The sequence below is a fragment of the Azolla caroliniana genome, unplaced genomic scaffold (assembly GCF_043228905.1).
Source record: "Azolla caroliniana isolate FFs.n. ecotype wild unplaced genomic scaffold, voAzoCaro1.0.p SCAF_2, whole genome shotgun sequence".
In the NCBI taxonomy this organism is placed as follows: domain Eukaryota; kingdom Viridiplantae; phylum Streptophyta; class Polypodiopsida; order Salviniales; family Salviniaceae; genus Azolla; species Azolla caroliniana.
In genome coordinates this window covers 7063490-7135578 of record NW_028230437.1, presented here as the reverse complement: position 1 = coordinate 7135578, position 72089 = coordinate 7063490, and the positions used below count along the sequence as shown (strand labels likewise).

Here is a 72089-nt window from a genome sequence, read left to right as displayed (position 1 = left end):
CGGCCGACCGCTTCTCCTCATGTCACCGACATACCCATTCCACTTCGGTCCAATCCTCAGTGAGGCCGTGTGCCCCATAATCATCTTCGAGTTCGAGTAGAATGTCCATCCTTTCCTCCCGATGGACCGACTTAAAAAATAGTTTTACTTTGTCCGCCCCCACCGATCTCCGATCCCGCTCCGAGAGTTAAGCAAAAGGGCGCTTGAACTCTTGGAATGGTTTCATTGCGTTCATGGGCCTTCACCGACGTCACCCATCGATCGAACTCACGCTGACCTTGCCCCTCTGGTTTCTCATACCTGTATGTCTCTAATAGTGCCTCTTCGAATGACACCCGTGACCCATGACGTCCTTGAAGCGTCCTTATCTCCTCATGAACCAACATGGCCGCCACCCGGTGAAAATACTCTAGCCTCGTCGCTTTGTCTACCCCCCTCGCCGTCATCTCGGCATTGTAGGCTTCTAAAAATTTCGGGACCTCGCTCCCAAAGAAACAACCGACCTTCTTAACCATGCTCTCGACGGCTTGTTGAGCCGCATCCCGGCTTTCTCTTTCCTTTGAAAACTTCATAATCATGCTCAACATCACTTCCTCTAAATCTTCTTCCTCTATCATCATTCTCCCTGGCCGCCCTTCACGTCTTGTTCATCAAAGATGTCGTGGAAATTTGCGCGTGCGTGTCGGGTAGGACGGAACCGCGGGGATCTTGGACTAGGGATTGAGGAAAGGGAAGGAAGCTTGAGAGTTTAACCGAGTAAAGATCCATTGAATGATTATATTACAAAAACACCACATGAGTTAGAACCATGGCCGTGTAGGCCGAATGTAAACCGCTAGATGAAACCCTAACCGAAACCCTAAACCCGAAATCCTAAGATCCGAAACCCTAATGGTCTACCCAAACCAACAAAATGACGACCCAAAGAAACCCCAAAGTGGAAGCCCTTCTAAAGTGACCCCTCGCTCCCTTTTATAGTAGTAAGGGGTGAGGCACATTACATAAGGAGGGGTCAAATCCCCTTCTTTTAATAGGGAATATTCCCCTTGATTATAGATTGATGGGGCCTTAACTCTCTCCCCTCACACTCTATGCCACTACCCACTACATCCGTACTCCTATGGACTCCCCTTTAGTCTACATGGGCATGAGCCCCTAAGTACACATCACCTTTACACTTCACAAACTTTGTAGTGCACTTTTAGCACCTTACATTCTACCCTTCCTTTTACATTTGTTACTTTATTTTACAATTCTATCAAGTGGACGTGCAATGTTGCACATCCCCATTTTATTCATCCCGCCCGGGTTTTCTCACCATAGACGAAAATCCTCATGACAACATAAACATCACAAGTCTTGATTTATTCTTTGACCAAATTCCATGGTTGTGGCCACCAATACCCCTAAGAGATTAGTTCGAGGGTTTTTGCGGCCCCAAAATGACCCGCAAGTGGGTCATCATGGCATTCCCGCAACACCCGGGTGCGACATGAGCCCTTCGGGACGTATAAGAGACGATCTTGGAATAACAAATCATCTGGTATGGTGAAGTGGTCAAGGTCCGTCCTTTTGGTCACCTTGAATGGTTTTGAAGACTATCTCGAATCTCGTCAGTGAACATATCGATTGTGGATGCATCAGTGATTTGTTGGAGTAAGGAATCATCTTGTAACATACAAGTGGCAAAAGATGCAATTGGTTGGGTTTTAGCAAACATCGAGATTGTTGAGCATAAGCGGCATCCCATAGGCAGATTGGAAGTTCGGCTCTATGAGAAAGGGGATCGACCTTCCCATGTTGTCGACCAGGTCGAAATACGATCTCAAAATCATAGTCACTGAGAAATGTTGACCATCGGGCAGACCTTCGATTCAAAGTACAAATGGTGGAAAAATAGACTCAATTCTTATGATCAGTCACTACCTGAACACGATGTTGTGCAATTTCCAAGTATGGGCGTCATTCTTCATAGGCAACAATGATAGTAGCAAGCTCCTTGTCGTAGATAAAATAATTGATTTTAGATGCAATGAATTTTCGGGACTAGTAAGCCACTAGGTGTGTGGTGCTTGGGTCATTTGCCTGGGATAAGGTGGCACCAATGGTGAAGTCAGAGGCATTGGTTTCGACCTGGAAGGGTCTTTTGGGGTTGGCATGTAGAAGCACATGGGCAGTGATGAATGTTTGTTTGAGTCAAACGCGTTTTGTGCCACCGAGGTCCATAAAAAGGGAGTACCTTTGCGGATGAGGACGATAAGAGATTGTCAGGAATAGTACTAAAACAGAGAGAGAATTAGTATTGGAGAAGGGAAGTACTATTAGTACTAAGAGGACGGGACTGCGTAAAACTCCCAAGAGAGGGAGAGGGGGAGAGAGAGAGAGAGAGAGAGAGAGATGATGATAACAGATGATATATTATATGAAGAGTAAGTACAAAATGGCTATGAGGCTTAAGATTGGCATTGAACCAATTTGCTTCAATATAATGCCTTGTGCCTCCTTTTATAGTGTTCTCAGGAGGAGTCCTGAAGCTTCTAGAATGTTCCAGAAAAATCTGGAATATACATTAATTTCCTATAATAAAACTTAAATGAAAATAATATCTTACGTATTACAATAGATGGTATAAAGGTCAAGATTCGACCCCTATAACATAAGGTCATGGGTTCGAGTCTTGCCATATCATGACACTGGCGTCTTAAGACTCATAACCATTTTGTACTTACTCTTCATATAATATATCATCTGCTATTATCATCTCTCTCTCTCTCTCTCTCTCTCTCTCTTGTCCTCACTATCTCTCTCTCTCTCCTCTTCCTTGTGCCTCCTTTTATAGTGTTCTCAAGAGGAGTCCTGAAGCTTCTAGAATGTTTTAGAGAAATCTGGAATATACATTAATTTCCTATAATAAAACTTAAATGAAAATAATATCCTGCGTATTACAATAGATGGTATAATGGTCAAGAGCTCGACCCATATAACATAAGGTCATGGGTTTGAGTCTTGCCATATCATGACAAAGATTGTGCTAGGTTGCAAAACCCCTTAATAAAGTGTCGGTAAAAATTCACGAAGCCAAGGAAGGATTGCACATCTCTATGTTGACTTGGAGTTGCCCACTCCCGAATGATTGAGACCTTCATATCCATCATGATGCCAATGGGTGAGATGATGTAGCCAAGGAATTCGATTAAGGTACAGTCGAACTCATATTTCTCCCTTTTGGCATAAAGGCCATGCTCCCAAAGTTTGGCAAGAACTAATCGGACTTGGTGGGTGTGCTCCTCCATGCTTGGCGTAAAAATGAGAATATTGTTGAGTGACAAGCTCAACGTTGGGTGCGTAACACTGTGCGTGATAACGTAAGCCGTAGCGGTGCGTAAACCGCGAGGCTGTTGGAAAGATATTCCGTGTAGGAATATATTTTGGGAGTTAGTGTAGAGCTCAGTTTTGAGCATTGAAGTACGTTGTCGTAATGTATTTCGTACACTACGTGAAAAACATATATAGTACTAGATTCAATAAATATGAAGAAATAGAAGAAAATATTAAAATATAAATTAAATTTATAGGGCAAGATTTGAACCTTGCACCTCCATATTAATAATGTAAAGCCTTACCATTACACTAACACAACATTTATAATAATAATGTAGATGTCCCACATAGAAAGGTAAGTTCATGCTAGGATAAATTATAGTTAGAAGAAAATGCATGATAAAAGAAAAAGCTACAGATGCACATCTAGCGTGCATAAACACTATAGTCGATAAAAACACATCAAGTTAGAAAAAGCAAGATCACTTTAGAAAAAGTATGTTAGATAAAGCATATAGTCTATTGTTAGAGAAAAAGCATGGATTATTAAGACTCTCTCATCACTATATAAGGATGGGGAGCACAATGTAATAGGGGGGTGTGGAATATTTGGAAATTGGATATATTTCCTAAAACACCAATTAATAAAATATAATCGTGGGATTCACAAAGTTTTATAAAATCTATCTCTTTCAATCTATGATAAATTGTTATTAGGATTCTAAATATTAATAAATCTAATAATCTATACTTGTGGGATTCACAGTTTTTAATATCTCTCTTTTAATCCAAATTCATATTCTTATCTTAATATTGAATAATCTAATAAATACAATAGCCTTAAAACTCTCCTCCTCCTAGTCCAAAACCCCAGTGGTTCCCACCTGACTCACATAGTGATTTGGCGCCAAAAGGCATGACAACGTGTCAGTACTTTTGTCAATCTGTATGGACTTGTATAAAAGTGCTCACTAAGCACATCCTATGTACAAAGTACCATTATTTTGAAATAGAACTAAGTTGTCTACTCTCTCTCTCTCTCTCTCTCTCTCTCCCTCTCCCTCTCTATGTTTTCTTTTGTTTTCAGAACTATGTACTCTGTGTTTCGCATACGCTATTCTTTTACATGGTATCAGAGCGCGAGGGTTGAAGTCCTCTGTAGCCGACAAGGAAAGCTTGCGATAAAATAGAGTTGAAGTTGTTCTTCGTTTTTTTTGTTCGGAAAAGAAAAAGATAGTAATATGGACTGAGGAATGGCTAGCTCGCTCCCTGTGGAGAAACTCAACAGATCCAACTTCGCATCTTGGTCGTACAAGATGCACTAGTACCTGCTTGGGCATGGCTAGTGGAATTATGTCGACATAGCTAACGACACAACACTTGATGCGACACACAAGGACTTCCCAATGTGGGAACAAGCAGTAAGCAGAGTGATGTATTGCTTTGTGTCCAGTGTCGAAGACCAGCTGTTGAGCCATATCCGAGACGCCAAGATGCCCAAAGAATCTTGGGGAAACCTAAAAAAGGTCTTCAGCGCAAGCACTACAACCAGGAAGCTTCAACTTAGGCAAGAGTTGAGCAATGTACGACAACGAGATATGTCAGTGGCTGACTACACCACCAAGATTAAAGAAATTTGTGATTCACTCGCCTCTGTCAATGTGAACGTCAAGGAGGACGAGATGGTGTAGGTTTGTCCTAGCGGGTTAGCGTCTAATTTCGGAGCTTTCCGAACGGCGGTCTGCACCAGGGAGAATACGCTTTCGTTTTTCGAGCTTTAGGTAATGTTGCTCGTAGAGGAAAACCATGCGGGTGCGTCAACGAGTGCGCACGCCGATGGCAAGATGCTCTACACGGAGGATGATAGGCCCCGTGGTCGTGGTGGACGAGGCGGATCAGCGCGCAATGGAGGCGGCCGAAAGGAGCAGAATGGATGGCATAATCGAGATGTCGGAAGCAATTCCGAACCCTCCAGAAGCAGGGGGAGTCATGGTGGCGCCGGAAGACGGCAAGAGAACACGGAAGGCTCTGAACGAGCCGGAAATGGAACGGGCCCTGCCTTCGTAATGAAGCATAAGGCCAACTCAATGGCCGTGAACACCTCGAAATCGAGTGAGGTGTGGTATGTGGATTCCGGAGCGTCGAATCATATGATAAGTCACGAGGAATGGTTCTCGTACTTGGAGAAGCTCGAATCACGAGGGGTTGTCGAAACGGGAGATAACATCCCGCATACCATCGAACATGTTGGCGAAGTTCCCCTCAGCCACGTCGGGCAGAAAGGGAAACTCATGAATGTGATGCACGTCCTGACAATAACAAAGATACTTGTGTCTGTCGGTCAGATCGTTGACCAAGCTATGCAAGTTCGATTCACGCATCTCAGTTTCCTCATCGAAGAAGAAGGAAAAGTCATAGCGCAAGGGCGCCGAGAAGGGAGGATGTTTATCCTCGAAACCAACAATGTGGACACCGCTATGTTTGTGAAAGGACAGAAGGTCGAATCAGACATCGACCTGTGGCACAAGCGGTTCGAACACATAAATTTCCCACAGCTTCGTGAAATGCAGACGAAGAACATCGTGTTCGGATTGCCGAAATTTCGGGGCCGTAATGCCCAAGTTTGGGAAGCCTGTCAGATGGGAAAACAGCACCGACTTCCATTCCCCAATGAGCGTAATCGTAGTCGAAGTCCGCTGGATTTGATCCATTCGGATATGTGGGACATAGCACATGATGTGAGTCTCGGTGGAAGCCGTTACTTTGTAACCTTCATCGACAATTTCACTCGGCACACGTGGGCATGCACGATCGCGAAGAAGAGCGAAGTGTTCGCATGTTTCCTGGAGGTGAAGAGTCTTGCGGAAAGGAAAACAGGGCGCAAGATCAAATGCTTACGGTCCGATGGTGGGAAGGAGTACTTCTCCGACCAGTTCACATGTTATCTACGGAAGGAGGGAATTTGAAGCGAATTCTCATGTAGATATACGCCGGAGCAGAACGGTGTAGCCGAGCGGAAGAATCAGACGATTGAAGAAGCGGCCAAGGCAATGCTTGAAGAGAAGCATATGCCAAAATTTTATTGGGCCGAAGCCGTGAGAACAGTTGTCTACTTGCAGAATCGGACTTCTGCCAATGGAGAGGTGTCGCCACATGAACTATATTTCGGAAAGAAGCCGAATCTGGCACACTTGAGGATTTTCGGCAGCATTGCGTATGTGCACGTGCCAAAAGAGAAGAGGAGGAAGCTGGATGCCAAAGCCGAGAAATGTATCTTGGTCAGCTATCCAGATGAACAGAAAGGGTATGAGTGTTATAACCCTCAAACAAAGGAAGTACGCGTGAGCTGCGACGTCATATTTGATGAGTCCACTTCATGGTACTTGCCTTCTTCTCCAATACCTGACGACTCCATTCCGATTTCTGAAGAAGAGATCAGCGAGGCTGAAATGCCTCCACATGACAAGGATATTGGAGCTCTGAGAGAGAGTCAGATCTCACTTCGGCTAAGTGGGTTGAATGAGGGGTTGGGCCAAGATGGCCACCCAGATGATGAGACGGCGAGTGGTGGAGACTCGGTCGTGCTGTCCCCCTGTAAGGAACCGAGGAGACGGTTTACGCACAAGCAGAAGGGGAAGAAGTAGACGCCAGAATACGAATTCGGTAGTGCTAAGTCAGTTCGAAGCGAATCTGACCTCGAGCCAGTCGAGAAGGAACCTCCGCAGAAGAGGTCGAAATCGGCTGAAAAGGTCACGAAATTGGGTAATCACGAATTATGTCGATCTACCCGCCAAAAGAACCTGACAGGAACTGCACGCTCCCTATATGCAACGCTCGGCCACAACCGATCTTAGAATCATACACAGAAAACGGGAAATAATGAACGACACGAAGAAGAGACGAGTACGCAGGATGTTTACGTGGAAAACCCAAACTAAGGGAAAAATCACGGCAGCCCACAGGTTGCAAACTATCACTATGTTAGAATGTACAACAGTGAGTTCACGGAGGCAACGACCTCGTGCTCACGATCCTCGCCACAGGCGGCGGTTACAACAGAGGCAATGACCTCTTTCTCTCTCTCTCTCTCTCTCTATACACTATTACACGCTCTCTCTCTCCTTGCACCAACAAGAATGACAACCACTCTACATACAACTATAAGTTTGCCCTAAGTCATATTTATACTAATATGACTTTTCGGCTATTTACAAATATAGCCATGATGGACTCTCATAAACATATTTACGAATATGTCTCTTCATCCGGTGAGCACTCCTCATCGGGTCTGCACCATCCGGCTCTCCGTAGCCGGGTACTCCTCATCCGGTTCTCACCGGGTCTGCACCATCCGGCTCTCCGTAGCCGGGTACTCCTCATCCGGTTCTCATCAGGTCTGCACCATCTGGCTCTCCGTAGCCGGGTACTCCTCATCCGGTTCTCACCGGGTCTGCACCATCCGGCTCTCCGTAGTCGGGTACTCCTCATCCGGTTCTCACCGGGTCTGCACCATCCGGCTCTCTGTAGCCCGGTACTCCTCATCCGGTTCTCACCGGGTCTGCACCATCTGGCTCTCTGTAGCCGAGTACTCCTCATCCGGTTCTCACCGGGTCTGCACCATCCGGCTCTCCCTAGCCGGGTACTCGTCATACGGTTTCAGCACTGTTCTTCTCCCTTCCCATCCGGAGGGACCTGTCTCCCAACAGAACCCAATAACGAGGTACGGGTATGATGATTACATGGCGCACCATTACGCGTAGATGACGCAAGTGGCGGAAGTGCGTGAGCCAGAGAGCTACGCAAAAGCGGCGAAGGACGCGAATTGCAATGCCGCAATGGAGGAAGAGATGCGCACATTATCAGAGAATGAAACTTGGGACCTAGTTGACGCACCAAAGGGTGTAAAGCCGATCGGATACAGATGGGTGTATAAGGTGAAATACAACACCGATGGCTCTGTCAACCGCTACAAGGCCCGTTTAGTAGCGAAAGGCTACGCGCAGAAGCATGGCGTAGACTATGACAAGACCTTCATGCCTGTCACGAAGATGACCATCGTGCACGTTCTGCTAGTTGTACCAGCAACAAAGGGGTGGCACTTGAGGATGTAAAGAATGTGTTCCTACAAGGTGCTCTTGAGGAACATGTGTACATGGTACAACACCCCGATTTCTATCTGAACGAAACATCTCGGCAGTTTGCCGCATGAAGAAGTCACTATACGGACTTAAGCAAGCCCGCGAGCCTGGAACGCAAAGATTACGCAACAACTGCGTAGGATGGGCTTTACAAAGTCGAAATCAGACTCTTCTCTATTTGTTTGGCAAGGTCAACACGGACCGGTTAGTCTCCTATTATATGTTGATGATTTTGTCATCGCCGGTGCCGACCTAGACGAAATCCGTCGCGTAAAGTCTCAACTCGTGCATCATTCGAAATGAAGGATTTCGGAGACCTTCATCACTTCCTCGGGATCGAAGTGATCCGCACACCTGAGGGCATATTGATCAGTTAGCATCATTATGCGCAGAATATGCTCTTCAAGTTCGGGATGGCAAACTGTAAGCCCATCTCGACCCCTCTGGATAGAAATGCAAAGCTTCGCCGAGATTCGGGGAAGGCGTGCGACCCGACACGGTTGCAACAGATTGTCGAAAGCCTTATCTATTTGACGATTACTCGGCCGGATCTTAGTTATCCAGTCGGCCTAATCAGTCAATTCATGTCACAGCCTATGACCGAACACTTTCAGTGTGCGCAACGGATACTACGTTATGTCAACGGCACGAAAGACATGGCGTTGTTTTATCGGGCAGGCGTAGCCGAATAGTTAGTCAGCTACACGGATGTTGATTGACCCGGAAACACCCACGATCGTAGATCCACATCCGGATACACATTCTCTCTAAGAAGTGCGGCGATTGCGTGGAGCAGTAAGAAGCAGCCGACAGTAGCACTGTCGAGCACGAAGGCCGAGTATCGAGGGGCGACTGTCGCTACGTGCGAAGTCATTTGGCTAAAACGGCTATTACGGGATCTGCATGTAGAGGTGTCTGATCCGACGACGATCTTTTGTGACAACCTCAGCAGTATTCACCTTGCGAAAAACCTCGTGTTCCACACCTGGACCAAGCACATTGAGGTGCATTACCATTTTTTCCGCGAGCGGATCCTTTCAGGTGAAGTTGAACTAGCGTATGTTCCGACGGATCGGTAGGTTGCCGACATCTTCACCAAGCCTCTTGGTCTTGACAAGTTACGACATTTCTCGTGTGAGCTAGGGTTGCGTCACCTCGACACGCCGAACTTGAGGGGGAGAAAGGAAGAACAAGAACAAGAGCGTGAAAGGAGCGGGGGTGTTCATCACGGCAGAAGTGACCGTGATGAGGAATCGGATGAAGAATTCGATTTCAAACCGGCTGAAGAAGCCGAAGAAGAGAGCAAGGGACGCAATCGTATGGAAGACCTGAGGACATCCAAATCAGGGGGAGATACATCCAAGAAGGGCGTAAAGGCCAAGATCAAGACGTGCTCTGATTTAGTCAAAGGCCTAAAGACAGGAGACAAATTGGAGACAGCCAATTCGAATGAGAGCAGAATTGAATCGGAAGTGTTCGATTCGGATACGCCGAATCAACTGAAAGCCATGCGGAGAAAAGGGCAGCGAAGGATGCGCCGACACCGCGACGGCAAGGGAGCTGAGAAGGGCCAAACAAGCTAACAAGCTGACCGGAAGAGTCGAAGCGTGCAAAATCGAATGGGTCGAGGAGCGCGAACAAGGCGTGAAGCCAGAAGGAACCAGAGCGTAGATCCGGAAGGGCGGACGAAACCTCAAGTTGAGCTTGAGGGGGAGTGTTGAGTGACAACCTCAACGTTGGGTGCATAACACTGTGCGTGATAACGTAAGCCATAGCGGTGCGTAAACCGCGAGGCCGTTGGAAAGATATTCTGCGTAGGAATATATTTTGGGAGTTAGTGTAGAGCTTAGTTATGAGCCTTGAAGTACGTGTCAGTACTTCTGTCAGTCCGTATGGACTTGTATAAAAGTGCTCACTGAGCACATCCTATGTACAGAGTACCATTATTTTGAAATAGAATTGAGTTGTCTGCTCTCTCTCTCTATCTCTCCCTCTCCCTCTCCATCTTTGTGTTTTCTGTTGTTTTCAGAACTGTGTACTCTGTGTTTCGCATACGCTTCCGCACACGCTATTCTTTTACAAATATCATCAAGGTAAATGACCACAAAATGATCTAGATATTCCGAGAATATATCGTTCATCATATGTTTAAAAATTGTTGGGGCGTTAGTAAGGACGAAAGGCATTAGCTTGTATTTGAAATGCCCATACCTTGTTCGGAATGTGGTTTTCCATTCATGAATGGGCTTGATGTGTACCAGATTGTGCGCACCATGGAGATCAACTTTGGAGAAGACACGTGCAACGCGAAGCCGATCGATGAGTTCGGGGATCAGAGGTAGTGGATGGTGGTTGCACACAAGGAGTTTGTTGAGACCCTTGTAGTCTACACATAAGCATAGAGAGTTGTCCTTCTTCTTGATGAATAATATGGGGGTCCTAGCCAGCGACTTAGAAGATTGAATAAATCCTTTCTCGAGGTTCTCATCGAGATACACTCAAAGGGCCTTTAGCTCTGGTGTAGAAGACACATATAGAGGATTGAAGGATGGACATGCGCCTTCTTGAAGATTGATTGAACAGTCGTAGAGCCGGTGTTCAGGCAAACAATCTCCATTACATTTCTCAATAACATTGGAGAAGTCTTTATACTTGTTGGGAATAATGTGGAGTATGTCAAAAATGGCTCCACAAACGGCGAATGGGTGATGAGCTAAGGTGTAAACGGTCCCATCCTGGACTGAGGGTGGGGTGGCCAAGTTAGAATTAACCTTCTCCAGAGGATGTGAAACCGAATTGACCTTCATAGTTTTGCACGAGCATCGTGGCTCGACCTACGACGATTGGATGCCGAGGAGATGTGATGAGGTAAAAAAGGAGCTCCTCCTGATAGGATCCCACACGAACCTCTAATGGGATTGTAGTCTGGGTAATCGATCCTGACGAGAGGACGCATCCGTCGATGGCTTCAATAGGAATGGGTTTTGAGAGGTGGATGACGGGTACCCTGGAAATGGAATCAAGAAAATGTGCGTGATGGGAGACGTCTAGTTGCATGGCTCCTACTGCAACCGAATGATGTCATTTTCTAGATAGTAGGGTCCATTGGATCAATGGCTTTGTGGGTGATTACTCCTAGGAAAATGACGAAGGAGATGACTGGAGGCACCACAGTATAGGTACAAGCCATTAGCTCGCTGATATTGTCATTTGGCATCAGGCAATGGCCGAAATCAGGCTTGTCCATCAATTTCCATTCGGACTACACCATTTGCCAAAGTAGGGGAGCTTGACGCAGCCGGCAGGAATGATACTTGGGGTTGTACTACCAATACATGTCGTGGAAGTGAATGAATCCCCCAAGCCCGACGCTCTTCCTGGCGAAATTCAAAAAGATGATTGTTACAATGGACTACTTGTGAGATTTCTTGGGATAACAAGGTGGGCTCCGGAAAGTTCAAGAGAAGATTCTTAACATTGCTCCAAAGGCCCCACGAAAAGTAATAAGCTAAAGCTTGATCATCCCAATTGATGTCGCATGCTAGTTGTCGGAATTCTGTAGCATAGAAAGAAGTTGCACGGGAACCTTGTTCAAGTGAATAAATCTTGGTGAGGGTTGTATGTTGTCGGTCCGCCTCTCCAAATGTGGCCTCTAACTCAGTGAGGAAGGCGGCAAAGTCCTGCAATAGAGGTGATGAAGTTTCTACTAATGGTGCAAACCAAGCTTGGGCTAGACCGGAAAGGAGGGTGCCCACAAGGCCGACTTGTCGATGTTGGAAAGTAGGAGAATAGATGTGCGGAAGTATGTGTGTGAGGACCTATTGATCTATGCACAATAAACGACACAGATATGTTGCATGTAGCAATAAGAAGAATAAGAAGATAGACAAAGTTTGAGCTTCAATGGAAGTTCTCTGTTCTTCTGTAACTCTCTGTCTACAAGACTCAAGATACAAGATGATCAATCTCATAGATACAATGTTAGGGTTGAGCTTATATACTCAAGCCCTAACTTCAAGCCATCTTCATACTAGGATACAAAGTGGAAGGAGTTTGGCTTTTATGCCAACAAACTCCCCCGTAAAAGGACTACTCTTTCTTGATACAATTGTATGGGGTTATCTCTCCTGTAAACCTAGACTACAATTCAATCTAAAGTTATAATTACAAGTCATTCGGCGTATAGCCAAGTTAGCAGATGTAAAATCGGCATCTAGCCTGATTCAGCTAGTCATTCTGGTCGGTTTGTCCGGATCGGTCGGATCGACTTGTTCGAAACGTCTTGCGTCCGAGTCGGCTTAGTTTTTTGGAGCGGGTCATGTCCAATTCTAACTCTCGGCCTTGGGTCGATCGTCTGCTATCTACTTGTGCTTGCTCTTGTGCTCCTCATTGGATCCTCGATCTGTCTTTGGGTCCTACATCCCTTGATCATTTCCTCTCCAGGCAATGTCCTCGCTTAATGTTGCATCTTCAGCCTCTTGGCGTTACGACTCTTTTGATTTTGCCTTGTTGGCTCATACGATTGGGTCGGTCTTCGACTTACCTTTTGCTCCTTGCTCGGCACTCTTTGGCTCGGTCTTGTTTTGTAGTCCCATCCTTGTCTTAGTACTCCGAAGCATTGTTCTGGGAGTGGCTTCATCAGGCAATCGACAATGTTCACCTCGGTGTTGATCTTTCGGACTTCGAGCTTCCTCTCTGTTAGTAGCTCCCAGATGTGATGATACCGCACCTCAATATGCACTGTCTTCACATGATAGACAAGATTATTGATGAGGTGTATTGAACTTTGTGAGTCGCAGTAGATGGTCAGTGATGGGTGGTTAATTCGTCTTGTAGCCGAGAAGTCGACAATCAATCGGTGCAGCCAGATCGCTTCCTTCCTTTCCTCCGATGCTGCTATGTACTCGGCCTTTGTGGTAGATAGAGTCATGCACTCTTCAAGCTTCAACCTCCATGATATGCCACTACCACCATAGGTGAAGATGTAGCCTGATGTCGACATCCGATTATCCGAATTCCCGGCATAGTAAGAGTCGGTGTAGCCTCCGACATTTGGTCGGATTTGCCGATTTGAAAGTCAACTATGCATCCTCAGTTCCTCTCAAGTACTTGAAGGTGTGCTTGGAGGCCTCTCAATGCTTTTTTCCTGGTTTTGACATGTACCGATTGACAACCCCTACGACATATGCAAGGTCGGGTCGGGTCGCCACCGTCGCGTACATGATACTTCCTACTGCCGATGCATAGGGTATCTTTCCATTAAATTTCTCTCCTTATCCGTTGAAGGAGATTCTCTGTCTGATAGTCGAATCGACGTTGGAAGCGGTGTTGGTGATGGCTTTGTGTTCTCCATGTAGAAGCACTTCAGCACTTTTCGGATGTAGACGGATTGGGACAGTCGGGAGAGTCTTTGTCTTCTGATTTCGCTCGATACTCATGCCCAGTATTTGTCGGGCTTGTTCGAGTTCCTTCATGATGAAATTGTTGTGAAGGCCCCGCTTTAGCTTTTCGATTTTGGCTTGATTGCTCTCTGCAATTAGCATGTCGTCGACATATAGGATCATGTAGATCTGGGACTCGTCGGCCAGTTGCCGAACATACATGCATGGGTCAGAGTCATATCGGTGGTAACCAAGTTGCCAAATGTAGGAGTCAAACTTCTAGTACAACATCCTCGACGATTGTTTTAAGCCATAGAGGATTTTCTTCAGTCGACATACGAGGTGACCTTCCTCCCTCGTTGCCGTGAAGCCTGCCAGTTGAGATATGTAAGTGTCTTCATCCAAGTCTCTATGTGGGAATGCCATCTTGATGTGCAATTAATCAAGCTGTAGGTCTTTTGTCGCCACAAACCCAAGTAGGAGCCGAAGCGTAGTCATCTTGACTATTGGCGAGAATATCTCGTCATAGTTGACTCCATGTTCTTGTTTGAACCCTTTCGTGACGAGCTAAACTTTGTATTTGGGCTTCTTCGAATTGCATACATATTTGTATCTAAATACCCATTTACAAGGCAGTGGCTTCCTTTTGGTTGGTAGTTCGACCACTTCCCATGTATTGTTCTGATGGATCGATTTTAATTCAACTATAGCTTCTTTGTATGTGCTTGGTTCGCCTGCATCCGTGTAGTCGACGTAGTCAAGGTCCGGTTGATAAAATTCTGTAGGCCTTTTGACTTGTTCGAATCTCCTGGGTGATAATTTTGTCGGTTTGAGTTCTTTAGTCGGCTCGATCGGCCGATCGGTATTGCTTGAACCGTCTTTAGAAGTCCCATTGGATGACTCGCCCTCATAATAGGATTTTGGCGATGTCGAGTCGGCCTCCCCTATTTCGAGATTGATTGATAGAGTGGTCTTTGGCCTTGCTCATTTTGTCTTTTACAACTCTTGTCAATCTCGTAGTTGAATCGATTTCGACTAGTGGACCTCTTGCCGATTCAGAGTCGACAGGGTTGTTGTCGGCTTGGTCGATTTCGACTGTTTGTCGAATTTCTGATTCAGCCCAGTGCGTTGGTCCTTCTATGACGATTTTGTCGGTATCAAAGGAGACTCTTTTGCCGACTATTTTCTACTGATTCCGCTCAAAGAGAATCGAGCTTCATTGAAGACTATGTCACTACTTCGGATCAATTTCTGGTTCTCTGGGTCCCATTGTCAGTAGCCGAAATCCCCATCGGTTCTATAACCGGGAAATATGCATTTTGTTGCATGGGGTGCCAACTTGGTCTTTTTCTCCCTGGGGATAAATGCATTGGCTTCACAGCCAAATATACGAAGTCTATCGTAGCTCAGTTGTTTGCCTGACCATAGTGCCTGTGGCACTTCGAGCCTGGTTGCTTTTGACGGTGATAGATTTATCAAGTAAACTGTTGTCTACAACACTTCGGCCCAAAACTCCAGCTTTACTCCAGGTTGCTAGAGCATTGCCGTCATCCTCTCCTGGATCGTTCGATTGATCTGTTTGGCCACTTCATTCTGCATGGGTGTGTATGGAACAGTCTTCTGGTTTTGGATCCCTTTGTCGAACAGGTATTGTTTGAAGACTCGAGAGGTGTATACACCCCCGTTATCGGATTAGAGCATCTTCACTCGGTATCCTGACCAGTTTTCCGTTTCAAATAACCATCGAGTGAAGACTAGGCCCCTTCCATATCATTGAGCGGATCAGAAATTCGACAAACTAGGCCCCTTCTGTATCATCGAGTGAAGACTAGGCCCCTTTCGTATCATCGTGTGAAATGTAAATTTGATCGGACCTCTATCGAATTCCTAGGCTACAGGATTTCACCCTCCGGGATCACAATGGATGCATGCAAGGTAGTGGCAATCACCGATTGGCCTATCCCTACTCGGCTGAAAGAGGTACAATCATTTCTTGTCTTTGCAAATTTCTATCGAAGATTTATCAATGGTTTTCCTCTTTAGTGCAATCTCTAATCATCCTTATGAGAAAAGATGCTCCATTTCTTTGGACCTCAAACAATAGCTCTAGTGAAACATGAGCTACCAACAAGAGGATTGGGTGGACTTCCTTCCAATGGAGGAATTTGCCTACAATAATAGTATTCATGCTTTGACTAAGGTTTCCATCTGAATCTTTGCAAACTATGGACTTCACCCTCATGTCAGCATTTCCATACTTGCAACTTCGGCCAATCCTTCGGCAGAGACGTGTGCCCGCACTTTACACGATGTCCATCGTGACCTCTCCTTGGAACTTTGTGTCACTAGCGACCAGTATAAAGATCAGGCGGACCAACATCGCTTGGTTGCATCGACGTTTGTAGTCAGGGACATGGTTTGCCTGTTACATCGCCACATCGCCACCACGCGTCCTTGTGCAAAATTGGATTACAAAAGACTAGGCCCCTTCCGTATCATCGAGCGGATCAACCTAGTCGCCTTCCGGTTAGCATTTCCTCCAACATTCAGGATTCGCGATGTTTTTCACGTTCCCCTCCTCAAACTCTACCATCCTTCTCGAATTCCGAGACAACAACCTCCTCCACCGCCACCTGTGGAATTGTCGACCGGGGAAGAATATGAGGTTGACCAAATCCTCGACTCACACTATCATCGTCGACAACTCCAATATTTGGTCTTATGGAAAGGTTACCCCATTTCCAACGCCACATGGGAACCGATTACACATTTGCAAAATGTGCTAGAGGCCATTCGCAATTTTCATCAACGATACCCACATAAGCTGACCGCAAGTCTTGGGAGGTGGCCTTAGAGGGAGGATGATGTCATGGACACGATGGAATGTAGGGAGTTGAGCCCATGACCTCTTAGTCTTATTGGGTAACCTTACCAGTTGAGCTACACCCATCTATGCATTATTGTATGTATAAGATTCAACTTATTGCGGGTGTATTGACCTACACCCATAACAAATTGTAATACTACTTACCAATTGCCATATTTGAGGTTTATCAGTTTGTATTTGTGGATTCAAAGGGATCAATTTTTTTTCCATCAAACCATATCTCATCACAATAGCATCTGCAACCTCCTCATGTTCATATACGATAGGTTTATCATGTACCATCACCCATAATATCACACCTCATGTATACATTGCTCTAGGATATACCAGAGTTAATACTTTTATTATTCATTTCCATATGTCCATAGCAAAACCGCAACTCCATAAACAATGTTTAGCAGTCTCTACTAAATCCGTATAGAAAGGGCACATCTTGTCTATATTTCCTTCTCGCCACCCAAAGAGTGTTCTATTTTTGAGCTCCACAACACCATTTTGTTGAGGTGTATATGGCATAGTACATTGATGTGAAATACCTCTTTCACAAAGAAAAACATTAAACTCATGTGACATGTATTTGTCACCACAATCCATGTGTAGAGTCATGAGCTTATTTCCAGAAAAATTTTCAGCCATAGCTAAAAATTATTTGACGCAAGAAAATACCTCATTCTTTGCTTTCATAGGATACACCCATGTATGGCGAGTAGTATCATCAATGAAGGTAACAAAATATAGATTCTTTCCAAAAGATGGAGTCTTCACGGTACCGCACACATCACTATGAACAAGCTATAATTTTCTTGTAGTGTGTGTATGACTATCTTTTGGAAAAGAAGCACGATGCCTTTTTCCAAGACTGAAACCTTCACATGCATGGTTTTCAATGGACTCAAGTGTAGGCAGACCAATAACCACATCCTTCTTTTGCAAGTAGAGAAAATTATTGAAGTTCAAATGACCAAAATGAGCATGCCAAAGCGCCCTTCAGCCATGGAAGTATGGATAGCCAAGGCATTTACGGCAACCCTTTGGTATGTATCCAAGCGATACAAGACATTGCATAATGTACAGGACATCACGATAACATTGTCATTGCTGAAATAATGACCCATACACTTATCATCAACAAAATTTAAATGAAGTTCAAATTTGGCAATCAAAGGAACTGAAATTATGTTCTTCTTGATATTGGGCACATATAATGCATTCTTCAAGATGACAACACCTCCATTTGCAGCAGTGAGCTCAATTTCTCCTACTCCAATGATAGGATAAGAGGCATTGTTTGCACACACCACATGTCCTTCTTTGGGCATATCTTTCAAGGATGCAAAAAAACTTTTGCATGAAGTTATGTGCTTTGAAGCACCAGTATCAAAGAACCAATTCAAAGCAACCTCACTTAGAGTGCAATGATGAGTCATAATGATATGTAACAACACATGCCCAAAAATCTTGAGCCATGTTGGCTTTATCACTCTTTGCGCACGAAGAATTTTCAGCAATGATCATGCCAGATTCCTTCTTCTCATTGCGCTTAGCAAGCTTTCTACACTCAATCAATAGTATGACTAGGTTTTCGGCAATATTTGCAGCTCTTCTTCTTTTGCAAATCACCATCATTAGAGGAATAAGTAGAAGAAAAAGGTTGAGGCTTTGGTTTTGATGAACTCAAAGTTGAGCCATCCTTGCTTTTCCCTTCTGTGAGATAGCAGGTGCTTGTGTTCCCTCTATCAAACCACTTCTATTCACTCTAGATTGTTCTTCTTGCAAAAGAAGAGACACAACTTCATCAAATGCATACATATCGGCATTCCCTTTTGCAACCAAATGGATTGTAGCACCAAAACTTTGAAAAGATTATGGTACTCCTTTCAACAACGTAGAGATGAGTGATGTATTCAAAATGATCTCATCTATGTTCACCAATTTCTCTTTCAAATCTTTGATGCGTGTCACATACTGTTGCCTCTTAGGAACACGGTCCGTGGTCAGTCCTTCGACCTAGACCCCAAGGTGGGTGTGGAACAACGAACAGAGCTTAATCGTACTACGTGAGGAGAGAACCTTTGTGATTCCTCCGTGTGTAAGGGGAGACGGCTACAACCGACTCCTTATCACAGGTTGCGCTTACGTACTACTACGATTACGTATCCGAGACATAGACACTGAATTAGTCATAGCTATACACAAAAACTCAGAGAAGATAGTATTCTATTATCAGGCGTTCTTTTACATTTCCCAAAATTTACACGCACCTCCTTAAGAGGTTTTCTGCCCTTTATATATGCAGGGTCTAATTAGCCGTTCACGCTTCCCCGCATGAACCGTTACATACGTTACGCTTTATATAGTTTCTTATTCCTACGCTTTTGGCCGTCGGTTACTATTTCGGCGGACAACACCTGGCACGCCTGTGGGACAGTGCCTTTGCACGTCGGACCCATTTCGTTAATCTTCTTCCAAAATGCCCCGGATGTTCGGCTCTGTTGTGGTGTCCTCGGTCGGAGTTGATGTAGGGCCCGTAGGTGCATCGTGGTGCGGCTCCTCTGCTTGGTTGGCCTGGTTTCTCTCGGAGTCGCCTTCGCCGTGTGCGGGTGGTCCGGGTACGGTGGGCTCTTCTTGAGTTCGTGGGCTGGGCTCCACCGATAGCGTGCTTGCAGTCGGCTGCTGCTCCGCCTCTATTGTTACGTCCTCCGCGGTGTTGGCCGTTTTTGTGTGTCCCTGGGCGTGGGGCGGGGATTCCGCCTGGTCCGCACTATTTTCCGCGTTTTCTGAAGATGGTGTGGGTTGGACCTTTTGTTGGTTAATGGTTTCGCTGTCTGGTCTTGTGGGGAACTCCGCTTGTTCGTCCCCTCTATTCTCCCCCATTGTCCTCGCTGGTGATCGGACTTGAGGTTCCTCTTCTTCGGCTGTGACCGGAATTGGTGTCTCGCTGGGTTCCTCGTTTGTGTGCGTGTTGCCGGTTTGTGTGATCTGGTGAAATAGCTCCTCCTGACTTTCACCAAAATCATCTAGGAGTTGTGCGAGTTCTTCGGAGTGTTGGTCTGCTAACGCGCGATAGTCTTGCGCTAGGTCCTCCCGTACGGTCGCAATGCTCTCCTTGTTTAGCTTATAAAACCCTCGGTCGTCTTTCCGCCGGCTCTCCCAGTCCGCACGATACGCGTGCAATTCCGTTGCTTGGGTTGCCCACGCCATCCATCCTTTGTCCAGCGTCGTTTTCAATTGCGCTGTGAACCTTTCTCGGTTGGTTTGGAGAAGGATGCGCACGTTATCCGTGATGGCCTGGCAGCGGTTGTGTGCGTCTTCCATCGACTTCTGGAGATTCGCGATTTCCTGCTGTTTAACGGTTGCCGCTTCCTCATACGTGGCCTTCAGGCCCGCCCATAGCTGGGATTCCTTTTCATGTTGTTTTTCTAATTTCCCCATTTCATTGTTTAGGCGGATTTCGAGTTGATGCCTTCTGTCTTGTTCGACTACCAACTGTTCATCGAACCATACCTTCTTTTTCTCTAATAAGGCCCGAAGTCCTGCTATTGCCGCCTCTGATTTCTTCGCATCCTCTCATAATTGGGCGTTGTCGTCTTTTGTCCGGATGTGCTAAGCCACCTCCGTACCTAGTTTCTCTTCAAGCGTTTTTACGGCCTTTCGTCCGTTAGCCCGTATCTCCTTTTCTCTATCGGAGGATTGGCGTAGCTCTGCTCGAAGACGGTCAATTTCGGATTCCGCTAGCTGCACGGCCCTTTTTGCTTTTGAGGCGATGGCGGTCTGAGCCTCGATTTCTTCTTTGAGAGCGTTGATAACGTGGTTCAGTGGCGGGGTTTCGTGTTGCGCCGTAGTTGTATGAGCTTCTAACTCCGCGATGCGTGCGTTGGCCTTTTGTAGTTCGGCTTCGGTCAGTTTAACCTTCTTCCAGACATTCTTATTTTTTATGGCCATCTCCTTGGTGCCCATGCTCACCTTTGCCAGTTCCCGATGGACTTCGACTAGGGCTGTGTTTAAGGGTGGTATCTCCATCCCTACTCGTCGTACCCCAGCGTTCCTCTGTCTGCCGACCCTGGCTAGCCGGTCCTCATCGTCGCTCTCCGTTGTTTGTGTTAGGGCGCGCTCTATCATCTGTCGTTCCGCATGCTCCTCGGCCATGCGTTGGGCGGCTTTGACCTGTTGTGTTGCCAGGAACTCCATGAGCTCGAAAGAGGTCCCGAACTGCAAGAGGGCGTTGAATTCGTGGGCCGTATCCAGAATATCCGGATATGCCAAAACCTCGCTTTCCGCCGTCAATACGGCTTTCTCTCGTTGGGACTGAGTCATAATAATCGGCCGCGGCTCCCGGATGATTTCGAAGGTGGTATTCGGCTCTACTGTTGCGGGGCCTTCGCCTGCGGTAGGTGCCTCTGGATCTGTGGGGGCATTTTTTACCAACCCCCACCCATCTTTTCTGTCCAATCTGCGCCTCAATCCTTCAACCTAGACCCCAAGGTGGGTGTGGAACAACGAACAGAGCTTAATCGTATTACATGAGGAGAGAACCTCTGTGATTCCTCCGTGTGTAAGGGGAGACGGCTACAACCGACTCCTTATCACAGGTTGCGCTTACGTACTACTACGATTACGTATCCGAGACACAGACATTGAATTAGTCATAGCTATACACAAAAACTCAGAGAAGATAGTATTCTATTATCAGGCGTTCTTTTACATTTCCCAAAATTTACATGTACCTCCTTAAGAGGTTTTCTGCCCTTTATATATGCAGGGTCTAATTAGCCGTTCACGCTTCCCCGCGTGAACCGTTACATACGTTACGCTTTATATAGTTTCTTATTCCTACGCTTTTGGCCGTCGGTTACTATTCCGGCGGACAACACATACACATCCACTGACTCATTTTCAGCCATACATACATCCTCAAGTTGCTTTCTCAAATATACAACACGTGCTTCATTATGCACGACATACAAAGAAGCAAGAGTGTCCCATGCCTGTTTTGATGTAGAGCATGACCTAATATGTGGAACTATATGACGCTTCACAGAAAACGCAATCAATGTATGAGGTTGAACATCTTTGCCATCCCATCTAAGTTGCTCCTGTGTAGATGGAGTAGGTGTAGCCATTGTGCTCGAAGAAGAACCTGTATCTATGACAGTAGATTGTGAAGTAGAAGGACATGTAGGGCACCAGTCTACATTTGCCACTATGTTCCATAATTGTTTGGCAGCAAGAACATGTTTCATAATGTAGGACCACATCAGATAGTTAGTCCCATCAAGCTTACCTTCAGCTTGAAGCATCCCAAACAAGTCACTATTGTTCACCATTTCACCAAAGAACAAGAAAGTGACAAAATCTTACTTCAACGAAATCTGAAATGAGTGTTGAAATTTCAGCTCACAAATTGTCACTCAGATGGCAATTTTGACTACTCGAACAACTTTGAAATGGGGGTAAAACATCGAGACACCTAGTGGACATGCTCCCATAGTGCCAAAATTCACTTCTCTATGTTCGAAAGTTGATTTGCACTCTTAAAACTGTGAGCGCACTATAGCGCGAAAAAATCGAAAAAAATGGAGAAAATGAAGAACCTGCTCTGATACCACTATTGGGTGTGTGTAGGAGTGTGAGAGACACACAAGAAGTACAAATGCAACATAAGTCCCATGGTTGTTTACGTACTCGTATTTAACATTTAAATACGTATAGTACCTCATAATTTGTATAGTACGTACTATACCTCAATGTTGTTCGGTCAAATATCATGTACATTTGTCCAATACGATATTTAACATACATCTGAAAAAACAAGTATAATACGTATTTATAAGAAAATGTAAGTAAAACCCCAACTAAAAGCAAAAGAAAAAAAAGATTTTAGTGAAAAAGAAGCAAAAAGAAGATAGAAAGAAGAACAAAAGAGATGACGAAGAAAAAGAAAAAGAAAAAGAAAAAGAGAGAAAAGAAGACATAAACATGTCCTGACTGTACCTGTGATAATCATAGAAGATAGAAGATGGAGATGAAGAAGAGAGAAAAGAAGACAGAAACTTATCTTAAGTGTGATAATCGTAGCCGATTCCTCAATTTATGAAGGCATAATCGTAAATAATTACAATTTGAAATAGAATATCGTGATACACGCTTACACTGATTTATAGAATAAGTGAATGTTGACATCCATATTATAAGTATTTTAAGTTGTAGAACTATAATGTACATCACAAAATTGTGTAAATATAGATGCTTTTTACAATATTACAAATATTTTTTAGAAAGTTAAATAATTTTCAAATTTTAGAAGTATTTAACGTACTATATGTAAAATACGTATTTTATAAGTATTTAACATATTAAAAAACGTATTTAACGAATTTTTAAATTGGGAGGTACTATATCCGTATTAATACGTTATATACATATTGTATTCGCACCGTATCTAATGTACCTAACAACCTTAAACATGACACACAGAGAAGATGATGGCTAGAATAACTCTCTCTATTGATGAATTATGCTAAACTGAAGTAAGAGCTAAAATATATCCCTAAGTACAAAGTACCACCACATATGAGTGAATAATGTAAGTGGTAATGTGGGAAAAAACCTCTAGCCAGCACCAGAGTAAAAAGTGTCCATGTATAGGGAAAAGGTTCACATCAAAGCTACTTGAGGAACACATAAGTGTAACAATTATATCATGTAAATTGATCACTTTTCTTATTAAGAATTATATTATTAGAGCATAGAAGGGAAAAATTTCAAAAAACACTTGAACTTTTTCAAAAAACCCCTAAGTGTGTAGCGCTCGGTTAAATGTGCACTTTTTCCTTGCGTTCAAAGTTCGCACTTAACCAAATGATTACTGTATTTTGACAATCCAGTTTAGGTGTTCATTCTTGATACATATATGCCGATGTGAACAACGTCATCCCAAGTCACTTGCTACACTTGTACTAGTTGGGTAAAGCCTAGTAGTGGTATGCAACCGTCTTCACTCTTTGTAATGACTATGGTGAGGTTGCCAATGATTCTATAAAGATTTCAAAGAGCATTGAAGAGGCATTGATACAGACAATGTACTATCATGAAACCATTAATTTAGGATAAAACATGAAAATATCTATTAATTTGGCTCTTTTATGGAAAATTCATGGGAGATGTTAAAGCATGGGATTCTTTTATTACCCACCAACAAAAATTCCTCTCTACAACCTATCATGCAAAGTGGAGATAATGGAAGTTTATTATTTTCTTCAATCTCCCACTTAACAATTTGTCTCACTCTCAATGGCCCTCTATTTTAATGGGGGGTTATCACAAATAAAAGTATCCATAACATCTATGGTTTTGAGCTCTTTTTTGAAGGGTGCAAATTTCTCGAATGATGTTATTTATACGATTATTACTTTTATGAGTCACAAAAAGTATCCTATAATTAATACCAAGGCCACAAGTTGAAAACATGATTGGCCAAAAATGGTCAATTTTGTAAAATATGTGCTCATTTTAGAACGACACAAGAATGACAATTGATAGTATCACCATGATATTGTGGGTGAAATATCAAGCCATTACTTTTGTGTAATACTTTTTGTCTAATTTCTTAATATGAACCATTTAGTTGTATATGTTTCTATTCATTTGGGATCAACACATGAGCATAAAGCTCTAGTTAATGTATCATGGTTGTCTTGTAATCATGTTTAAATGCATGCTAGAAATGTAATTCCTAAATTGGTTGTGGGATCAAAGCTATGGAGGTTTTGCGTTTATTTGACAAAAAGAGTTTCTGTGGAGAAGATTTGAATAAGAGGCGAGAAAAATAGTGCAATATTTAGTATTCTACACTAGACAAACGCACATATGGCATCAACAATATTGTTGGAAGTTCATTTGACATACATCTTTAAAAACTACCATGTCTTAGACGTTGGAAGTTAAAACTTTTTCTGCTAGTTATGTTGAATTTGACATAAGACTGCAAAAACTAACATGTCATTTGACATAACAATTGTAAAAATGAAAAGCTCTATAATGCTACATCGTTACACATTTCATTACTATAAAAAGCACGCAAAGATAGACAAATCAACATAACTAGCTCACAAAGATTTATTTATTTTTCCAAAAAAACTCCTTCCATTAGTTATAAAATTTTACAAATGAGATTATTATGTACAAATCCCTGCAGGGACGCAATAGTTCCATCTTATGGGGATGCCCACTAACTCTCTAAAGGGACAGGAAGACCATTGTTGGATGAAGGTTATTCGTTGTCTTTCAACTCCATCAGAGCTGCCCTTGAGGCCATCATATTGGCTCTTTAGAGTGGCTACAATTTCACTCCATACCTCTTGCAGTAACATTGTTGAATGCACAGTTTGGTTAGAGAAGACCCATCTACATTCCATAGAATCCAAAGAGTTATTGGGTTGACCAATTCCAACACAACTTGAGATTCGTCATTAAGAGGAGTTGAGTGGACATTGCCGATGGTGGAGAAAAAAACCTCTTATGCTTTTAACACGAAAGTCATCCCCTCCTCATGATGCTCGTATCTGCTAGCTGGGGTCTGCCATGATAGCCAACATATATTTCCCCACTTGATTGAGCCTTGCACCTGGCATAATTGCAGCAAGCGGCCCCATATTCAATGGGACGTTGGGCAATCTCACAGAGCATGGCGTATTGATTCTACTACATTTGGACACTCTACACAATTAGGAGAGCTAAGGTTCCCATGTTGCCATGCTCCCACCGGTAGTGACTTATGTATTAATAGCCATTGGAACGTGGTAATTCGCCTCGTGTGTTGTTGTTTCCAGATTTTCTGCCAAAACTTGGTGATAATTGTGTGAGGAACTTGATATGTGTGCCAGACCTTTGCAGCAGCCGACTCTCGAACGGTTTGAGCAGCTAGAATGTGGCGACCCAATGTAGTTGTGAATTGGAAGAAAGGGATGGGTTTGCTTCCTGGCCCCACGTAAGGATCACGCCATGCTCATTGCAAAGGGTCCCAACTGACCTTATGTAGCCATGTGTTTTCATGAGTACATATGTGCCAATCGGGTTGTACTTTAATCGGATCAGGATCTACAATCCATTTATGACCAATATACGCAAGTACTCAAATTGCGTTATTCTATGTTGGTGTCTCCGGGCCTCGTAATTCAAAGCCTTCGATCCTGTCCGGTGATCCCCTACCTTTCGGGATCAAAGATCCCTCCTCCTCATATCCTATCCATTTCTCCATTGTTGTCCTTTGAGTAGCAACTTCCCTAATCAGTAGAGCGTTAATGATTTTTGATCTCATAGTCAATCCGCCCTTGATTCCATGGAGTATGTTGGCTTGATCTTGTAGTGGCAGCGACATAAACCGTCTCCAACATTCTATACTTCTTCTTGGACCTTTGGCAATGTAACCACATGACAACCCCTTACTTGATCCAAGTAGTTGATTAGATTCATCCTTGATACATGGGTTCCATGTATCAAGGATACGTTGACTGAGCCAAGCAGGTTCGGAACTCGGTTGATCGCACTTGAGCCCTCACCTAATGTCACACCATGCCTTCCACATGGATGCACTGAATCTATCCTCCAATTGGCGGGAGAAACTAGGTTTGAGATCCATGTTTAGAATCCAACCTGTTTGGGGGGCCCAATTGACCCCTTTTCGTGGCCTAAAGTACGTGAAACGTAACCGCAGTAGCATTTTTCAACAATCATTTCCTGGTAGAAGTCCTCACACCACAAATTTGGCGAATAAGGCTTTTGATTGTAAGAGGGGATCAATAAGACCCAATCCCCCTCTCAACTTCGGTGTTGTGAGTATAAGCCACGCCACCTTGGCACAAGTTACATTATCTTCCTTACCAGACCAAATGTAGTTGCATACCAGTCATTGAATCCGATGTATACTTTCGTTGGAGATTGTCCAACATGATAGACTGTACCATGTTGTTGCGAGTAGTACCTGGTTTGCCATTATGATTCGACCCGCTAGCAACAGTTTTTTGGAACTCCAACATATCAACTTTTGTCGAATGGAATGGACAACAGGTGCAATCATAATCTCCGGCGATATGTTGAAACCACTTTTGGAAACCCAAATATTTAGTGCTCGCTCCTTGATTGATCCATTTGAAAGCGGGATGTGGGTGCCACATAGGATGTGTTTCATGAGAAAGCTCACAAAGATAATGAAATACATAAAATAAATATCGTATTAATGTTTTTTAAGCCAAAGCACAAACAAGATATGTATCTATTTTTAGGATAGTGTAACTTACACATGTAAGTTTACACTATGATATTAACTACTTAGTGTTTTTACTGACCTAAAGTTTTTAATAAAGGATAGCAATAAGTATGAAAAAAATAGGTTTAGTAGTTAAGACTTAAAACATTAAAATTAAACCTAGAGTCTAGACTCTTAGAATATTTAACAAAGGTTATTGTATAAATTTAATTTTAAGTTTCAACTAATATTATTAGTAAAGAATAAAGATTTAAGAATATATAATATATAATATCATTACATTATATTATTTTAAGAGTGTTGTTAGGGATCGACAACGGCTCAGCTCAAGACTAAACCATTTAGCTAAACCGGTTTAAAATGGCTTAGGGGCTCGTCTCGTCTCGTCTCGGCTTAGGCTTGAACCTACCTAAACTGTATGAGCTCAGCTTCGCTTGAGCCTTGCCAAACTGGCGCAAATTGTTTAAGGCGTTTATGTGATTTAATAATAGGGTTTAGAAAGTTAGAAATTAGACGGTTAGAAGTTAGAAGTTAAAACTTGAGAGAGAGACCGATAGGAGGCCATAGGCAACGACTGTTGAGTGATGAGAGAGAGGGAGAGGGAACCTCCAAAGTGGACGAACACCGAGAGTGAGAGGTTGTCATAGCCTTGGGCTCGTGGTTCGGGTGGTGGGAGGTGGGGGATTCGTGGATGTCGACCGGCCAATCATAATTGTAGTCTACGGAGAGGGAGTTGTGGAGGTGGGACTTGGAGTTGAATTCGAACTCATTGGTGTTAAGGCTGAGGGGGGGAGAAGAGTTCCTTGTTCCCTCTTTTCTTGTTGATGGGACTTTAGCTAATTTGACATCCCAATGCTTGATTTGTGCTTGATTTGACGATATTTTCTCCAATTCACTTCTTCACAAGTTTCCTTGACTTCGAAAGCATGAATGCCACTCGCTTGGCTGAACGCCGAGTTTTATGAGCCATTGCTACGATTTCAACTCTACTCATTTGCAACTCATTTGATTGTGATTTCCTTAGAGAAGCTCCTGAAAATTTTGTAGTGACTTTTACAAAGTTTTCTGGGCAACTACACAATGGAAACCAACTATAAAGAGATGAATGCCACCTCTTTTGAATTTACACATTTCCACATGTTGATGGGTGCTCAATGATCTAATCCTTGATCCAAAATGTCGTGATGAACCTTGTTTGACTTCAATTTTACAACATACTCAAGATCCTTCACAAATCCACATAGTTTACGATAATAAAATTACAGATATTCACAAGTCAGAAGATTATAACATGATGCAACATAGTATAAACCCTCAATCCTGTTTCATGGGGAGCTAGATTCCATCTTTAGAGAGAAGAAATCAAGAAAATAAGAATTGATAGAGTGCTAGGAGGAGATTCTCGTGTTTCAATGATCAAGTCTCTGATCGATGGCCACATCATCTTGTGTCATAATAGGCCTCCTACACACCCTCGTGGTTCACTATCATGCAACAATCTATTCACTAACAAAACCTAAGTGTTTCTCTAAAGATGCCAATCCCTAGCAATGAGCTCTCGTTTTATAGGTTTTTAGAGTCCATCAAACAAAATCTAGCAAGTTTCCTTTTTGTAGCATTTGACCTCTAAACTACATTGACGCAAATTTTATGTCCCTTTTGATTTTTATCATACACCTTGTTTACCATAGATCACCTTTCTCCCATCATCCCCCCTTAACTATATTTGAACCTTACACTTTATCAATCTAAGGGTTAGCTCTCACTAGTTGAGTAATATCTTTTAGTTGTCGTAAGTCTCATCCCGTGACATTTCATTGTAGTCATGTTTTCGACCCAACCTTTAACCTTTCATAAACTTGGATTTGATGCTTTTTTCCTAGTCCACTATACACAACATATCACAAAGAAGATTAGGTTTGGTAATAGTGAATGATGTTATGTTGGTTTCAAAAAGAAGATTAATGGCATTCTAAATATCAAGATCAACATTTCGTGTTCCAAGAGGTTATCGCTTTAGTGGGCATAAGTTGCAAGGATTATTATCATTGCAAGGTATGATTGAAGCTTTACCATCAAGGGATGCATTAAACAAAAGAAAGTTTGCTAGTGGAAGTGTGCTTCTTTAGCTTAGTGGAAGCGAAACATTGTAGGCATTGATTTCTCTCTTGCCCAATCACTAGAATGATTTGGAGGTGTATCAATTTAGTGTGGATGCTTTGACTAGAGTAAGACTATCTTCATTCAATTGAGTTTTGGTACATATGAAGAACAATAGAGTGATGGCCCATCCCCAGATTATTTTTGAGTTCTTGAGGCTGTATTGGGGTGCATGGTTTAATTGCATAATGCAAAATGCCTTCACTTTTGATTCACAAGTTAGGGAATATGCAAAGTAATTGATAGTGTTAGAGAAGTCAGAAAATCTAAACCATGAAGAGAGCCAATTATGCTAGATGACATGTCATCATATTCATAAATTGAATTGTCATGTAGGGTAGGTTTGAATTCGTAGTTTTTAGATCCCCAAAGCTCTAAAGTTTTTTGTAAGTTAGTCATGGTTATCATTTCGTTCTTAATGAAAGCCATTATTTATAAGGGGGGAGGAGAGGGAGATTTATTATTATCTTCAAAGGTCAAAGATGACCTACATGACCAAAAATATAACATTTTCCCATAGTACACTCGATGTTCAAGAACTTTATAGATGAATGTTGCAATCAAGGATGCATACTATAACTGGGAGAGAAATTCATTGAAGGATTGGGTCTCGTTGAAGATGTGTGGGAAGCATAGTTAGATGTGATCAAATGTAGAGCATTGTACAAAGTGTGATACTTGAACTCACAAACTTGTTAAGGGCAAAGTGTGCATTACTCTCATCGCTTTGGCCCGACGGGCCAATGCCTTGCCTCATATTGTTGTGAGTGTGATCTAAGTCACATTTTTGTGTTAGATATGTGTATTTGAGGGCATCCTTATCTAAAGTAACTGATGTTTTCTAGTTACTTCTGTCCTAGTTGGAGGTTAACTCAAGAGGCAGGCACCATTCAAATAGGTTATTCTCACCTTGATCACAACTCTAGTAGTAATTGGTTAGTCAATGTATTGATCCACAATCTTTGTTTACCAAATTCAATTAGATGGCACAAAAAATAGTTGTAAAGATAATGTCCCTCTAATAGGATAAGTCCAATGTATGAGGTGTTGAAGGTGTGATCATACTGATGTCTCTTTACAATTTCCCTATAGAAGGGGAGCACCTTATGTGTAGTAGGGTCAAAATTGATGGTTTCACCATATTTAATGTATATGAAATGTAGTTTCCAAAGATGAAGGAGATAAGCATTACATCCACATATGTTGCACAGAGTCCAACTCGCCTCTATATTTGTACACCAATAGTGTCAACACTTAGCCCCATGTCTTTATTCGACCACCACCATGTGCGAAGGATAGGATATGCAAGGTGTCCATAGAGAAAAGGTATGAATGAAGATGGCATGATGATGAAGTTTTAAGAGTCCGATTGAGGCCAATATAAGTTAACCAAGGCTTGAAAGAGGCAATACACAATAGTCTACTCCCAAGAAAAGAGAACAATTTTAAGGAAGATGCAACACAATTGAAGTGGCTTTTGTAATAAGAGTATAACCCCAGTATGTTTGGCGCAACTAACTTATCATGTCATGAGGAATGGCTTGTGTGTACTATATACATGACTACTCAATAGACATGGCATGGCATATCCATTATTAAGTGGAATTTATACACCTCACATATGCTAGATCATATACATACCATCACCTTCACCTTGAGAAGAGAGTATTCTCTTGTAAGAGACAAATATTGTGAGGATTCTAAGTCACATTAATTGCACCTAGTCTTTTGTTTATCTTTTGTTTAGTATTTTTCTCGTATGTTTTGGGGGGATGTTTTCCTTTGTGTTCTTTATATGAAATACAAAGACATTTCATTTGTTTCCTTTTGTAAGTGGCCAAGAAATATGAACATGTGTGTGTGAAATGGCTATAGTAAATCACATTTAATGATGCACATCATGGAAAGTCGTTTTGGTTATCTTTCATGTCATAGAATGAGATACTTATTCAATGAGCATATGTGCACAAACATTTTTAAACCTTTCAAATTCCATTCATTTCTAGTTGTTCATTATCTTGCTCATTTCTATGTTCTTCATGTAAGTAGTACGACGAGATGCATGTTGCCCTTTTGAGCTAATCGATACATATTATCACATTATAGTGGTAGATTATTAATAATCCATCATACAATGTGGCTTGCGCTAATCAATAAATTCATGAGGTTTATAGTAGAAGGTTATTATGCATCATACACTACGAGTTGAATATATATAGTGGTATTTATGAGCCCTTTTCTACACTTACTACATAATTTAAAGTTTTCCATCATTTTCTTCACCTCCTTTTCTTGGGTACATGTGTACGTGTGTGAGTGTGTGTGTGTGTGTGTGTGTGTGTGTGTGTGTGTGAAATCTACTATTTTGATTCCATGTTGTCGAGTATTCCTTTCTGAGTAGATAATTGGATGACAAGTGTGGACCTTGTTTCTATAACATGATTATGATGCTTTGAGCAATAACGATTGTGTTAGTAGTCACTATAAAAGTGGAAACCTTCAAATTTTGTTACAGTTTATTCTTCAAATAGTAAGGAAATCCCTTTCAATTTCTTGTTGTGACTCATCACTCAACTAAGGACTTGTTGCAATTATTATCAATTTAACATGCAATAGGTTAATGTTTTTCATCTCTCTTCAGATACTTTTAAACCTTCACAATCAAATCGAGCTCTCTTTCCAAAGTAATCTATTGCAAGGATTCTATCATAGTGCTTAATAGTAATTATATTTGTCTTTTTCTACACAATTTTGGTTTATATTGAATTTGTGTTTTAGTGTATCGAGTTCAATCTAGTGGAATTCAATCATTAAGATACTTTTGGTTTCCTTCCAATTTTAGGGCTTTTTCTTAAATATTGTTGACAAATGCATTCATTCTAATAAAATAGAATTTGCATATCCCTTTCCTTAGAACCTAAACCTATCCTTCAAGAATGACACGTTGTGTGTAACGCTTTTAGTTTTGCCACTAGCATATCATAACTTTTAAGAATGAATTCCCTTTCATCATTAAATGAATTCTAATTTACTTAAACGAAAACCTTTTATCTGCATTCAAAGATCTTTAGCTCATTAGGCATATATTATCCCGAGTATAATCAAGTGCCTCTATGCTTTTACCCATTTGCATTAATAATAAAGATTGGAACAAGTATTTTACGCTAGAATATTCAACAAAACAATAAGCTTGAAAGTTCATGTTTATTTCATTCAATAGGAAAGCATTTTGTATGGCTGAAAGAAAAAAGCATAAAGATTGTTTGTCCATGAGATTTGAGGATGGTTATACTTTGTTGGAATGGGAATGTTGGATCATTTGAAATTAAATCCATGTAAGAAGATTGACATTCCACTCACTCATACACTCGAATGAATCATAGTTCATTAATGATTGTCTTTGATGATTGAGCTAAGCATGTTATGAGAGAAATCAAAGTTTAAAGATTCAAGGGAAACCAAAGTGAACGAGAATGTTATGTCATTGGATAATAAGCGATAACGCAAGAATACGTAGATAGGGCACACCTATATATTATTGCAAGAGATATTATTGTCGGCCATGAACAATGAGACTATCAATAGCTAAAAAGTTCATTTCCCACCCATACTAAACAATTATGGTTTGGCTCTTTCTAAATTTCTTGCATCTTTCCAGGATTCCTGCCTTCAAAAACCTCTCGTTGCCTCTTATTAACTAGGCTGAAAGAGAATAAGAATATTTCCTTTCTTACTCCACTATCCTTGAAAGTGTCCGAGGAATCTTGTCACTCAAAAAAAAGTATAATGTAAGTTGAGCTCCTCAAAACTCCATAGTAAGTAGGTTTGAAAGTCAATAATTATGTTGTTCTCTCTGATTCCAGAATGCAACATGATTTCATGGAAGCATTCTTGATGACAAAAGGACAACCCAGAAAGCGTAATTACATGTGTTGCTTTTCAAACATTTACCCCAAACAGAGAAAAACAGGATGAAGTGTTGATTTTGGAGGAATAGACCAGTCTCTGTTGCCGATTGCTGACTAAGAGAAAAGAATCATTCTCCATTTTTGCGTTCTTATTGGTCTCCACTTATCATTTGGGAATCAGTAAGTTTCCAAATTCAATTGGTTCTGGGGATTTTATGTCATTCATCCTATACATGAATATAACCCATCAATACAAAGTTGGGATTAATTATTCTCGGTGTTTTTTCTTCCGGGTCTATAGCCGGCCTAAAGTTGTATAATAGATGGAATAAATTTATTTTCACCTTATGATCTTTGTAGTCTCAGATGCTCCATCTTATGGTCCATTATTCTCAGTTTTTTTACTCTGCATTTTGCCCTTCTTACATTGACCCATCCTTTTGATAATAAAATATGAATTTCCACCCAAAGCTGCAAGAGACTGCTTTTGGTTGTGTTTCTCTCATAATAATATTATGTTCAATACACTCTTTCTTACTCACTTTGTGCCATTGCTTTTATAATAACTCTACAAATCAAATCCATGTCTCAAATTAGCTTCATATCAAAAAATTCTACATCACATATATCATGACCCATGTTTTGAACTAATGTGAAAGCAAATGTCTGATGACATTTCTTCTTGGAATTTGAAGGGAAAATGAGTTCTTGACTATCGATCCCTCTTATATATACATACCTATACATAAAGTCCCACATCATGTTTAGGGTTGAAAAGACAATGCTCTCTTTTAATACATCAGTTCCACTTCTATTTGCATTTTCCTCCGGATGGAGTGGTTTTGCTAGGTTTCTAGAACAGCATTCCTTCTTGGGATTGACGAAAAAATAGGTACTTGACCAATAGAGATTCTGGCTTACATATATTTGTCGTCATTCTACATCATGTTCGAAATTGGCTGTACTGTGCTCTCTTTTCTTATACTATTTCCTTTTTTATTGGCACTCTCTCCTGATGGAATCACTTTGCTAAGGATCCGAAGTGAATTACAAGATCCTCTGAACTATTTGGAGAACTGGAATGCTTCTCAGCCTTCTCCATGTGATTGGATTGGCATTACATGTGACAATGATATAGTAACAAATTTGAGTCTTCAAGATATGAACTTAACTGGAAATGTATCAACAATTATCTGTGAAATGACCAGAATAAAAATACTTGATCTTTCACGAAACAAGTTTTCAGGATCAATCCCATCAGAGCTTGCAAACTGTAGACAATTGAAAATATTGAACCTCTCTTACAATGCTTTGTTTGGTGAAATACCAAGTGGCCTAGGCCTGCTAACCAACCTCATTGCCCTTGATCTCAGCAGCAACAAGCTATCAGGGCGAATTCCTAAAGAACTTGGCAATTTAACGAGTCTAGGAATCCTTCACATGTTTGCAAACTTCTTTTCTGGTAGCATTCCAGATGAGGTAGGAAACATGTCATCTCTACGACAGTTGTTAATCTATACAAACAATCTCACAGGTTCTTTGCCATCATCTATAGGCAATCTCATGAACCTGGAGGTCCTTCGAGTTGGATCAAATTCCCTCTCGGGAAACATTCCACCTGAGATAAGTAATTGTAGAAGGTTAGAAGTGTTAGGTTTGGCTCAGAACAAGTTAGAAGGAACTATCCCAGGATCAATAGGACGAATGCAGAGTCTCACAGATTTAGTATTATGGCAAAGTGGGATTTCCGGAAGTATTCCTCACGAGCTTGGCAATTGCAGCAGTCTCAAAATGCTTGCCTTATATCAAAACACATTAACTGGCCCAATCCCAAGTGAACTCGGCAAACTTAAAATGCTAGAGAAGATTTATCTCTATAAAAATCATTTGAACGGCCAAATACCAAAAGAGCTTTGCAATTGTACATCTTTGATACATATAGATATGTCTCAAAATGATCTAGAAGGCAACATACCCATAGAAATAAGCACCTTGGAAAGACTAGAGCTCATCCATCTCTTTGAAAACAATCTTTCTGGAGCCATACCTTCTGGGCTTGCATATTTGAGCAAATTGCAAAAGTTGGATCTCTCAATAAACAGCCTTACAAGCATTATTCCAATGGGATTTCAGGACTCTACAGTGCTAACCACTTTACAACTTTCTGAGAATAATTTATATGGCATCATCCCACCCCTCATTGGAAACAATAGTAACCTGTCAGTGTTAGATTTATCAGTAAACAATCTTCATGGCCACATTCCTGGATACCTATGCATGAATAAACAACTTCTATTGCTAAATCTATGGTCCAATGGTTTATCTGGTGAAATTCCCATAGGGGTAAGTACTTGCACTTCTCTTCTCAGGCTTCACCTCAATGGAAACAGACTGCAAGGCACAATCCCTTTAGAACTTGGACAAATTCAAGGACTCATAGAGCTAGATCTCTCTCAAAATCAGTTTCAAGGTGGTATTATACCAGAGCTTGGAAAATGTATAAGCCTACAAAGCATAAACCTTGCTGCTAACAACTTGACAGGAAAGATCCCAAGGGTGCTCGGAGCTCTGCAAAAACTAGAAATCTTCAATGCATCTTCCAATTCTCTCCTCGGAAGCATTCCTTCAGACCTTGCAAACTGCTCACAACTTTTCCAGCTTGATTTAAGCCGAAACTCTCTTTCCGGATCTATTCCAGATGAGCTTGGCAGACTTCCTCAGTTGAATCAACTATTACTTTCAGATAACCAACTCACAGGTATAATACCTCAAACTTTGGGCAATCTTACTCGTCTTTCTGAGCTCCAACTTGGTGGAAACAACTTGTCTGGCGAGATTCCACCAGATATTGGACAGATTGGAAGTCTACAGATGGCCCTTAACCTGAGTTTCAATAGGCTCACAGGGCATCTTCCATCAGAACTCGGTAATTTGGCACTTCTTGAGTACTTGTACTTGGAAGAGAACGCATTCTTTGGAATTATTCCTCAAACATTTGCAAGTTTAAAAAGTCTCATTGTGTTCAATGTTTCCTTTAACCATTTCACGGGACCTCTTCCAAAATTATCCACTTTCCAACAAATGCCGACTAGTTGTTTCATGGGTAATGATGGACTCTGTGGAATTCCAACACTCCCAGCCTGTATGAGTATCACTGCCCCTGATTTTACGTCACAAGAGACAAATTCCATTCAACAAACTGTGGGTGCCATTGCAGTTGTGATTGCTGCAGCAATTACAGTGATTATGATAGGGATTTGGTGGTGCTTACGAAGATCTGCAACAAGGTCAACTCCCTTGGAGAAAAGATTTGCTTCTGATTCACAATTACTGCCAAAGCCTGGATTCAGTTTCCACGATATAATGCAAGCAACTCACAACTTCTCAGCTGAAAATATAATCGGAAAGGGTGCATGTGGTACAGTATTCAAAGCATATATGCCTTCTGGTAAAATCATTGCAGTAAAACGTTTGCTTGTTGATAGGGATGGATCAAGTTTGGAGAGTTTTAAGGCAGAAATTACTACGCTAAGTAAAATAAGACATCGAAACATTGTCAAGTTATATGGCTTCTGCTACCATGTAGATGTCAATCTCCTCTTGTATGAGTACATGCCGAAGGGCAGCCTAGGTGAGCTATTACACAGTGATTCATGTCAATTGGACTGGAGAATGAGGTACCAGATTGCAATTGGAGCTTCGGAGGGATTATCATACTTGCATCATGACTGCAAACCTTGTATTATACATAGGGACATAAAATCCAACAACATTTTATTGGATGAGAAGTTTGAAGCTCATGTGGGCGATTTTGGGATGGCAAAATTGATTGATGTCTCTCAGTCCAAATCTATGTCTGTCGTGGCTGGATCATACGGTTATATTGCACCTGGTAAGTCACGGATACTTTCTTGTCCACACATCATCTTCATGTTTTTCATTCATATATGTTTGATGACTTCATTCTTCCAAAACATAATTCTCTTTAAATTTTCATTGTTTTCATGCAATACCATATACCTACTTGTTCTCTTTCTTCCAAAAAACAATGTCTGTCCACAGATATTCTGTTACATGCTTATTATATATATATATATATATATATATTTGTAACTTCCAAATGTAATTTGTGCCCATACATCGTCATGCTTACGGGACGTTCATGGATTGTTAATTTCTTTCTTCCAAAACCAGTTCTTTTACATACATCTTCATACTTACTATGTCTGTTCACAAATCTTTGAGAGTTTAATGCATGCATATCTTCAAAAAGTAATCTGTGTCCATATGTCTTTATGCTCACAATGCATTCATATGTTGTTGATTTCTTTCTTCCAAAAGCAGCTCCTTTCCATACATCTTCGTACGATGTTGATTTCATTCTTTCAAAAGGAAATGTAATGCATACATACATTTTTTATTTCTGTTTTCTAACGAACACTTGATGTGGATTTCATTCTTTCAAAAGGAAATGTAATGCATACATACATTTTTTTATTTCTGTTTTCTAACGGACGCTTGGTGTGGATGTCATTCTTTCAAAAGCAGTTATTTTCCATACATCTCCATACGATGTTGATTTCATTCTTTCAAAAGAAAATGTAATGCATACATACATTTTTTTTTCTGTTTTCTAATGGACGCTTGATGTTGATTTCATTCTTTCAAAACGAAATGTAATGCATACATGCATTTTTTTATTTCTGTTTTCTAACGGACGCTTGATATTGATTTCATTATTTCAAAAGAAAATGAAATGCATACATACATTTTTTATTTCTGTTTTCTAATGGATGCTTGAATGCACACATAATTGTTTATCTCTTTCTTCCAACTACAATGTTAATTCATTACATGCATTCATGATCTCTTTCTTCCAAATGCAGTTTTAATGCATACTTGTATACATTAGTGCTTTCTTTCTTCCAAAAGTGAAATTTCATCCTTGTATACATGCAATGTTGATCTTTTTCATCCAAAAACATTTTTGATGCGTACATACATAATTGTTCTTTTTCTTCTAGCAAAAATTCAAAGCATATTATATATATATATATATATATATATATTTGCATTGTTGTGATCTCTCTCTTTCAAAAGCAATTTCAATGCATACATACATACATTATGGATATGTTCATTCCAAAAGAAATGTCTTCTCATACATGCATACATTATTTTTCTTTTTTCTTTTCAGAGTATGCCTATACAATGAAAGTCACAGAAAAGAGTGACATATACAGTTTTGGAGTAGTTTTGCTAGAGCTACTTACAGGTCAATACTCAGTCCAACCTCAGAGTCAAGAAGGAGATCTTGTAACTTGGATAAAAGAATGCATTGATCTTAAACGAGACATAAACGAGATCTTTGATGCAAAGCTACACATAAATGATCCGCTAATTGTTGATGAAATGATACTCACATTGAAGATTGCATTGCTGTGTACGAGGTTTCTGCCGTCAGAGAGGCCTACGATGAGGGAAGTGGTTCGGATGCTGGCTTCAGTGAGAAAGCCTGCAGGGACAGAGCCGCCCTGTCGAATTGAATCGCCATAGTCGTCCAAAATTGAAAGATCCGCGAGAAGAAGAAGAAGAAGAAGAAAGAAAGAAAAACTAACCTCAAATCTGGACCCCTAATATTTAGAAATTACAAAAATGGGGTCATTAATCCCTTATTGGCGAGACAGACCATCGAGCATCTATGATTCTATCTCTATTGTATACAAATACTGAAGTGTTAAGCATTGAGGGTTACTCCTTAACAATACGCCACCACGAGCCACAAGTGCATGCACACACACACGACCACCATCAATCATTCATTGTCATTGTCTCGCTCTGTGACCATGTATGTATCATTTGGCCAGATTCGGCATGTTCGTATGCCCGTATACCTACATACCTACACTATCGGTTCCGCACAATGTCTTCATTGGTCAATATGAAATTGAGAGGTGGAGCCAAAAAGGTAAAGTTTGTGATAATATGTGGATATGGCACATTGTTTCATTTGCTGAAGAAAGTATGAGTAGAAGAGGAAGGCATTGGGTAAGGTGTTCGTTGATATCCGAGAGAGGTGGCTACGTCTAACATCCAATTGATGTCTCCTCAGAGGAGCCAGAACAATTCTCACCTTTCACCCTGGAAAATGTCAATCGGTCAATAACTTGTATAAACTATGGGAATGGTGAGGTCAGTTTTACATTTATTTATTTATTTTTACTTCAGGGACAATCTAAATTGCACCTTATTAGAAATACCCTTATTCAAACCTTCATTGCAACACCAAAAGTACCTCTCAAAGTACTTGTTGTAGTATTGCTTTGAAGATCTCGTGTTCCTTTCATATATGAGAATTGTTGAGCGGGCAAGCTCAACCGGATTTGGATCGACTAAATAAGCCAGAGCCGGATTGGTATACGGAACGGAGAACTGGATAGGTGTCCAGATATATCGGTATCTGGAACCTAGAGTTGGATCGGAGAAACAGATCGTACTTCAGAATAGTAAGAACCGGTAGGCCGTTGGAACCTACGGTACAAGCCTAGTATGTAAGCATATTCCTTGGAGTTAGAGTTAGTTGCTCCTATGAGCATTGAAGTACTTGTTAGTACTTCTGTTAGTCCTTTCAAGGGCTTGTATAAAAAGTGTTCTGCAGGACATTTGTATGTACAAAGTGTTATTATTTTGAATTGAGTTTACTGTTCTGCTCTCTCTGTCTCTCCCGTGTATTCAAGCTTTCCATTAAACCTCTATTCTGTGTTCTACTATTATCCGGACTAGCCGGTTTTATCTTAGCTTCTGCACAATATCTTTTACATGGTATCAGAGCACGAGGGTTGAGAATCCTTTGCTGTCAACGAGTGAGGATCACAAGCAAACCCTAACAGTCAGTAAAGAACAAGAAGGAGAGAATGTCACGGACGGGTAGACCAGGACAAGGATAAGTAGGCGAGCTAAATATTAAGAGAGAACGAAAGATATATATATATATATATATATATATATATATATATATATATATATAGAGAGAGAGAGAGAGAGAGAGAGAGAGAGAGAGCATAGACAAGAGAACAAGAGAGAGAGAAGCTAAACAAAAGAGCAAGAACTAAATTATGTTTCCGTAACTGGTGTTGTTCACCTTGATTGTAATCAAGGTGCACCGAAGTATTTATACAAGAATATGGCGGTATGCATGCAAGCTAGGAAACATCTAAAGAGTGCACGAAAATGCATTCTCTAGAAGTTTCTTGAAAGTTCTAGTGATTACCATAGAATGTAATAAGTTGAAACTTATTGTTGAGAATCAAGCTCAACATAGCACAACGTGTGAACACACCTTTTGAGAATCTATGATTACTCAAAGGTCAAGAGTCACACCACTACTCTCTACACATTAACTATGTGTCATAGAATCATATTCTATGACACATAACTAATGAGTTACATATTCCCCATGACTATGAGTCTTCACATTCCCCAAGAGAGAGAGAGAGGTTGTTGTAAAGTTAATGAAGAGAGAGGGTGACTCTATATAAAGCACCCTCCTCATATTTCATACCAAGTCGGTTGTGACACCTTGTAATGCCACATTTTCATTTCTCATTCTACTTGTGAATATACATCTTCTTCTTGAGTATTTCATTTCTCTAGCTTATCTATCTTGTGTTTCTATTATCTTCTCTAATTCCTCTCACACATACACATAACACACATCTCTTCCGCTACACAAGAATCATATCCAATTCTTTACATGGTATCAGAGCGATTTGGTAGATCGATCTAGCCCATTCGCCTCATCGTGATCGTGTGTTGTGCTCTACGCCAACGTTCAAGAAGAACCGGGTCATTGCTATCGTAGTGTGACTACATAGCTCGTGTTTGAGAGAGAAGGAAAAGAAAAGAAGGAAGAAATCTACATCGACAATGAATACTCAAATGGGGAGCGCTCTCCCTAGCGAGAAGTTGGATCACAACAACTTTGCATCTTGGGAGTACAAGATGCACCAATACCTTGTCGGCCAAGGCTATTGGAGCTACATCAAAGGAGCACAAGAAAATCGGCCCAACCCGGAAGACACCGACTATGCAACGTGGGAGCAAGCGGCAAGCCGAGCGATGTATTGCTTGGCGACATGTGTTCACAACCACATGCTCAGGTACATTCGAGAAGCCAAGACGCCGAAGGAAGCATGGGAGAATCTACGAAAGATTTTCGCCACCAACACGACCGCGAGGAAGCTTCAACTCTGCCAAGAGTTGAATAATATCCAACAAAGGGATATGTCCGTCACGAGCTACACCTTGAAGATCAAGGAGCTTTGTGATTCGCTCGGCTCGATAAGCGTAAACGTGGAGGATGATGAGATGGTGCAAGTATGTCTCGGCGGCCTTGCACCAAGATTCGACGTGATGCGGACCGCCCTACTAGCACGGGAGAATCCGCCCTCCTTCTTCGATCTTCAATCCATGTTGTTGGTCGAAGAGAATCATGTTCGAACAAGGAGCAATGCCTTGGAAGGCCACATGCTCTACACGCATTCGGACGGAGGAAGAGGACACGACCATGCAAGAAGAGGCCGATTCGGCCAAGGACGTGGCGGACAAGGCCCGACTTATGAAAACAACTCGCAATTTCGGCATCAAGACGGAAGCCATCGAGGAACCTTCGGAAGAAGGGGGAGCTTCCATTCCGGTCTGAACTGACAAAGGTCGGTCGAATGCGGATATTGCGGAAAAATCGGTCACCACGAAGAGGAATGTCGTAAGAAGATATGTGAGTCGGCTTCCACTAGCTGACAACTCACCAACTACGCCATCAACTCCGATTATGATGATCACGGCGGAATGTTCGTGATGAGACATAGAGTGAATTCTATGTCAGCCTCTACTTCCACTAGTGCCTCCAATCCGGAAGACGTATATGGTTCATCGATTCCGGTGCCTCGAACCATATGACGTCGTATCAAGAATGGTTTCGAGAACTTCGAGAACCGGGGCTATGTCGAAACCGGAGACGACACTACGCACCCGATTCGGCACATCGGCAATGTTTCGTTCGGAGAAGAAGGTAAGCAAACTTATATTAAAAATGTCTTGCATGTACCAACTATCACGAAGAATTTGGTCTCCGTTTGCCAAATTGTAGAGCAAGGAATGCAAGTACGGTTTAATCAAGGCGGTTGCTTCATCGAAAACGAGGGCCAACTCATCGCTCGCGGACGAAGAGAGGGCCGAATGTTCATTCTCGACTCACATGAGATGAAATCGGCTATGTTCGCGAAGGGCGTGAAAGCCGATTCCGACATAGAGTTATGGCACAAGCAGATTGGCCATATCAACCTCCAAAAGCTCAAGGCAATGCAATCAAAAGCAGTCGTCATCGGACTCCCAACATTCACGGAGAAAGAGATTGAAGGCGTGTGTTCCGCTTGCCAATTCGGCAAGCAACATCGGCACCCATTTCCGAAGGAACGGAACGCGAGCAAAGGCATACTCAACGTAATTCATTCCGATGTATGGGGTCTAGCTCAAACGGCGACATTCGGCGGAAGCCGATACTACGTGACCTTCATCGACGACTTCTCTAGGCACACTTGGATCTACCCGATGCGGCAAAAGAGCGAAGTGTTCGGACACTTCCAAAAATTCAAGAATGAAGTCGAGAAAGCCACGGGCCAACATGTACGATGTCTTCGGTCGAATGGAGGCAAGGAGTACTTCTCTGACGAATTTTTGGCGTTTCTACAGAAAGAAGGAATACGGCGAGAGTTTTCGTGTCGACATACGCTGCAACAAAACGGAGTGGCTGAATGCAAGAATCGGCACATCCTCGAAGTGGCACGGGCTATGCTTAACGAAAAGCACATGCCGAAATCGTATTGGGCGGAAGCAGCTAGCACGGCCGTCTATCTCATGAATCGGTGTACGACATTGGGTGTGCACGAACTTACTCTACACGAGAAGTTCTTCGGAAAGAAGCCGAACATATCGCATGTTCCGATATTCGGCTCCATTGCGTACGTGCACATCCCCGACGAGAAGCGTCAAAAGCTTGACCCGAAGTTGGAGAAATGGTAACACAAAGGTGTTTTAAAAACAATGGGGGTGACAAATGAATGTCTTTCCCTGATCTCTTTATCAATTTTTTTCATGGCGTGCAAGTTCAAAGAAAGCCCGATCACGACCCGACTGAGCGGACCACAAGAGCCCCCGAGCGATCAAAGCACATGTCAGCCGAGTCCGAAAATGGACAAAGGGAAGGCAAAAATGCCGGAGTATGAAGATGATCACTTTGACAGCAACGAATCGACTCACTCCCTCGATAGTGATTTTGAAGGCCTTGAGATCCGGACAAACGGAGCGGAGAACGCCGTAGTATCCGCAAACGAGAAGCTCCGCCAATCCACCCGTGAAAAGAACCCCGTAAGTCGATTCGGCTACAACGATTATATGGCATACCATTACGCCTTTATGATGAAGGTCGCAACAGTACGCAAGTCGGAAACCTTTTCCGAAGCCGCGAAGGACCCGTGATGGATTCGAAGCAATGAACGAGGAGATGCGTGCACTACGCAAGAACGACACATGGGATCTCGTTCCCCACTCACTGCATAGGAAGGCAATTGGATGTAGATGGATCTACAAGGTGAAGTATAATGCTGATGGCTCCATCAACTGCTACAAAGCTCGACTCGTAGCGAAAGGATACGCACAAACACATGGCGTCGACTACGAAGAAACATTTGCCCCGGTGGCAAAGATGACGACTGTGCGGACCATAATTGCACTCGTAGCGGCTAAAGGGTGGCACCTCCACCAAATGGACGTCAAGAACGCCTTTCTTCAAGGCGAATTAGGCGAGGAGGTGTACATGGTACAACCACCCGGCTTCGAATCGTGCATTCATCCAAAAGCCGTATGCCAACTCAAGAAGCCTCTCTATGGCCTCAAGCAAGCACCGCGTGCTTGGCATTCGAAGATTACACATTATCTTCATCAAATCGGCTTTCGAATGTTGAAATCCGACAACCCCCTCTACGTACGCCACAACTCTAGAAGCCTAATTGTCATCATCCTCTACGTGGATGATCTAGTTATTGGAGGTGAGCATTTAGTCGACATCAACAAGGTGAAGTCCCTCCTCTCCAACAAATTCAAGATGACGGACATGAAGGAGCTTCATTACTTCCTAGGCATTGAGGTAATTTGAACTCCGGCCAGCATCATGATCTCCCAACAGCACTACATCCTCAACTTGTTATACAAGTTCGGGATGACTCAGTGTAAATCTGTGGCAACCCCTCTTGATCGAAACCTTAAATTGGATGCCGACTCCGGCACAAAAGAGTGTGAGCCGACCCAATATCGTCAACTGATCGGGAGCCTCATCTATCTCACGATCACTCGACCTGACCTTAGCTATCCAGTCGGACTCCTTAGCCAATTCATGCAAACTCTATGAGATATTCATTTTGATTGCGCTAAGCGAGTATTACGATACGTGAGCGGCACAATGGATTACGACGTTCTTTACGCATCGGCCACACAAATACGACTCAAAGGGTACACAGATGCGGACTGGGTAGGCTACAAAGCCGATCGACGATCGACCTCCGGGTTTGTCTTCTCCCTCGGCAGCGGAGCGATTTCGTGGAGTAGCAAGAAGCAGCCTAACATCGCTCTTTCGAGTATGGAGGCGGAATACATGGGCATAGCCGTAGTGGCATGTGAAGCCGTATGGCTCAAGAGGATTTTGAAGGATCTGGGTGTTCCCATCAAGGATCCAACTCCCCTTTACTGCGACAACATGAGCAGTATATATTTGGCTCGGAACCTGGTGTTCCACGCACACACAAAGCATATCGAAGTGCACTATCACTTCATTCGAGAGCGCGTACAGGTTGGAGATGTCGACCTTCAACACATCAATACGAATCTTCAGACAACCGACATCTTCACCAAAGCCTTAGGAGCCGACAAGCTTCAACAATTCATGTCAGACCTTGGATTGACGATCCCTGACTTGCCAAGCTTGAGGGGGAGTACAAGCGAGAACTGGATACTGTCCGAACCGGATACCAACTGAAGCGGACATCAATCGAAAGGAACCAACTCGAGTTGAGCTTGAGGGGGCGTGTTGAGAATCAAGCTCAACATAGCACAACGTGTGAACACACCTTTTGAGAATCTATGATTACTCAAAGGTCAAGAGTCACACCACTACTCTCTACACATTAACTATGTGTCATAGAATCATATTCTATGACACATAACTAATGAGTTACATATTCCCCATGACTATAAGTCTTCACATTCCCCAAGAGAGAGAGAGAGAGTGGTTGTTATAAAGTTAATGAAGAGAGAGGGTGACTCTATATAAAGCACCCTCCTCATATTTCATACCAAGTCGGTTGTGACTCCTTGTAATGCTACATTTTCATTTCTCATTCTACTTGTGAATATACATCTTCTTCTTGAGTATTTCATTTCTCTAGCTTATCTATCTTGTGTTTCTATTATCTTCTCTATAGCTTATCTATCTTGTGTTTCTATTATCTTCTCTATAGCTTATCTATCTTGTGTTTCTATTATCTTCTCTATAGCTTATCTATCTTGTGTTTCTATTATCTTCTCTAATTCCTCTCACACCTACACATAACACACATCTCTTCCGCTACACAAGAATCATATCTGATTCTTTACACTTATACAATACAATAATGCATAGATGGATGTAGCTCAATTGGTAAGAGGAGGTCATGGGTTCAACCCCCTACATTCCATCGTGTTTATGACATTATCCTTCCTCTAAGGCCGCCTCCCAGAACTCGCGGCTAGCTTATGTGGGTATTGTTGATGAAAATCGTGAATGGCCTCCGGAGCATTTTGTAAATGTGTAACCGGTTCCCATATGGCATCCAAAATGGGGTAACCTTTCCATAAGACCAAATATTGGAGTTGTCGATGACGATATCGAGAGTTGAGGATTTGGTCAACCTCATATTCTTCGCACGTCGACAATTCCATAGGTGGCGGTGGAGGAGGTTGTTGTCCCAGAATTTGAGAAGGATGGTAGAGTTTGAGGAGAGAAACATGAAAAACATTGTGAATCTTGAATGTTGGAGGAAGTGCTAACCGGAAGGTGATTGGGTTGATCCGCTTGGTGATAGGAAAAGGGCATAGTCTTTTGTAGTCCAATTTTGCACAAGGACACGTGGTGGTGATGTGGCGACGTAATAAGCAAACCATGTCATTGACTGCAAACGTCGATGCTGCCAAGCGATGTCGGTCCGCTTGATCTTTATACTGGTCACCAGTGGCACGAAGCTCCAGGGAGAGGTCATGATGGACATCGTGTAAAGTGTGGGCACACGTCTCTGCCGAAGGATTGACCGAAGTTGCAGGTATGGAGATGCTGAAACGAGGGTGAAATCCATAGTTTGCAAAGATTCAGATGGAAACCTTAGTCGAAGCATGGATACAATTATTGTAGGCAAATTCCTCCATTGCAAGGAAGTCCACCCAATCCTCTTGTTGGTAGCTCACGGTACACCGAAGGTATTGTTCGAGGATTTGGTTGACTTATTCCATTTGTCCATCAATTTGAGGATGGTATGCCGAGAACAAGTTTACAGAAGTCCCGAATGTTTATAGAAGTCGTCGCCAAAAGTGGGAAATGAACTGAGAACCTCAATTAGAAGTGATATCCTCGGGTAAGCCATGTAATCGGACAACATGTTTTAGAAAAAGGTCAGTTGTCTCTTCCCTAGAAATGGTTTTGGAACATGGGACAAAGGGATCCATCTTCGAAAACCAATCGACAATGACTAGCACCATGTCATGCCCACCAACTAGAGGGAGGTCGGTGATAAAGTCCATGGATAGAGAGACCCATGGTCGACTTGGATGGGGAGCGGGTGGAGAAGACCATATGGCCGATGGTGAGGCAATTTGGACTGAGCACATACATCACATGTCTTGATAAATTCCTTGACAAATTTCCAAGGTTGGGGCCACCAAAACCCTCGAGATAGCAAATCCAGGGTTTTTGTGACCCCAAAGTGGCCGGCAAGAGGATCATCATGACAGTTTTGTAGTACCCATGTCCTACATGATCCTTCGGGAACATACAAGAGATGATTATGATATAGTAACCCATCCTGGGTTGTATATTGGTTAAGATATGAGCTTTTCATGCCTAGAGATGGGCCATTGATGCGGGCCATGATTTCTTTGGCGAATGGGTTTGACGTGGTTGCCATGGCAATCTCGTTGAGCAAAGAATCATCATGCAACATGCTGGTGGCGAACATCTGAAGTTGATCGGGCCGCAACAAACAATGGGATTGTTGTGAATATGCGTCATCTCCTGGGCGCAATGAAAAATCAAGACGTCGAGAGAGGGCATCAACTTTCCCATGCTGAACTCCAGGTCGAAACAAGATCTCAAAGTCGTAGTCGGCAAGAAAAGATGACCATCGGGCTTGCCTCCGATTCAATGTACGACTGGTGGTGAAGTAAATTAGATGTTTGTGGTCGATCAACACCTGGATGCGATGTTGGGCCCCAACCAAATAGGGTCGCCACTCGGTGAAGGCACATACGATTGCTCTAGTAAGGATGGTTAGAGGTTGCACTAAAGAGGGAAAACCATTGATAAATTGTCGATAGAAATTTGCAAAACCGAGAAATGATTGTACCTCTTTCAACCGAGTAGGGATAGGCCAATCGGTTATTGCTGCTACCTTGCGTGCATCCATTGTGTTCCGGAGGGTGAAATCACGTAGCCTAGGAATTCGACGGAGGTCCGATTGAATTCATGTTTCTCACTTTTGGCGTAAAGTCCATGTTTGTGAAGTTTGGATAGAACCAGTCCGACATGTCGGGTGTGCTCCTCTATGTTGGAAGGAAAAACTAAAATGTCGTCAAGGTAGATCACCACGAAGTGATCGAGATACTCCCGAAATATATTGTTCATCATGTGCTGAAAGACCGCCGGGGCGTTGGTGAGACCAAAAGGCATCACCTTGTACTCGAAATGTCTATAGCATGTTCGGAAGGCAGTTTTCCACTCGTCTCTAGGCTTGATACGCACCAGATTCTAGGCTCCCCGAAAGTCAATTTTGGAGAAGATACGCCCGGTTTGAAGTCGGTCAAGCAGTGTTGGAATTAAAGTCAAGGGATAACGATTACGTACCGTAATTTTGTTGAGACCCCAATAATCCACACGTAGGTGTAATGAGCCGTCCTTCTTCTTAACAAATAAGATTGGAGCCCCAACCGGTGATTTGGAGGGTTGAATGAAGCCCTTGGCGAGGTTTTCATCTAGATATGTGCGAAGAGCCTCAAGTTCGGGTTCCGATAGCCCATAGATGGGCCCAAATGGTGGATGTGCACCATCTTGGAGTTCGATTGGGCAATCATAGGGGCGATGTGTCGGTAACCGGTCTGCATTTTGCTTTTCAAACACATCCAAAAAATCGCTATATCTTGCGGGCAAATTGGTGACAAGAACAGAGACATCTTGTGACACAGCAGGCATGGAAGCGACCACGCTCGAATTGACCACAACGGAATCGGCAACGTCGGAGATATGAGTTGAAATCAGAAGAATGTGCACCCAAGCTGAAAGCAACCCCCACACAAGTAACGGTGTTTGTGGAAGAGACCCACCCGCGCTGGTGTTTGTGGATGTCGAGGGGTTGCAATGAGATAGAATGTTAAGACCTCCTGGTGGAACCCGGCTTGAAGTACCAACAGGACAATGGCTTCAGTAACTGCCCCCGAAGAGAGAACCCATCCGACGATAGCTTCAACGGATATGGGTTGTGTTGTGGGGACGGTGGGGATTTTATGTGTTTGGACAAACGCAATATCGATGAAACAAGTAGATGCACTAGAATTGAACAAGGCATGGGATTTTATTGAAATAGACCCAATGTTACCCGTAGGAGTTGTACGGGGCGGTATAAGGGTAAAACACGTTAAAGGGGTTGTTCGGTATGTGTAATGTATATGAGTGTGAGGGTGAGTATGTGTGCTCACATGCACAATTATTTGCATGTGACAAGAATGTAACGGTCTCTTTTTGTAACGGACATATTATTTACCGTTACATTATGTATTATATAAACCCCTTATGGGGCATGTAAGGAGATATAGTTTTTTCCCCTCTCATTTGGTGTCATTTCCTTTTTATCTTTCTTTCTTGCTCTCTCTCTAACGTAACCTCTTGGGAGGGGGGTGAAGCCATTCTAGGTTTCACCCCCCACCCAACAACACGTTTGGCACGCTTGAAAGGACGACCCTCCTTTGAGAAGAAGTCTCACTCTCCCTCGCTCTCCCCCTCCATCACTAATCTCTCTGTGTCACAGCCAATCTGAGATGAAAATGGTGATTTACATCTTCAACTCTCTACACGTTTGTGTGTTTGCTTGTGCTGTGTGTGTTTGTGTCTCTCTCCTTCCCCTCAGGCTCATCGGTTGGTTTCTATCTATGCTATGAAAACCCTAAATCCTCATAGAAGTGGAAGAAGAAGAAGAACATGGGCGTGGAGACCATTAGGTATGCGGTTTCTTCAACAATGGCAATATGAAGTTGTGGAAATGGGAGGGCACGGTGGCTTCCATGGCAACTCCTATGTGTCAAGAGCTCTGCAGCTAAGCTCAACTTCTGGATCATCAGATTCATGTCTCTACAAATATTCAAAAGAACCTCAACGAGCATCAACGGGCTCAGCTTTGGACAATCAATCCCTTGAGTGAAGGGTTGAGTGAAGAAGATGAAGAAAAGGAAGATATGGCAAGTCTTGTTGATCCTTCTGCTTTCATTATACCTACATATTCAGCTTCATCAACAAACGATTCGTAATACACAGACAATGAATGCGATATACATTTCACAAGAAGAGGAGCAGTGGGGATCCAAAGGGTAGAGAGACAGTCATCGGCAACCGGCTCTAACAACGATGAAGAACGACGACCACCAGACACAAAGGTGGGCTCGAATAGAGACAACCAACATCCAACAACCGGCCAAACAACTGGCAGACAGTGTCTGGTCAGCGAATTGCAACGGCAATGGTAACGGCAATCGTCCATAGCTGGACTGAGAGACGTGGCACCAAACTCGGCAGGAGGAAGCTTCAACCGCCATAGCCATACCTCCTGCATTTGCCGCAGACATGGCACCGAGGGGTCCCCACGAGATAAAATTCTACCTATGGTACAAGATTCTTGTGCACAAGCAGGAAGACATGAAGACAGGCATGGAATTGTTCCAAGTTAAGGCGGGCTCAAACTTTCAAGGTGAAGAGATCGAATGCGGCCGAGACAGCCTCAGAGAAGGCTGGGATTAAAGGAAACTGAAGCAGACATAAGGAAAGAGAGGAGAAGAGAGAAATGAAGAAGAAGTGAACGAGAAAGGAGAGAGCAAGCATAGAAAGACAAAGAGAAGAAGGAGACGACAAACAAGCAGAAAGAAGATAGAAAAAGAAGAAAAAGAAAGAAGTAGAAATAAAAAGAAGACAAAGAGAGACAGGTGAAGGTGCACAACCATAGATTGACACATGCGTGATATTCGTGATATTCTCCATGCGCAACATTCTCAATATTCGAGAATAAAAAATGGCCCCAAGAATATTAAAAAACCATTTGTTTTGTAAAATAAATATAAAAATTTATTTATTTATTTAAATAAATGTATTTCACCAAAAAAAACAATTATTCATTAATAGATTATAGTGTCAAGAGAGTTTATGAAACTTATTTTAATTAACTAATTTTTTTAAAACGAATATTTTTATATTTATTATACAAATATGATTAGTATGAACTTTGAAGATATGATTAGTTTGAAGTACCATTTTTAATGTCAAGATAAAAATATCCATTAATTTTGAGGAAATAAAAAGTGAGAAATTAATGAGCCTTTATTTTATTTTATTTATTTATTAAAAATAAAACGACTACACATTTATTATAAAAATTTAGTAGTGTCAAGTCCCCAAAGTCCCTCTTTTATTATCCCTATTTATTGTTAAGTTCCTTTTTTCTATATTAGGAATTTTTTTTTAAAAAAGTTTTTTTTTTTGGGGGGGGGAGGTAAAACGAATACTTGACTACCCATTCGTATTCGTATTCGTTTGCATTCGAATGGGAAACCCCACGAATGCGAATATGTCAATCTATGTGCACAACATAGCTATGGCGAGGTGGACACATCACTATGGGAAGCAACTCCTCTTCTCACAGATAATATGGAAGCCAAGAGAGCCAAAGAGATGGCCGGGGACACGAGAGACTCGGCCCAGCACAAAGGTGCGGAGATGGCCGATGCCGCTAGAGACGCGCGACCAAGAGCATGGCAGAGACGCATAGCCGAGATCACGACCAAGACACGTGGCCAAAATGCACGGCCGAGACGTGCGTTCGAAGTGAAGCGTGGTCAAGACGCGTGGCCGAAACACACAGACTAGAATATGGCCGAGAGGCACGGTCGAGAAGTACGACCAAGACGCGTGGCCGAGAGCACGATCGAGATGCGTGGCCGAAAGCATGACCGAGATGCGCGGCCGAGAATATGGCCAAGACGCGTGGTCGAGAGTACGACTGAGAAGCGTGGTCAAGATGCATGGTTGAGACTACGACCGAGACGCGTGGTCGAAAAGACGGCTGAGACACGCAGCCAAGACGTGCAGTCGAGAGTGCGACCCAGATATGCGACCAAGAGTATGACCGAGTGACAACCGCGAAGACAGGCAAGCAAAAGACGAAGACATAAGAAGAAAGAGAAGAGGGGTATGAAGAGAAAATTTCAAAAATTGGAGAGCAGAATACAGAATTTCGAAAATTCAAGGGCAAAAAATAAAATTTCAAAAAATTTTGACGGTAAAAATTTTAGAGACCAAGGGTACAAAATACAAAGCTCAATTCACATGACGAAACCAAAAAATACACATACATGTAACAGAATCATGAAAGGCCCATGCTGCAATGAAGGAGCCAATTGGTGTGTGATCCAATTGTGCGACATGCTAACCGAATGAGAAGGTTCGTGTCAAGCAATGCTCCGATTGAAATTATGATCGATCGTAGAGCTATGATTCGGTCGATGGATTTCTGACCGTTGACACGACCGATGGAGTTCCGGTCGTTAATAGTTGCCATGGCGAATGGGTTCACCGTGCGATGCACTGTCCCACAGGCGTGCCATGTGTTACCTGTAGGAGTTGTACGGGGCGATATAAGGGTAAAACACGTTGTCGTGGAGAAAACCGTCCCTAGGAGGAATCGGTGAATAGTGTGCGTGAACCGACCCTTACACGCGGGCACATGTTTTGATTTATTGTACATAGTTAGGTACAGGTCGGTGATGTGAATATCCTAGATAGCGCGTATTCATTAGGTAGGGAATCAAGGGGTATCTCTATCCGAAAGGACAGAGAATAAAAGTGATGTAACAGATTGTAACGTCCCTCTCTCCTTGGGCTAGAAAAGGAGAGGAAAAGGAACTGAGTGGGGGCGTTGTCGAGGAGGAAGTGTTGTCAGACCGGGACCGAGCTCTTCTCCTCTGTCTTTCATTATTCTCTGTAGGTTTTGGGAGGTTGCCTCTACTTCGTGGAAAGCCCGAGTGCTTTCGGCAGAGGCTCCATCTCGCGTTGTCCGTGTGCGTTGTGTGAGTTGGTGTCAACGCGTTGACGTTTAACGACTAGCTGGCTATAATCTTGACCATAAGTATATATTTGCCTTATTCGTTGTTCGATCTTCATTGTGAGTTCTTTGTGTATTTGTGCGCGTCGGTCGTGGTTTCGTGTCGCTCCTCCCTCTGTTCGGTTATTCCCCGGTTTAGGGCCCCCGCGGTCCCGCCTTGGTTTCTCCTGCGCGTGCAGAATAACACGACATAATTTGGTGAACCTGACGTGAAACAAGGTGGCAGAGGAATCAAAGATGAGGGGATTAGAGCTCGCCGAAGCCATGGCGGCAGCAGTTGATCGGATAGTAAGTGCTCGCAAGGGCACGGGTGCCCTCGACAGGGCCATTGAAGCAATTGTCGACACAATAGGCCGGTTCGATGGGAAGGATGCCACGAGTTATTTGGTGGCCTACCAAGCCGAAATGGTGATGAGGGACATCTCGGAGGAAAGGCGTCTGGCTGGGTTCCCTCTGGTGGCGACACCGGGCATCCACGCAGAGGTGCTCGAGGTGCAGGCTGGATGCTGGACCTGGGGAGAATTCGAAGTGCGGCTCCTCGAACGGTACAGGCTTGATGACATGCTTCGGTTATCGAAGGGGGACTTCATGGATTGGGTGGAGACCCCTGAAAAGGGGAGGAATGCATCGACGCTTCTCCGGGAGTTTGAAGAACACTTCACGCGTCTTTCGGCACTGGACAGGACCGTACTGGACACGAGCCATGTCCTTTTATTCGTCAAAGTTGTGGATGTGCAGGATTGGGAGCAAGTGGGTCTCCTGCTGGAGATAGACAATGGGCTGACGGCCGACTGGGCCATGGTAAAAGGGGTCTACAGCAGTTTCAACAAACGGCGTGAGTGGGCCAACAAGGGCTCATCGGGGGTAGGAACGGATGCGCCAAGAAAGCTTGAGGGGCCCCCACAGGTGCGAAGGGAGGAAACCCGAGATTGGCTTGATATAGGCTCGACTTCGACCACCGTGGTCAAGGGGCCAGATTGCACAAGCAAGGAGGGACGGCTGTGAGCAGCATCGCGACCGAAGGCCTCCGGGTGGGAATCAGTGCTTGTGGTGTGATGCGGTCGGTCACATCCGAAAGGACTGCGTGGACTTCGCAGAAGCAATAAGGGCTAACGTGGTGGTACCTGTGGAACAGACGGGTGCACGCTAGCGAAACCCAGAGAGCCCTGGAGCTGAATATCGGACAAGGAGGAATGAAAAGTCTGATGGAAGAAGCGGCGGCGCGCCGTGCGGAGACCATCCACTACTCGGTGTCGGCAGGAATCCGGGTCGAGAGCGACGAAGGCCGGAAGACGAAGGACTCCGGGTTCTGGCTATTGGCGCTTGAAGGCCTCGCCGGCGTGCGGTTGAGGAAGGAGGAAGCGGACCGCGCGGAAAGACGGCTCCGGGAGGTCACCGGGTGGAGTGATCCGGTTGAGGAAAAGACCGGCTTCGTGGAAGCTGCGTGCCAAAACTACGAGGTTCTAGTAGAAGACAAGCATGCGGGGAAGGCCAGAGGGGCCGGACCCTTGCAACGGTATGAGACTCGGTTCGGGCCAAAGAGGAATGAAGTTGGCAATTCCAGCATGGCAGACAAAGCAAGGCTGACCGGTTACCGAATGGGCACCAAAATAGAAAGGACGACGGACCTGCAGAAGGTCCTCGAGGAGCATATTCTCAACAACAAGGTGGAGCTGTCACTGAGGGAGGTGCTTGGGATCATCAAGAAGGAGTTCCATGATTCCATCATGGACCTGGTGAAGCGTAAACGGCTCTCGACGGAGCCGGAGCCGGAGCCGGAGAAGCCGGTGGAGGTACGAACGGCGCACCTAGAAGACATGGCCTTGGAAGATGAGTTGGAGGAAATCCACTATTCGAAGTTGCACTAGGCAAGAGCCACTACAGAGACCCCGGTTCGGATCAGAGACGTCTAGGAGCCGGTGGTGGCATTGGTAGACCACGGTTCGGAGATCAACCTGAGGTCTATGGACTTCTACAAGAAGGGCAAGTGGCCAATCAACACCAAGCACGAGTGCAAAATACGAGCGGCGACGCGCACCACGGAGGACCTACACGGGGCCTGGCCAAATGTACGAGTGAAAATTGGTGATGTCGAGATTGACCAACACTTCTTCGTGCAGGAGACATCCTCGCATCCGGTGATACTCGGAGAACCGTACATTACGACAGCACGCATGGAGACGAAGGTGCTAGATAATGGTCCGGCGTACGCACGCGTGAAGAGCCAAGATGGGTGACACTCCGTCCAATTTCTGACGGTGCGACCGAACCACGAGCGCAACCGCGAGACCCTCGGCGGCGAAAGCCGAGGGGATTTTTAGAGAGGGCTATCAAGGCGTGGGGCCGCGATAGTCCAGACACCCCGGGAAAACCCCACACATGTACCATAGGAAGGAAACCCTATACTATAGATAAGAAATTTTGGTTCGCCGACAACGGAGGTTGTACGATAACCGACATTAGCGGCCAGGAGAAGAAACGGGCGGAGGGACGTCTCAGGGCGTGCGGAGCCCTAGACCCCAACGATGAGATTGGTGGAGCCGTGGAGGCGGTCTCTTTCGATGACACCTTGGGGGAATTAAAGAAGGTGTTCGAAGTAGGCCTCATCGAAGACCAGACAATTTCGGTTAGTTCAGAAATGATGTACGAAGTCATCGCTGATTTCGGGGAGAGGGTTGAGTTGGATCGGACGACCCACGTGCATACGAAGTACAAGACTGTGGACCGGAAGGTGAGGCTAGTCGCGGCACCCTTGCCGGAGGGCAATGAGTTACGGATAAAAGGGGTCGCGTCGGACCCAAGACTACGGGATCCGGCCGGCATAGGAGACCGGTTCACCAACATAACGCTACGGGAGCTCAAGGTTGGTGGGGGTGGCTTTCTACTGCCGGCGGAGGAGGAACGGTTTTGGAGAATGCTCGGGAGGCACGGGAATGCCTTCGCATTTTCGTCGGAAGAGATGGGGTGTGTAGACCCGACGGTCATTGAGCCGATGGTTATCTTCACGGTACCGCATGTGCCATGGAATCTCAAACCGATTCCAGTACCCAGAGCTCACATCCTGAAGTTGATGGAGCTGCTGAAGCAGAAGGTGGAGAGGGACGTCCTCGAACCGTCAAGTGCCCCATACTCGAATCGGTGGTTTATTATGCCAAAGAAGAACGACACGTTGCGCTTTATTCAGGACCTGCAGCCGGTCAACAAGGTGACCATTCAGAACGCAGGAATCGGACCGACCATTGATGAGTTCACGGAGGCCTTCACCGGAAGGTCGATTTACTCGGTCGGGGATCTGTACTTGGGGTACGACCAATTCTAACTAGCCGTGGAGAGCAGGGATATTACGAGAATGTGGACTCCTCTCGCCCTAAACCCTAAACCCTTCCGCAAGGGGGGACAAACTCGGTAGCGCACATGGTGAATGCGATGAATAAGGTGCTAAGGGACTGCATCCTGGACATTACCATGCCGTTTTTGGATGACATTCCGATCAAGGGATGTCAAGTGGAGGATAAGGACGAAACGGTCGGACCGGACGGGTGTTGGAGATTCGTCTCGGACCACATCAGAGACTGCGAGAAGGTGCTAAAGAAGCTGGAAGGCGCACGACTCACCTTCTCCGGGGAGAAATCGGCTTTCGGACAGTCGGAAATCATGGTCGTCGGACACCTGTGCGGGCCTTATGGCCGGAAACCGTCTTCGGCTAAAGTGGAAGCTATCTCCGCGATAAAGGAAGATTGCAGGTCAGTTACAGAAGTCCGGAGGTTCTTGGGACATTGTGCGTTCTACCACATTTGGATCCCGCATTACACCCATATCGCAGAGCCGCTCTATGGGTTGTTGAAGAAAGGGCGCAAGTTCGAATGGAGTGGGGAGCATGCGGAGTCGGTTCGGAAAATGAAAGAAGCGCTTGCTGTAGCACCAACACTCCGGAAAGCGGTCTACGGTAAACGTGTTCCGATTTATGTAACCGTAGACACGAGTCCGATCGGAATCGGATGGGTGATCAACCAGGAGGATGAGAATGGCACGAGGTTCCCCATCCGGTTTGGTGCGAAAGTACTTAGCGAGCGACAGCAAGGATACACCCAGCTTAAACGCGAACTCTGGGGTATCATTTCGGTGGTCAGAGGAAATAATAGAGACGGACTGCCTACCGATTCTCGGTATGGTTTCCAAATGCGCAACGCTGGACCTGGCAATTCTCAAGTGGATAACGTATATTAAGTACCTGAATCCAGAGATACGGCACATCTCCGGGAAGGACAACGCCATGGCGGACATGCTTTCGAGAGCGAGGTTTGATGACGAGGGCGGCATGGTTTCAGAGGACGAGGAAGTTGGCGTGGACTTCTTCGAGACGGCTTACGTGACGACAAGAAAGGGGAGCACTCTGGTGCTTAACGAGTTCGATGAGAGCAAGTACGATGTTGAGTGGCTCTAGATCGGTGGGTTCCTGAAAACGATGACGCCGAACGCGGCGTGGACAAAGGAAGAGGCTAACCGGATTCGGAATAAAGCGTACCAATTCTTCCTATGGGATGGGAGCATATGGAAGCACCTGAAGAAGCGAGACGGCGTCCCACTCTAGGTAGTGGCAAGGAAGGAGGAGCAGGAAGCATTGCTGATGGCGTACCACGAGAATTCTTGGGCCGGACATCGGGGGACATGGGCCACGTTTGAGAAGCTGAAGAAGAAGTACTAGTGGCCGGGACTACACCGGGACGTGCATCAGTTCGTAACGACTTGCAAAAGTTGTCAGATGCACTCCATAGTCCGACATCGGGACGAGCTGCACCCGACTTACCTGCCGACCGTCCACTTCAAGTGGATGGTGGATCTAATGACAATGCCGATGGGGGTAGGGTAGATGCGATACCTGGTGCTAGCACGAGAGGACCTAACGAACTAGGTGGAGGGACGAGCGTTACCGAACAAGACAATTGCGGTTGTGTGCCGGTTCCTGATCGAAGAGGTGGTATGTCGGTACAGGTGCGTAGGGAAGCTCGTAGTGGACCGTGGAGAACTGGATGCACAAGAGGCCGAAGTGTTGTTTGATCGGTTAGGGGTTAAACTCTCGCTCACCACGGCGTACAATCCGGAGGCAAACGAGATGGTGGAACGCGGACACGGGCCAATCGTAAAGGCGTTGGTACAGGCATGTGAAGGCCAAGTCGGGAATTGGCCGCGGCTCCTACCTTACGCATTGTGGGTGGACCGAACTACGTGCAGTTCAGTAACCGGGTTCATGCCGGCGGAGCTAATGTACGGGCAGAAGCCGATTATGCTGATGGAGCGAATGATCTCCTCATGGGCCGCGGTGAACTGGAGAGACGAGATGAGCCAGGACAAGCTGTTAGCGGCACAAATCCGACAGCTCGAGCGAAGACTGGAGGACGTGGAACAAGCTACGGCGAAGCTATGTGCGGCAAGGACAAAGAACAAGGGGTGATTCGATCGGACTCACCGACTACGACCGAAGAAAATCGAGGAAGGTGATTGGGTTTTGGTCTACGACAACAACCTCAACAACCAGCACAAGGCGATGCGGAAATTTGCGAGGAGGTGGTTCGGGCCTTACGCGGTGACAAGCGCCAACGACAACGGCACCTACCATCTCGTGAAGCTCGACGAAACGAGGATAGTTGTGCTGGTGGCCGGGAAGAGGATCAAGGAATTCAAGAAGCGGCACGAGGACGAACCAGACCCAGAGGACATGGATAGCGACGGCGACCGGTTCAGAGCGGATGACGATCCGGAGAACGAAAGATAAGCGCGGGCTGGTCTTCTCCGGCCAAGGTCTATTTTGGCGCATACCGATGGATGCGCGGTTAGGTGGGGGTGGATGTCGTGGAGAAAACCGTCCCTAGGAGGAATCGGTGAATAGTGTGCGTGAACCGGCCTTTACATGCGGGCACATGTTTTGATGTATTGTACATAGTTAGGTACAGGTCGGCGATGTGAATATCCTAGGTAGGGAATCAAGGGGTATCTCTGTCCAAAAGGACAGAGAATAAAAGTGATGTAACATATTGTAACGACCCTCTCTCCTTGGGCTATAAAAGGAGAGAAAAAGGGACTAAGTGGGGGTGTTGTTGAGGAGGAAGTGTTGTCGGACTAGGACTAAGCTCTTCTCCTCTGTCTTTCATTATTCTCTGCAGGTTTTGGGAGGTTGGCTCTGCTTTGTGGAAAGCCTGAGTGCTTCTGGCAGAGGCTCCATCTCGCGTTGTCCGTGTGCGTTGTGTGAGTTGGTGTTAGTGCTGTCGCGAAAATACGACGAGGATACATGAACTTTGAGGCAGGACCCCGGGGCCTCCGACCGGAAGATATCAGATTCATATGATTATATTAAACAATTAATACAAAATGATAAAGATTCACAAATTTCATTAATAAAGGGAAAGAAAGATTACAATTAATCCCAAGATTGGGATTACAAAAATTTGATAATGGAGATGACTAGAGTAATAGATTAGAAGAAATGAAATATGGATTTAATTAGAATATTAGGGTTTTTAGCTTCAATTCAAAAATTAGGGTTTTTGAGTTATATGGCTTTGATTAGGAAATTAGGGTTTATGACTTCCGTAAGGAAATTTACGGTTCTTGGCTTTGATAAGATAAGAGAGCTTCGAAGGAAAAGAAGAACAATATAATATGGAGAGAGCATATGAGTATAGGAAAAAAAATGGAATTATATATAGAGTTCCTCGTTGATCATATGCCTCCACTTTTTGTTGCATGGCCTCTACTTTTAGTTGCATAACTTTTCTTTTCGTTGAATCTATTTTTAGTTGCATGCGACCGTCCACTTGACCTTTACTTTAGTCTCTTTTACCTTTCTTTAAATAGCCAAATGATCCTTTTATCCATTCGATTTGCGTCCAACCTCATACGGTCGCCGGTTCCGCCCGATCGCCGAATCCCTCGCCGGCCAGTTCCGGTTTTGCTTACCGACCAGCTTCCGGTTTGCATACCGGTTCCGGTTCAAGTTTTGCTTACCGGCCGGTTCCGGTTTGCATACCGGTTCCGGTTTCGGTTTTGCTTGCCGGTTCCGGTTCCGGTTTTGCATACCAGCTAGTTTCTGGTTCCAGTTTTGCATACTGACCAATTTCCGGTTTGCATACTAACAGGTTTCCGGATTTGTTTACCGGACCCGTTTTCCGGATTTGCTTACCGGCCAGTTTCCGGATTTGTTTACCGACCGGTTTCCGGATTTAGGGAATTTGGCCACCATCATCCATCAAGACAAAGTGGCCAAAGTGCTCTTAGAACAAATGAAAAATGAGGGAGCTCAAGGTGGTTATATAGCCAGGGCCTTAAGTTTCCTATCTATGTGGGATAGTTCTAATTTCTCTATCTTCTCAAACTTTATTTTCACATAACTTGATATATATTTCTCCATTTTGTATATAGTAAAATACATTTTGAAGCTCTTGAGTATATCCATCTTTCTATAGTAAGCTACTAATCTAATCTATAATAATTATTTCATTATTTTTTTACATAGTGTGTGAAGATTCATACGACAGCGCGTTGACGCTTACCGACTAGTTGGCTGTAATCTTGATCATAAGTATATATTTGCCTTATTCGTTGTTCAATCTTCGTTGTGAGTTCTCTGTGTATTTGTGCGCGCGGCTCGGCTGTGGTTTCGTGTCGCTCCTCCCTCTGTTCGGTTATTCCCCGGTTTAGGGCCCCCGTGGTCCCGCCTTGGTTTCTCCTGCGCGTGCAGAATAACACGACAACGTTAAAGGCGTTGTTCGGTATGTGTAACGTATATGAGTGTGAGGATGAGTATGTGTGAGCACATGCACAATTATGTGCATGTGACAAGAATGTAACGGTCTCTTTTTGTAACGAACATATTATTTACTGTTACATTATGTATTATATAAACCCCTTATGGGGCATGTAATGAGATATAGTTTTTTCCCCTCTCATTTGGTGTCATTTCCTATTTGTCTTTCTCTCTTGCTCTGTCTCTCTAACGTAACCCCCTTGGGAGGGGCGTGAAGCCATTCTAGGTTTCACCCCCCACCCAACAACACCCAAAATATGATAATATTAGTGACCATCTCTTACGAATGTGTGTAGTTTGTCCAAATATTTACTTATCATACCACTTTGGACCAAAGAATGTCACTATAATTACATTATCCAATAATCAAATTCCAAATACAATATATATAACTTTGACATAATTCAATCTTGTGAGTATTTTCAATGTCGTATTTTCCAAGCATATCCACTTTATCACTTTTATGTACATTGGACGCAAAAGTAGGTGGTTTTGATGTGAAATGCCCTCAATATCAACAAGGATCAATTTTCATTAAGTATCTTTCCATTAAAGGTTTAGTGTGAGACGTACTTAATGATAGATTTAGTGAAATTGTGAGGCTGAGAATTTGTTTTAGAAATAAATATATACACGCATCTTTAAATGTCATTTTTATGGAAGATGATCGGGAGCTATCTTTTCCATGGATAATAAAAACTTTGCAAAATAGCCTTTGTATTGTTGTATGTGAGAGAGATTTTTTAAGATGAAATATGATCAAAATCAACTCTTTGTTGAATGTTTAAATTTATCAATATTTGTGGTCATCGTATGCCAAATGAGATCGAATTTAAACATGTGACATAAATGCTTGGAATGTGGTAAGGGTGTGAAGAATAGAAGAATTGGATCATTGATAACAACATTGCATTGATCGTCAAATATATATCATGTCACATATGTAATATTATGCTTTTTATTTTTTATTTTTCATTTTTCTGCCATCGAGTATGTACATAATGTTACACTTGCTTTTATTTGGCAATCTATAATATTATGTGAATTTATGAAACAATCTTATATTTCTTCTTTTGGACAATGTTAAAATATTTTCAAATGTCAATTGACAAAAAGAAGTTAGAAATTTGCCATGCCAACAAGCTTTGACATGGCTTAAAAAACATGTCCCATGTCAACTCCCCACCAAGAAAATTATATAATGTACAATGTATGAACCAAAACTTTTGGTAGCAAATTTAACTTTAGAATGGTGTACTTACTTAATTGCATATGATTGTTGGGCAAATAAATTATCTTTGTCTAATGTAATCAATAAAAAGAGAAATGGTATGTGGGTAGGTAAACTATACACAAAAAATAGGACAAAGTGCATTATATTCAAAAAAACATTATACTTTATGGCTGCACCAACATAAATTAAATTGCCCAAAGATTATATCACCAAAAGTAGATTATCCTTGAGCTTTTTCTCTACTTACCTAGTGCATCTCAAGTTCCGTCCTATACTCCCAAATGCTCATTCCCAACTTTGGAAAGAGTGGGAATTGACTATATGATTTTCTCATGTAGCATATGGATTTGTTTCCAAGCACATGGGTTAACCAAAAGCATGGGAGGGGGTAATAAAAACTTACGGGCATTCTATGATATAAAGAAAAAGTTGACAAGGGTATTGGTGTCATGGACGTAGATGAGGGCAAGGACAAGTAGGCGAGCTCAATATTAAGAAAGAGAGAAAGATAGATATATAGATAGAGAGGAGAATAGAGAAGAGAACAAGAGAGAGAGAGGCTAGACAAAAGAGCGAGAACTAAATTATGCTTCCGTAACTGGTGTTGTTCACCTTGATTGTAATCAAGGTGCACCAAAGTATTTATACAAGAATGTGGTGGTATGCATGTAAGCTAGGAAAGATCTAGAGAATGCATGGAAACTTCTAGAGAGTGCATGTCTATGCATTCTCTAGAAGTTTCTTGAAAGTTCTAGTGATTAACTTACAATGTAATAAGTTGAAACTTAATGCATAGATGGAATGTAGCTCAATTGGTAAGGTTTTCCAATAAGACCAAGAGATCATCATGGGTTCAACCCCTACATTCCATCGTGTCTATGACATTATCTTCACTCTAAGCCCACCTCCCGGGACTCGCTGATGGCTTATGTGGGTATCGTTAAAGAAAATCGCAAATGGCCTCCGGAGCATTTTGTAAATGTGTAACTGGTTCCCATGTGGCGTCCGGAATGGGGTACCCTTTCCATAAGACCAAATATTGGAGCTGTTGACGAGGATATCGAGAGTCGAGGATTTGGTCAACCTCATATTCTTCGTTCGTCGACAATTCCACTGGTGGCGGTGGAGGAGGGTGTCGTCTTGGAATTCGAGAAGGATGGTAGAGTTCGGGGAGGGAAACGTGAAAAACATCGTGAATCTTGAATGTTAGAGGAAGTGCTAACCGGAAGGCGACTGGGTTGATCCGCTCAATGATATGAAAGGGGCCTAGTCTTTTGTAGTCCAATTTTGCACAAGGACGTGTGGTGGTGATGTGACGACGTAACAGCCAAACCATGTCCTTGATTGCAAACGTCAGTGCACCTAAGCGATGTCAGTCTGCTTGATCTTTATGTGGTCACCAGCAACACGGAGCTCCAAGGAGAGGTCATGATGGACATCGTGTAAAGCGCAGGCATGCGTCCCTGCCGAAGGATTGACCGAACTTGTAGGTATGGAAATGTTGAAATGAGGGTGAAATCCATAGTTTGCAAAGGGGGAAACCTTAGTTGAAACATGGATACTATTATTGTAAACAAATTCCGCCATTGCAAGGAAGTCCACCCAATCTTCTTGTTGGTAGCTCACGGTACACTGAAGGTATTGTTCGAGGATTTCATTGACTCGCTCCGTTTGTCCATCCGTTTGAGGATGGTATGTTGAGGACAAGTTGACAAAAGTCTCGAATGTTTGTAGAAGTCGTCGCCAAAAGTGGGAAATGAACGGAGAACCTCAATCAGAGGTGATATCCTCGAGTAAGCCGTGTAATCGAATAACATTTTTAAGAAAAAGATGAGCAGTCTCTTCCCCGGAAATGGTTTTGGAACATGGAACAAAGTGAGCCATCTTCGAAAAACGATCGACAATGACTAGCACCGTGTCATGTCCACCAACCAGAGGGAGGTCAGTGATAAAGTCCATGGATAGAGAGACCCATGGTCGACGTGGAATGGGGAGCGGGTGGAGAAGACCATATGGCCGATGGTGAGGCTTTTTGAACCAAGCACATACATCACATGTCTTGATAAATTCCTTGACAAATTTCCAAGGTTGGGGTCACCAAAACCCTCGAGATAGCAATTCCAGGGTTTTCGTAACCACAAAGTGGCCGGCAAGAGGATCATCATGACAGTTTTGTAGAACCCCTGTACGACATGATCCTTCGGGAACGTACAAGAGATGATTACGATATATTAACCCATCCCGGGTTGTAAATTGGTTGAGATATGAGCTTTTCATGTCCGGAAATGGGTCATTAATGCAGCCCATGATTTCTTTGGGGAATGGGTCTGACACAGTTGTCGCGGCGATCTCGTTGAGGAAAGAATCATCATGTAACATGCTGGTGGCGAACATCTGAAGTTGATCGGGCCGCAACAAACAATGGGATTGTTGTGAATATGTATCATCTCCTGGGCGCAATGCAAAACAGGTCGCCGAGAGAGGGCATCAACTTTCCCTTGTTGAACTTCGGGTCAAAACAAGATCTCAAAGTCGTAGTCGGCGAGAAAAGATGACCATCGGGCTTGCCTCCGATTCAATGTACGACTGGTGGTGAAGTAAATTCGAATTTTGTGGTCAGTCAGCACCTGGATGCGATGTTGGGCCCCAACCAAATAGGGTCGCCATTCGGTGAAGGCAGATAATTGATTTCCGGGGAGGTAAACATCCGAGATAGAAGGCAACAGGACGTAGTGTGCCCTCATCGTCTGGTTGGGATAGGATAGCTCCAATGGCAAAGTCGGAGGCATCGATTTCGACTTGGAAGGGCCTTGTGGGGTCGGGGTGAACCAACACTAGGGCTATGAGAGAAGTTGCCTTGAGGGTATCAAAAGCACGTTGCGCCATAGAGGTCCAAAGAAATGGAGTATCTTTTCTTGTAAGGATGATTAGAGGTTGAACTAAAGACGAAAAACCATTGATAAATCATCAATAGAAATTTGCAAAACCAAGAAATGATTGTACCTCTTTCAACCAAGTGGGGACAGGCCAATCGGTGATTGTTGCTACCTTGTGTGCATCCATTGTGATCCTGGAGGGTGAAATCACGTAGCCGAGGAATTCGACAGAGGTCCGATCGAATTCACATTTCTCACTTTTGGCCTAAAGTCCATGTTCCCGATTTTTGGATAGGACCAATTGGATGTGTCGGGCTCCTCTATGTTGGAAGTAAAAACTAAAATGTCATGAAGGTAGATCACCACGAAGTGATCGAGATACTCCCGCAATATATTGTTCATCATGTGTTGAAAGACTGCAGGGGCATTGGTGAGACCAAAAGGCATCACCTTGTACTCAGAATTTCCATACCGTGTTCGGAAGGCCATTTTCCACTCGTCTCCTGGCTTGATACGCACTAGATTGTTGGCTCCCCGAAGGTCGATTTTGGAGAAGATACGCCCGGTTCGAAGTCGGTCAAGAAGTGGTGGAATTAAAGGCAAGGGGTAACGATTACGTACCGTAATTTTGTTGAGACCCTGATAATCCACACATAGGCGTACTGAGCCGTCCTTCTTCTTGAAAAATAAGATTGGGGCTCCAATTGGTGATTTGGAGGGTTGAATGAAGCCCTTAGCGAGGTTTTCATCCAGATATGTGCGAAGGGCCTCAAGTTCAGGTTTAGATAGCCCATAGATGGGCCCAAATGGTGGATGTGCGCCATCTTGGAGTTTGATTGGGCAATCATAGGGGCGATGTGCCAGCAACCGGTCTGCATTTCGCTTTTCAAACACATCCAAAAAATCGCTATATCTTGCGAGCAAATTGGTGACAGGAGTAGGGACGTCCTGTGACACAACGGGCACGGAAGTGACCACGCTAGAATCGGCCAGAACGGAATCGGCAACGTCGAAGGGTGAGTTGAAATCAGAAGAATGTGCACCCAAGCTGAAAACAACCCCCCCACAAGTAACAATGTTTGTGGAAAGGGCCTGCGCTGGTGTTTGTGGAAAAGTGATGGAGCGGCTACACCAATCCACCATCGGATTGTGTGTTTCCAACCAGGAGAGCCCTAAAACAATCGGATGACGAGGGGTTGCAATGAGGTAGAATGTTAATACCTCCTGGTGGAACCCAACTTGAAATACCAACGAGACAGTGGCTTCGGTAACCGCCCCTGAAGAGAGAACCCGTCCGTGGATAGCTTCAACGGATATGGGTTGTGTTGTGCAGAAGGTTGGGATTTTATGTGCTCGGACGAACGCGATATCGATGAAACAAGTAGATGCACCAGAATCGAGGAAGGCATGGGATTTTATTGAAATAGACCCAAAAAAAAGACTTACTTGCAAAGTAAAACCTCCTGCTAGCGTGACTGAATTGTAGGAGCATGAAGAACTAGGGCGACAGAAAGTGTCCAGCGGCATGGCTCCTATTGCAGCTGGACTTTCTTGTTTTCCTGTTGTCTAGAAACCTCCGCAAGACGTGCACGATCGTTTTCTTGTTGTCGAGAAACCTCTGCAAGATGTGCATGGTGGGATTGATGACGAGGGCTTCGCATCGAGCAGTGGCGGATGACATGGCCGGGGGTACCACAATAGAGGCGGATGACAAGACTGACGAAGGCTTTCATTTTATAATCGAAGTTGCTCCAAGGCTGCCATTACTTGGTTTAAGGCCGAGTTAGACATGGTAACAAGAAGGCAAGGTGAACAAATTGTCACAGACGTAGACGAGGGCAAGGACAAGTAGGCGAGCTCAATATTAAGAAAGAGAGAAAGATAGATATATAAATAGAGAGGAGCATAGAGAAGAGAACAAGAGAGAGAGAGGCTAGACAAAAGAGCGAGAACTAAATTATGCTTCCGTAACTGGTGTTGTTCACCTTGATTGTAATCAAGGTGCACCAAAGTATTTATACAAGAATGTGGTGGTATGCATGTAAGCTAGGAAAGATCTAGAGAATGCATGGAAACTTCTAGAGAGTGCATGTCTATGCATTCTCTAAAAGTTTCTTGAAAGTTCTAGTGATTAACTTACAATGTAATAAGTTGAAACTTAATGCATAGATGGAATGTAGCTCAATTGGTAAGGTTTCCCAATAAGACCAAGAGGTCATGGGTTCAACCCCTTACATTCCATCGTGTCTATGACAATTGGGAGTTATTTTACCTAGATAGAACAAGGAAAAACGCATCCAAATATTTCTCAAAACAAGTATACAATAAATTTTGGCAAAGGTGTGAGGACTCCAACCAGGGAATGACTGTTGGAAAATGTTACTGGGGTTATGCTTTGCTTACTTTAGGCCACGAAAAGGGACCAATTGGGTCCCCCAAACTGGATGGATTCTAAACATGGATCTCAAACCTAGTTTCTCCCGCCAACTGGAGGATAGATTTAGTGCACCCATGTGGAAGGCGTGGTGTGACATTAGACGAGGACTCAAGTGCGATCAACCCAATTCTGAACCTGCCTGGCTCAGTCAACATATCCTATGGAACCCATGTATTAGGGATGTATCTAATCAACTAATTAGATCAAGTAAGGGGTTGTCATGGGGATACATGTTGGAAGGTCCAGGAAAAAGTATACAATGTTGAAGACGGTTTATGTCATTGCCAATACAAGACCAAGCCAACATCCTCCATGGAATTAGGGGCGGATGGGCTATGAGATCTGAAATCATTAACACTCTACTGATTAGGGAAGTTGCTCATCAAAGGAAAATAACGGAGAAATGAATAGGCTACAAGGACGAGGGCTCTTTGATCCCAAGAGGTAGGGACACACTGGTGTCATGTTGTTACGCTCTCACGTGTGAAATGAGGCGGGACCGCGGGGGCCCTGAACCAAGGAGTGTGAGAAAGAAGAGGGAGAGCGATTCATAGAAAACACAGGGACAGAGATGGAAACAGAACATTCAATTACTATGTCAACAACGATTACAATCGGCAAACCGACAACAAGCCCAAAATGGAGGTCCCACGCACACACATGGATGACACAGAGAACGCACGGTGGAGCCTCTGCTGGAAGCACACGGGCTTACATGCAACAGAGGCAACCGACACAGAAACGTAGTGGAGAGCAACGATAGAGGAGGAGAGAGCTCGGTTCCCAGTCTGACAACACTTTGTCCTCGCCAAAACGCGATAGTTCCTTCTTCTTCTCCCCTCCCTTTTATAGGTCGCTGAGGAGGCCGTTACATTAAACAGATCAACTTTATTCTCTGTCCTTTGAGACAGAGATTCGCATCGATTCCCTAGACAATTAATACTCCCTTCCTGGTACATATGTACATCAACCGATCTATTCCTAGCTATGTACAATTCATAAACACACACACACACAGAAAGGATTGGGTCACGCCTCTTCCCCTTGATTCCTCCTAGGGACGGTTTTCTCCACGACATCCACCCCAAGAAAACCGCATGTCCACCAGTATGTGCCAGGTAGGAACACCCTTGGTAGAAACCCTAGATCACTCATCGTTTTCAGAACCCTTGCCTTCCCCGATTCGGGCATCACCGCCACCATCAGTCACCAGGTCGTCCTCATGCCGTTTCTTGAACATCTTGACCCTCTTGCTGGCCACCGGTACCGCTATCCGCGTCCCATCGAGCTCTGCGAGATGATACGTGTCGTTGTCATTCGTGCTTGTCACCATGTAGGGCCCAAACCATCTCCTCGCAAACTTATGCACCGCCTTGTGCTGATTATCAAGGCTATTGTCATACACCAACACCCAGTCACCTTCCTCGATCTTCTTCGTTCTCAACTAGTGTGTTCGATCGAACCAGCCTTTGTTCCTTTCACCCATCGTACGCAGCTTCGTCATCGCCCGCTCCACGTTCTCCGGTCATCGCTCAAGCTGCCGAATCCGCACCGCCAGCAACTCTTCCCGGCTCATCTCGTCCTTCCAGTCCATCACGACCCACGAAGCGATCATCCCTTCCACATCAACTCCGCCAGCATGAACCCTGTCACCGAATTGTGCGTAGTCCGGTCTGCCCACAACGCGTAGGGTAGAAGCCACGGCCAATTCCCAACCTGCCCTTCACACGCTCGTACCAAAGCCTTCACGATTGTTCTGTGTCCGCGTTCTACCTTCCCATTTGCCTCCGGATTGTACGCTGTAGTGAGGGAGAGCTTGACCCCCAACTGGTCAAACAACTCCTCAGCTTCCTACGCGTCCAGCTCTCCCCGATCCGCCACGATTTTCCCCACGCATCTGTACCGACACACTACCTCTTCGATCAGGAACCGGCACACCGTCGTAGTCGTCTTGTTTGTCAGTGCGCGGCCTTCCACTTGGTTCGTTAAATCTTCCCGTGCAAGCACCAGATGCCGCATCTGCCCTACTCCCATCAACATTGTCACTAGGTCCACCATCCATTTGAAGTGGATGGTCGGCAAGTAGGTTGGGTGCAGCTCGTCTCGATGCCAGATCGCGGAGTGCATCTGACAACTTTCACACATTGTCACGAATTGGTACACATCCCGGTACAGCCCTGGCCACCAATACTTCTCATTCAGATTCTCGAAAGAGGCCCATGTCCCGCGATGTCCGGCCCAAGGACTCTCATGGTACGCCGTAAGCTACGCGTCCTACTCGTCCTTTCTCGCTACTACGCGGAGTGGGACACCGCCTCGCTTCTTAGGGCGCCTCCATATGTTCCCTTCCCGTAGGAAGAACCGGTAAGCTTTCTTCGGATCCGGTTAGTCTCTTCCTTTGTCCACGTTGCGTCTGGTGTCATTGTCTTTAGGAACCTATTGATCTGGAGCCACTCCTCGTTGTACTCACCTTCACGGAATTCGTGAAGCGCCGGAGGGCCCCTTTCCCTTGTTATGTATGCCGTCTCGAAGAAGTCTACGCCGACTTCCTCGTCCTCCGAAACCATGCCGTCCTCGTCGTCGAACTGCGCTCTTGAAAGCATGTCGTCCATGGCGTTGTCCTTCCCGAAGATGTGCCATATCTCCGGATTTAGGGACTTGATGTACACGATCCACCTGAGCATTGCTAGGTCTGGAGTCGTGCATCCGAAAATCATACTGAGAATCGGTAGGCAGTCCGTCTCGATTATTAGCTCCGTCCCTATAAGATAATATTTGTCGGCCTTAACTGTCGAAACGATACCCCATAGTTTGCGCTTAACTTGGGCGTATCCTCGCTGTCGCTCACTGAGAACCTTTGCCCTGAACCGGATCGGGAACCGCGCTCCCCTCTCGTCCTCCTGATTGATCACCCATCCGATCCCGGTAGGGCTTGTGTCAACAATTACGTAGATGGGGATCTCCTTGCCATAAACCGCCTTCGTGAGAGCCGATGCTGCGGTAAGTGCCTCCTTCAAGCTCTGGATCGACTCCACATGCTCCTTGCCCCATTCAAATTTGCGCCCCTTCTTCAGCAACCCGTAAAGTGGTTCCGCGACGTGTACGTAGTGCGGAATCCAGATGTGGTAGAACACGCACACACCCAGGAACCTCCGCACCTCCGTAACCGACTTGCACTCTTCCTTCATTACGGAGATGGCTTCCACCTTTTCCGGACACGGTTTCCGGCTGTAGGGCCCGCACAAGTGACCAACCACTAGGATCTCCGATTGGCCGAACGCCGATTTCTCCCCGGAGAAGGTGAGCCGCGCGTCCTCCAGCCTTTGCAGCACCTTCTCGCAGTCATTAATGTGGTCCGTGACGAACCTTCGGCATCCGTCTGGCCCAACCGCCTCGTGGGATGTCATGCAGGAATGGCATGGTGATGTCTGGGATGCAGTCCCTTAGCACCTTGTTCATCGCATTCACCATGTGCGCCACCGAGTTTGTCCCTCCTTGCGGCAGGGTACACATCCGCACCAAGCCGAGAGGGGTCCGCATTGTCGTGATATCCCTGCTCTCCATGGCTAGTTGGAACTGATCGTACCCCGAATACAGATCACCAACTTAATAGATTGACCTTCCGGTGAAGGCTTCCACGAACTCGTCTATCGTCGATCCGATACCTGCATTACGAATGGTCACCTTGTTGACCGGTTGCAGGTCTTGAATGAAGTGCAGCGTGCCGTTCTTCTTTGGCACGGTAAACCACCGATTCGAATATGGGGCGTTCGACGGTTCAAGGATGCCCATCTCCACCTTCTGCTTCAGTACCTCCATCAACTTCGGGATGTGAGCTCTGGGGACTGGAATCGGCTTGAGATTCTATGGCACATTTGGCACCGTGAATATCACCATCGGCACCACGATCGTCGGGTCTACGCACCCGATCTCCTCCGGCGAGAATGCGAAGGTTCTCCCGTGCCTTCCGAGCATCCTCTGAAACCGGTCCTCCTCCACTGGCAGTAGAAACCCACCCCCACCAACCTTGACTTCCTGTAGCGTTATGTCGGTGAATTGGTGCCCTATGCCGACCGGTTGATGTAAACTTGGGTTCGACGCGACCCCCTTTATCCACTCTCCATTGCCCTCCGGCAAGGGTGCCACGACTAGCCTCACCTTTCGGTCCACAGTCTTGTATCTGGATCCACATGGGCCGTCCGACCGGACCCGACCTTTTCCTCGAAGTCAACGATGACTTCGCACATCTCTACTGAACTAACCGGAACTGCCCGGTCTTCACTAAGGCCTCCTTCAACAACCTCCCGTTATTCCCCCAAGGTGTCATTGAAGGAGACCGCCTCCACGGCACTGCCAATCTCTTCACCGGGGCCGAGGACCCCCCTGAGTCTTCCTTCCGCCCGCTTCCTTTCTTGGCCACTAATGCCGGCTATGGTACAACCTCTGTTATCGGAGAACCAAAATTTTCTACCTATGGTACATGTGTGGGGTTCTTCCGGGGTGTCCGGACTATCGCGGCCCCATGCCTTGATAGCCCTCTCTAAAAATCCCCTCGGCTCTCGCCGCCGAGGGTCTCACGGTTACGCTCATGGTTCAGCTTCACTGTCAAAATATGAACGGAGCGATGTCCGTCCTGGCTCTTCACTCACGCGTACGCCGATCCGTTGTTAAGCACCTTCGTTTCCATCTGTGCCGCCGTAATGTATGGCTCACCAAGTATCACAGGGTGCAAGGAGTTCTCCTGCACAAAGAAGTGTTGATCTATTTCAATGTCGTCGATCTTTACGCGTACATTCAGGCATGCACCATGTAGCTCCTCCGTAGGACCTGTCGCCGCGTGTATTTGCCACCAGTGCTTGGTGTTGATCGGCCACTTCCCCTTTTTGTAGAAGTCCATGGACATCAGATTGATCTCCGACCCATGGTCTATCAATGCCACCACCGGCTCATGCACGTCCCCAACCCGGACA

General features: G+C 44.2%; 2 protein-coding genes and 1 long non-coding RNA gene across 3 annotated transcripts; 1 reads left to right on the top strand and 2 right to left on the bottom strand.

The window, feature by feature from the left end:
• Positions 1-17680: 17680 nt before the first annotated feature.
• Positions 17681-18154, bottom strand: LOC147867256 (uncharacterized). The gene has a single exon (XM_087339675.1). The coding sequence runs from the start codon at positions 18152-18154 to the stop codon at positions 17681-17683; it is 474 nt and encodes a 157-aa protein (XP_087195801.1).
• A 15850-nt stretch (positions 18155-34004) lies between these two features.
• Positions 34005-38615, top strand: LOC147867254 (uncharacterized). Its single transcript, XM_087315045.1, has 2 exons — positions 34005-36951; positions 38257-38615. Exons 1-2 carry the CDS (start codon positions 34005-34007, stop codon positions 38613-38615), a joined length of 3306 nt encoding a protein of 1101 aa, XP_087171171.1.
• LOC147867255 (uncharacterized) lies at positions 36605-37155 on the bottom strand. Its single transcript, XR_015529337.1, has 2 exons — positions 37084-37155; positions 36605-36985 (listed from the first exon to the last, which is right to left on the bottom strand). It is a non-coding gene; the product is annotated as an uncharacterized LOC147867255 (long non-coding RNA).
• Positions 38616-72089: the final 33474 nt, after the last annotated feature.

Excerpts from the sequence above, each read along its gene's own strand:
- LOC147867256 (XM_087339675.1), bottom strand. The coding sequence starts at position 18,154 with ATGACTCATCATTGCACTCTAAGTGAGGTTGCTTTGAATTGGTTCTTT.
- LOC147867254 (XM_087315045.1), top strand. The coding sequence starts at position 34,005 with ATGTTCGAAATTGGCTGTACTGTGCTCTCTTTTCTTATACTATTTCCT. Across the intron at positions 36,952-38,256 it reads ATACGGTTATATTGCACCTG|AGTATGCCTATACAATGAAA; the intron begins GTAAGTCACGGA and ends TTTTCTTTTCAG.